This window comes from Populus nigra, chromosome 8 (genome assembly GCF_951802175.1).
Source record: "Populus nigra chromosome 8, ddPopNigr1.1, whole genome shotgun sequence".
Classification (NCBI taxonomy): Eukaryota; Viridiplantae; Streptophyta; class Magnoliopsida; order Malpighiales; family Salicaceae; genus Populus; species Populus nigra.
Window position 1 is genome coordinate 3,351,632 of NC_084859.1, and position 71,749 is coordinate 3,423,380.

Consider the following 71,749-nt stretch of genomic DNA (forward strand, 5'->3'; position numbering starts at 1 on the left):
CTGTCCCAGTCCATTTCTTCTGCATATATTCACAAGAATCGTCAAGAGGATGGTTTAAGAATTTTAACACAACAGAAACTACAAGTTAAAAATATAAATATATCATGTGAAAGAGAGATAGAACTAATTCTAGATCTGGTGATCTGTGCTGGGGATTTTTTTCCAAGAAGAATCCTCTTTGAATGCTTTGATCATGTCTTTCTTTTACAACTTTCCATTATCATGCTTTGACCTGAATAAGGATCCTCAATGGAGGAAGACGTCGTGGACCAAGTCCTAATAGGAAGCAAGATGCCTGGTTTGCATGCTTGTTTGCTTTTGAGAGGACAGCATGTTTACAAATAAAAGACATTGTTTGCGAGGAGAGGATATATATGATTTGATTGTTTTTGCTTTTTAAAAAAGTTTTAATTTTTTTTTACTTTTAATTAATATTTTTAGATCATTTTGATGCATTGATATCTAAATAATTTTTTAAAAATAAAAAAATATAATTTTGATACATTTTCAAGTGAAAAATAACCGTAACCACACTCCCAAACATATTAATATTAAATTGATGTTGCAGTTTAGAATCGAGATTTTGCGGTTCAAAAATATGATATTAATTATATATGTATTTTTAAATTGTGGTGTTTAAAAGTGTGCTATTTCACCAAAGTTTTTTTTTACTTATGTGTTAATTTGCTTTTTTGTTTTTACTTTTAAACTAATTGCATTTTTTTTATTTTTAAAATTCAAAATAAATTTTTCCATATAAAAAAACTTAATAAGTTCATGATATTAAATAAGAATTGTGTATATGAGGTTTTTCATTAGAATTAGATAAATGAAGATATTTTGTCGAGATCTTCAAATAAAAGATTTTCTAAAAGGAGCGTCGGTAATTATTTCCAAAAACTATACTAATTTTTTTTTTATGTGGGCAAGCCATCAAGCGACACTGAATCTTGTGATGACACTAGGATCCTAAGAGAGTGTTTGGGAGTATGGTAGTAGTTGTTTTTCAAAGTGTTTTTCATTTTAAAATACATTAAAATTATATTTTTTTTATTTTTTAAAAATTATTTTTAACATCATCATATCAAAATAATCTAAAAACATAAAAAACATATTCATTTAAAGAAAAAAATAATTTTTTTTAATTTTTTTCAAAAGCGTTTCCGGAAACATAATGTCAAACACTACTTCAATAGTTGCAAGAAAATTTGGCTTTATCTGGTGTAGTGTTTGGGATTATAGTGGTTGTTGCTTTTTAAAGTATTTTTTATTTGAAAATGCATTAAAATAATATTTTTTTTATTTTTTAAAATTTATTTCTAACATCAACACATCAAAACTTTCTAAAATCATAAAGAAATTAATTTGAAACAAAAAAATTTCAAAAATATTCAAAAGCGTTTTTTGAAGACAAAAACAAACACACTAGGAATCATAGCTAGTGCAGCTGCAAACCTAGCAGCGAAACTCTAAGATGACGAGGCTAACTCGTCTCATCGAGTCATAAGCTTGTGTCTTCGCAAGGAAATCATTGTTTAACATTAAAAAAGACCTAAAATTAGAGGGGAAGTTATTATAACTTTCATCACAAAATATTAATCTCTTTAATAATATTTTGTCAATTTTTTTCTAATTTATATTTTTTTATTTCAATTTTAACTTTCAATATTAGATTTATTAAGAATTAAACTTTCAAAAAAAATTTAATTTACTTTTGATGAGATTGCTATAAGCTCATGACTCGGTTTAACTCAAGTTTTTTTCTTTCTTTTTCTAATTGACTTTTTTTTTTAGTTTCATCATTGAATATTGAATTGATAGAAAATTAGACTTCATGATTTGTTTTAGTTTTTTTTTCTATGAACGTTTAATGACTTGAGTCACAGGTTGGACGGGTTAACTCTAGTTGACTCGAGTCATTTCTTGTGTCTTTTATTCAATTCATTTTTTTAATTTCATGTTTCAACACAAGTTTGATTGAGAATTAAGTTTTATGTTTTGTTTCAATTTACTTTTTATTGGATTATCTTGATTTCATGATCGAGGTCACGAGCTTGACATGTTTACACAGGTTAACTTAAGTCATTTTTTATGTCATTTTTTTTATTTAATCCCTCATCATTGAATTTATTAGAAATTAAACTTCATAATGTGTTTTGATTTATTTTATATAAAGTTATCTTGGTCTCATGACTCGATAAGCGAATTGACAAATTAACCTGTATCAATCAAATATATTATCATCTTAATGTTTGTAAAAAAAAAATTCATCTTAAATATTTATTTTGAGTCAAATTATGTTTTCATCAATCATCCGGACTACTTTTGGAACTGTTAAGGAGATTGAGTCACATCATATCAATCCCTACGGGGTTTAATTTTTTTCTACTAGAAAAAAATAAGTAATGCATAGATATTTTTTTATATTAAAAAAATTAATTCGACCCGCAGCATAGCTCAGGCTAATGATATAATAATTTAATATTTTGCACAAATAATTATTTTTAAGACAATTAAAAATAAAAAGCAAGTTAATATTTTTGAAATAAAGAGAATAGTAATACAATTTTTAAATGGACCGCATATAAAATTATTTAGCTGGTTAAATCTCTTGAGTCACCCAAGACAATTTTAATTTACAAACCAATAATTATAATTTCATTAACATTGATGAAAAACTCAAACAGGTGGAGAATTTATCGTAATATTTTTCATAAAACACTATTTATTTAAATAATATTTTTTTTTAATTTATGTTTTTTTCAATTTCATATTTCAATATTAGGTTCATAAATTTTTTTTCCATCTACTTTTAATGAGGTTATTCCGGCCTCATAATCCAAATTGCGAGTTTGATGGGTTAACTCGATTTTTTTTCTTTTTTTCTAACTGATTTTTTTCTTTCTATGAAGTTATTTTCATCTCGTGACTTGGGTCATGGTTTTTGAGGTTTAACCCTTGTTGACTCAAGTCATTTTTTTCTATCTTTTTTTATCGATCTTTTTTCAACTTCATCTTTCTACATTGAGTTGATTGAGAATTAGATTTTATAACTCATTTCAATTTGCTCTCTACTGGATTATCATGGTTTCATGATTTGGGTCGTAGGTTTGACATGTTAACCCGAGTTGACTTAGGTCATTTTTTTAGGTTATTTTTTCATTGATTTTTTTTTAATTTCATCATTTAACATTATATTTACTGAAAATTGAGTTTCATAATTTGTTTTGATTTGCTTTATATAAGTTTTTTTTGGTCTTATGACTCGGTATGTAGATTGACATGTTAACTTGGGTTAATCAAAATTGATCTAATATATTGTTTTTAATATTTATATAAAAAAATCTCATCTTAAATATTTATTATGAGTCAAAGTACATTTTAATTTATATCAGATCAATTCTTATATATTTGTTTTATAAAAAAAAAACATTAACAATGTATGGATATTATTTTAAATTTTAAAAAAAATTGATGTTGTGTCTATAATCGATAGCAAAACTATTGCTTCAAGGACAATGGCTATCCACGAATTGAACTTTTTTTTATTATAGTTATATCTTCTTTATTTATTATTAAATAAAAAGTTTAAATATTAATATCATGGCATGATCCATTTTTTATATTAATTTGGATACTATTACCCAATTACTATTTATTATATAATATAAAACAAAAGAGTAACGTGCAAGCTTGTGAACACACACACACATGCTATATATATATCACAAACATATAGAGTTTGTATTAAGTTTTGGATCAAATTTAACAATATTTACATTAAAAAAACTACAAAAAAAACCTACATTTTGAAGTCAATTTGAATTAATATAAAATTAAATTATCATTTCTATCATGTTGAGACCAAGGAAAGCCTATTATATCTCTTTTTAAAAATTAATCATACGTACGTGTTTTGCAAAAAAAAAATAATTCATCGAATTAAATCCCGTGTGCTCTATTGAAAAAAAAAAGGATAAAAATCTGGCTGTTGTCGATTGTTTTAATTTTAGCCTATATTTTTTATTGTTTTAATTAAATGCCATTTCTATCATTCTCTTTTTTCTATTGTTCATAATTTTAGATTATCTATATTTTTTATTTTGTATCTTAAGATCTCAAAGTTCAGATTTACACTGTATATTGGCAATAAATTTTTTCTAAAAGTCAATTGCGAGTTGTTTACCTAATTTGACTATTAGCTCACAACAAACAGTTTAATCATGTCAATATCCAACTTCATTTTCAAGTTTATCCTTAAAATATAATATTATTTAATTAATCAAAGATTAATCAACCCATATCGTAACTTGTGCATCACAGCTGATGATGTGCCGGACCAGACTTAATTCTTGTGCATACAAAGACGTTTTGGAGATTTTTTTTATGGGTGTATTTGAAATTGTAGCTGTGATTACTGTTTAAAGTATTTTTTATTTAGAAATTATTAAAATATTTTTTTTATTTTTTAAAATTTATTTTTAATATCAGCACATTAAAACAATATGAAAACATAAAATTTTTTCAATTTACACAAAAAAAAATTAAAATTTAAAGAAATATAGTTTACAACGCATTTTCAAATACGCATTTTTACTTATTGTCGAGTGACTCTTGACGCGTTGTTTGATAATATAGCAGTACTTATTTTTTAATTTATTTTTATTTTTTTAAAATTAATTTTGGTATTAACCTATCAAAATAATATATAAATATTCAAAAATTAATTGAAAACAATTAAAAATTTAAAAATTTTTAAAATAATTTTAAAACAAAAAAATAAATTACCCAGTGGCACCCGTCTTTTTCTCTATGTGTCAGCCATCCAGATCACTAAAAGTGGACGAGCACATGGAAAGGCTACAGCTTACACTACTTGACCCATTCAACCCCACTTTCTTTTTATTTTATTTTATTTATTTATTTATTTTGCTGGCTCGTACCAATCTTTCCCACTTTGATTATTAAATTATCCATTTAATGGTAACTATCATTACCTATTAATTATTGCTTCCACTGATGTCAACTTAGTCTTGGAGGGTAGGTCGGTCATTAAGAATTTATAACGTCAAGAATTAATTATTACTATTCTTATTATTCAATAAATCATTTACATTTAATTTTAATTTAAAGATTTAGATTTAAAAAACATAGCAAATATGTTAGAAAAGGATATGAAAAGAATTAACATAGCAAATATTGATATAAATATAGATCATATATTTAGGATTGACAAAAAAAGAAGTAGAAGAAGAATATGGTTTCGTTTTTAATAAAAAGCCAATTTATGGATAGCATTAGAATAAAAAACAATAAAAAAACTAAATTTTCGTGTGGGAATCTAACTTAATTAGATAGATTATAAATATAATTTATCAAATATTTTATAAATGAATAAAATATATCTAAATTAAAAAAATCTAATTATTTCAGTCTTAGTTAATATTTTAAAATCGTAATAACAGGAGGTTTAATAGTTGAATTTCCTGAAATTAAATCTAAAAGTTATTATCCGAGCTAATTTGACATTTTAGATTTACTATTTTTATTTTGGATTTTATTTTTATTTTTTTGTATTTTTGAACTTTAAGTTATTTTTTAGTAAATATAAAGTTATCAATATCAATACAAATTCTAAAATAAATCCTAAAATATTTTGTTAAAAAATATCTTGTTTCATCGTGCAACAACCACCGGAATATTGATTTACTTATCCAGGAACAAGAATTTAGTATCAATACACATAAAAAATTGTTTGAAAATGCCTTATTATTTATATAAAAAAAAACCCTAATGTCAACCCTTAAAAGAATTTTTCCCCTTTAAATTTATTGAGTTAAGTTTAACACTTAATAATTAATAGTTTTTTGAGAATTTACCGGTACTTACACAGAGAATTTGTTCATGCCATTTTAAAACCTTTAAAATCTGTCTTTATACATGCAATAATCACCTTAATTTGTTCTAGGCAGCAAGTATTTCTTTCTTTTTCCTTTTGATTTTCAATCCATTAGCGTTTATTTTCATTTTCATTTATGATTTTTTTTATATTAATATAGGTGTTCGGACCAGGTTGTTTCTACCTTAACTAATCCTACGGACCCTAAAGTTAACGATTATATAAATTCCTAGTGGCCCTGAGATTTGTGAGACTCCAATTAGTAATCTTTAAGAAGTAAACTCAATATCTAATCAGTTAAGTTATATCTCTCAAAATTCATTTTTGATTTTTATTTTATTTTTAAATATTATTGTGTTTTGTGCAATAGTTACTGATGAATTGATATTCAGTAAAATAGATAATTCTTTTATGTTACCGTTGTTGAAACTAGATATTTTGTAATTCCCCCACATCATTTTTATTTTTATATATGTTTTATTGTTAATGATACCTTACTAAATTTATATTTAATTGATATTTAAATATAGAAAAAAATATATTTTATCTGAGAAATGGAGATTGAAATAAAAATTGAAATATAAAAACAATTTTAAATTTTTATTCTTTTTTATTCTTGTATTGTAAAAGTGTTTTAAAAAAGTCTAAAATATTTTATTTTTTATTTTAAATTATTTTTTAATTGTTTTAATATAATAATATCAAAAATATTTTTAAATAAATATTTTTAAACTAATTGTTTCTTCTATCTTATCTCATACGCGTATCGAAATAATGAACTATACGCGACTTGGTCACGTGATACGATGAGCACCGCATATCCACTTGTCCATAACCTGAACCCTAATGGCAAGTATCGTAATAATCCTATAAACCTAAGGGCAAGCTTAAAATGTCCTGTCCGAAAAAAGCTTGTCGCAGGGATCTGAAAAAGAAAAAACAGGGAAAAATCACTTTCTTTTAACTTTTCTACCCTATTCCTCGGCTCCACCTCACCCCAGCTCCAATGACTGCTTCATCAATCCCATCATTTGGACTTTCTTCCGGGATTTAATGAAGAAAATAATAAAATCATTCATTGCATTTTCTACTTGGATTATTTGTCTCTTTCAATTGTTTTTTTAAGAACAAAAAATAATCATGGTGTTTAATTAAAAAAATAAATTAAAATGCATGACCATACACATAAATTCAAAACTCCAAAAAACAAATTATAGCAATATTGAAGATTTATTGTTTTATATTATTTAATATATCCAAAAAAATAAATTATTTAATATGTGTGTGTATTAGTTGTGAGCTATAGATTGTTTATATATCATGTGAAAGCAACCACACAATTTAATCTTTCAATAAAATTAAATAAAAAACTTAACATACATTCTAAGCATGTAAAATAAATTCATATTTAAACTTGAAACCTAGCATGCATATTATCATATACACGTAAGCTAAAAATAGAGAAATCATAAGCAAAAAAGCTAGCAAGTTGTTGTTGTTGTCAATAGTAGATTTTCTGTATTTAAAGTTTTATTCTTCATTACTTGGTGTAAATAATTGTATATAATCAAACTCACGGGATTCCAACATCCATATATGCAATCAACTTCACAGAATTCTAACAACTATACTTTTAAAGTATGTATTTATTTTAAAAGTCAACGAACCAAAATAAAATTGTACTAAAAAACTCTTTATGAAAAGAAATAAAATTTACTTTGCTAAGGCTAATTTATGACTCTTTGGCTTCCCACTATATAAACTAAATAAAATCTCTTTTCTTTTCTATGTGAGATATAAGATCTTGAGTTTCACAAAAACATATTGACCAAGAATTTTTTTAAATCAATTTTTCATTCACTATCAATTTATTTTAATCATATTAATGTTCCGCGTTAATAAACTATATATCATTATTTAGGTGTTTGTTTCAAGCTATATAATGATTTGACAAGCTTATATATTTCTTTCCATTTTCATTAACAACAACCCTATTAGGTTGTTCCATGTAAATCTCTTTATTAAGGTTACCATTTAAAAAAGCTATTTTTATATCCATTTGATGTATTTCAAGTTTGTTAATAGTTGTGATAACTATTAAAAATTGAATCGAAGTTATTCTTAACATTGATGAATAAGTGTTGAAATAATTCATGCTTTATTGTTGTTTAAATCTTTTTATAATAAGTTTTGTTTTGTATTGTTAATAGTTTCATCATCTTTCAGTTTAAGGTCCATTTATATCCTAATGGTTTATTTCTAAGTGGAAGATTCACTAGTTTTTATGTATGATTATTCGTAATAGATTCAATTCAATTATTTACTGCCTCATTCTAATAGGAAGCTTCAAGACATGGCATTACCTAATAATAGATCCATTGTTTATTTTCTAAAAAAAAAAAAGAAATGTTAGGAAATCAACACCAAGTGTTTTGGTCGTTTTTGTCCTTTTACTAATTCTAAGCTTAATTTCATTATCTTCTGATTGACGATGATTATTTGAGCTCACCTCAATCATTCTTTTAAGTGAATGATTTTCTTATGCTTCATTGAAAGAAAACATATCTTTAAAGAATGTTGAATTCATTAATTTCATTACACTATTATGATGAATGCTCCTTGATTTTATTACAGCATTAGGATGAATGTTCCTGATACTTGACTTGATCACAAGAATTCGATATGTACTACTATTATAAACATATCTGATAAAAACATAATTTATAGTTTTAGTTGCTATAATGACTACTATTATAAACATATCTGATAAAAACATAATTTATAGTTTTAGTTGCTATAATGACTACCTTATTTCAATATGAATCTTCAAGACACAAAATTACCTCAGGTCAGTTTGAGGTTTATTTTTTAAAGCAATATATTAGGAAACGAGGGCTAGATGTTCTGGCAATTTTTACCCTCTTACTTTTTTTATACTTAAATTCATCATCTTTCAATTGATGATAAGTACTTGAGCTAGCCTCATTTATTTTTTAAGTGAACAATTTTATTGTGCTTCCTTGAAAGAAAACATATTTTCAAAGAATGTTGCATTCTTTGATTTCATTACAGTATTAGGATGAATGTCAAGAAATCGATATGCATTAATATAGTAAGCATATCCGATAAAAATATAATCCATAGTTTTACTTGTTATCTTGATCTTTTTGAAATCTAGTACTGTCACCTTTGAAAGACACCCCTACATTTTAAGGTATTTATAGGAATGTCTTATACATGTTTATAGTTCATATGATGTATTTTCTAGCCTTTTTATCAGGTTACTTTGTTAAATATATAATTGACAGTTAGAACTGCCTACCCTTATAATTTCTAAAGTATTCTTGAACTTATCAATATGACATTTATAATTTCTTTAAGTGTTCAGTTCTTATGCTCCACAATGTTATTTTATTGTGGTGAATAAGGATCAATTATTTGGTGGATAATATCATTTTAAAAACAAAATTCACCAAATGATGCTTCGTATTCTCCTTCTTTGTCACTTTTTATTATCTTATTTTCTTGTTAAGTTGATTTTTAACTTTATTCTTGTAATATTTAAATATCTCAATAGCCTCATCTTTGTTTCTAAATAAATAAATATAACATTACCTTGTGCAATCCTCTATAAATGTAATATAATACTTCTTTTCATCCCTAGTTTGCATCATTTTTAAATCACCAATATCTTGTTAAATTAAACCTAGAATTTCACTACATTTTCAATTGTTTGAAATAAAGGTTCGTGAATTTTGATTTTATACAAACTACACATTTATAATTTTTCTAAAAAATTATGCTTTGTATTAATTCAATATTATATCACACATATCAAGATTCAAACAAATAAGAAAAATAGACATCATCATCATCATTCCTAGTTACAATGGTCATTACACTCATCTTGAAGAGGATACCATTAATTTTTTTTCCTTATAAACATATCATTTTTGGAGAGTAAAAATTTGTTACTCTAAAAAATCATTTTAAAACTATTTTTGCTTTTAAATGAGCTAGACGCTGAATTTTTTTAATATCAGCAACATGGAATACATTATTAAAGGAGAGAAGTTTTTCAAAAGTCATATTCATTGTAACTTTCTTAACACCTAGTACTTTGAAGGTTGATGAGTTTCTCATGTACAAGTATTCACCACTGACTTTTTTTATAAGTGAAAAAATCATCTTTTCGATATATATGTATGTATGTATGTATGTATGTATGTATGTATGTATGTCTTGTTACACCAATATTAACCCATTATTACTAGAGATTATTGATAAGGTTGACTTTAGAAACAATAATAAATATATTCATCTTTGAAACTTCTTTTATGAGATGATCAACCTTGGTGACACTAGCTTAAGAAATACTCTCCTTAGGGTTTTCTTGTTGATTCCTATTTCTACAATCCCTAAATTAGTATTTAGCCTTATTGCAAATGAAGTATTTGTCATTAAAGTTTTTGACAATTTTTTCCCTTTCACAACAAGTTTTTTCTTTTGGTTTTTATTGTGGGTCTTTGTCATTTTTCCATAATGTTTGCTTTGTGGGTTATGCCATAAGAGTTAGCTTTTCTTTCAGATAATTTTTTATTCTTTTTTATCCCTAACCTCAAAATGAGATCTTCAACTCCTATTTCCTTATGTTTTTGCTTAAGATAATTATTGAAATCTTTTTAAGATGGTGATGTTTTTTCTATAATTACAACAATTTAGAATGACTCATTTAGAGACATATATTTAGCATGAATGTCATGTAAGATGAGCTAAAAATATTAAACTTGCTCATAACAATTTTCAAATTGACCATCTTGAAATTCAAAATTTATCAAATATGAACTTTCTTATACCAATATTTTCAAGCTTATATCTGTTTTGCTCAAAGTTTCATACAATGCTTTTTTATTTTTAGTTGGAGTGTACACATCATGGTTGTTAAAAATGCGTTTTAACTCGTAAAATCGGACGATTTTACGAGTTAAAACACAAAAAACGTGTAGAATTGGGGTTGAAACTCGAAAACCAGCAAAATCAGGTTGACTTAGTCAAACTCGCATAAAAACGGGTTGACTCGTAAAAAACATAAAACACGTAACGATTTCACGAGTTTATCAAAAATTTCACTTTCACGGTTTCACACTTTCACTTCACCAAATGGAATGCGGAGTTGCAGACAATTAGAAATGCAAAATTGCAAATGCTTTTTTGACTCAGCATCACTGCCCCACAACACTAATCTCTTTCCAAGTCCCCATCTCCCACTCTCTCAGTCTCCCTGACCTAACTCCTTTTCCCTTTCCCCATCAATTTAAGAAATCACTTTCCCCCGATTCGGAGCGTTCTTGGCGAGACGAAGGTAAGAATTGATTCCCAATCCCAAGCTTTGTTTTTTCTGTCTAATGGTGGTGATTAGAGACAAAAATTATCTAGGTATTCTGTGAATCTGTGTTTATCTTCTGGGTATTCTACTATTACTTGGTTTGTTGCTGGGTATTTTTTCAGAGGAGGAGTGATGCTACACCGCTTTGTGTTCACCTATGCTCTGTTTGATCTTGCTTGCGTTGGTGTTGTAAATTCTGTAATTTTGCATAGACAACGAAGTATTCTAGGATTGCACTCTTGTCAAGGTCACTTTCCATTATCTTTAACTAAACTTCTTAATTATATGTAATTTGTCTACGTATTCTGTGACTAAGATTGCTGGTTCTTGTAACTAAGTTGTTTTTGTGTGTTGTAATTTCTTGTAACTAAGATTGTTGGTTCTCAATGTGTTAAGGTTTTTTATATTTTGCATTTAATTCTTAATGTGTATTACTGGATAGGTCAGTCTTGGATTGGAATGCCTTTTGCAGTGCTTCTATTGCTTTTTTTATGAATTGTAAATCATTAGATTACATGTTGTCACCTGCCATACTTCTGTAGTTTAAATACTGGGAAACAAACATTTCAATTCCTTTGGCAATTGGCACTGTATTTGGTGGCAGCAGGACAATTGATGCTAAGAGCCTTGCCTGACGTCTTTGTTGTTGTTCTTATTGACAGAAATGCATCATTTGTTGAGACTTTGGCTTGTACAATTTTTACTTTGTTGAATTAGCCAGGTTGAATGTGAATAAATGACAGAACTGTAACAAAAAATAATTGCTCTAATCTTGCTATTAGCCAGGTTGAATGTGAATTAGCTAGGTTGAATGTGAAATGATAATCTACAATTGTTTGAGTGTAAAAACAGAATAGTGAGGATTGAGGAACATAATATCCTTCAACATTCTTAAATTTACATGATATGGTCTTATGTGATAAGATTTTAAAGCTGATATTACCAAATATTTGTATATTTGTATTATTTATTTTACTTTTATTTGAATTATGTATTTTAAGATGTTTGGATATTTGTATTGTTTAAAATATTTTACTTGCGATTTTATGATTTTAGTTAAAATATTTTACTTGCGATTTTATGATTTTTAGTTAAAAAATTTTACTTTCGATTTTATGATTTTACGATTCGAGTTTACGAGTCGAGTTTATATTGTATGTTCCGTGTCGTGTCAAAAAAGCGTTTTTGACAACCTTGGTACACATCATAGAATGTGTTGTCCGATCCATTTAAGATACAATTCTTATATATGAAATTACTATGACTCATGCATCTACACCAGTATCTACATCAACCACAGTTGTAGAATCAGATTCCTTATTTGACATTAATGATGCTTCTTCAATCAAGAACATTTTCAAGTTCAAGATAGTTAGATAAAAGAGCATCTTTTGTTACCACCTCTTAAAATTCAATTCGTTGAAGTTCTTATAATTTCTTACTATGCACCATAGAAGGTGATGACGAAATTCCCCATACCAAAGCAATATTGGTTGGAACAACCACTTCTTAAGATAAAAACGTTTTTATTTCTATAAAAAAAAAATAACCAAAGATTTATAAGTAGAAATTTAGCTCTTTAAAAATAAGCAAATAAAAAATAAAGCAACTTCAAAGATTAAATAAATTAACTATCTTCAACCATACGAGATCAAGCTAATCAAATATTGATATATTTAAGTCAATATGCTAAATATCTCTAACCCCTCTTATACTAGTTTGTTAAGCCAAAATTGATGAAGAATTAATTTTGGTAATTACTATAATTAATTCTTATTATTTTACCTTAATTACCCATCACAAAAATAAATAAGATTATGATATATTTTAGCTTTACAATTGAATGTTTTCATTTGAAAAACTATTCAAAAAGATAAAAAAACCTAACTATTTAGATTTTTTATTCATAAGACGGGTATATATAATGGGATTATAAGAAATAATTCTTTATGGGCCAAATAATTATTCTATAATAAATACAAATCCAAGTTTAATATAGGTTATTAAAAAAAAAAACAAATCCAATCCCCAAGACCCTATGCCCATGCCCAAGTTGAATGTACACATATTAGTTAAAACCATATTACTTTCTTAGGCTTGTTTACGAGTCTTCAAAAATATATTCAAATATTAATGTGTAAAAAAAATTACATAATAGCTTATAAAAATATATTAATGTGTAAAAAATATTAATGTTTTATACTGTGATATGCTTGTAGCATTATGTTGTGTAAGCTGTATTATGTTGCTATGTATTTGTTGTGTTGTAAGATTAAAATTATTAAATTGTTTCGCAATCTACTACTTTATTGTGTAGTTAATAAAATCATTTATATTTAGATTATCATTCATTAAAAATATAATTTAAATTAAATAATCTTTTAAAGACATTAAATATTTTTTAGGAAACCCAAATAAATCGCATAATAAATAAATTATTGATTTGAAAAACACACAAAAATATCATAAAAGATATAAAAAAAATTTGCTATAGAAATTTTACAAAGGAACATGAGATTTTCTTGTTTAAGAATATGGTTGAGATTGCTTTTTAAAGTGTTTTTCGTGCCGAAATATATCAAAATGATATTTTTTTTTTAAAATTATTTTTGAAATCAATGCATCAAAATGATCGAAAACACACAAAAAAATTAGTTTTTAACAAAATGAACAGCATTTCCAAACGGAGTAAAAAAGAAAAAGAAAAAGAAATCTAAAATTATTATGCAAACAAATGAGATAATTGCACACTATTTCCTAACAATTACAGCTACTCATGTTACCAATAGATCCGAACACTATAAATATAAATTAATGCATCGCTATAAATATAAATTAGCCCATAATTGTTTTTTGTTTTTTTTACTAAAGACAATAATCACTCATCTCATGCCGACAAAAATAAAACACGAAATTACCATCTGCTTTGTTGCAGAGGAACATCTCTTCTTTCTTTAAGCACGACAGTTGTCAGCTAGAGATTCCGCGCCGAGAAACTCGACAAAATGTAGCCGGCTAAGTGGGCACCTCAAATTCCTGTACTTATGCATAAGACCACTGTCAGATCTCAGTAACCTATCGATCGTGATACGCACTTGTGCTTATCATCCTCGTTATCTGTCTCCTCCCTCCTTTTTAAAGTCGCCATTTCTGCAAGATTTAATGCTTATATAGACAAAAAATTATTTATGGACTATAAAAAACTTGGCGGAGAGAGAAAGTCTAGAGAGAGAAAAAAGATAAAAAAAACTCTGCTTCGTTTCCAGAAAGAGAAAGTGTGTGTGAGAGAGAGGGTCTGATCTCGCCACTGCTTTCTATAGGAGGTGAGTTTCTCGGAAATATCTCATTCTCTCTCCTCTTTTTTTTTTATTCCTGCAAAAAGTAAAGCGGATTTCTCTTGTGATTTGAAATCAAATCCCTAATTTTGGCCTGGTTTTAGGGTTTTTTTTTTCATTTTTCTTTGAAAACATTGTGGTTGCAGGCAGATCTAGGGCTACAGTTGGTGGTATTTCTGCATTTTGTATACAAAACGGGGCGTTTAAGATGTCTTCTCTCAGTCGAGAGCTCGTTTTCCTGATCTTGCAGTTCCTGGATGAGGAGAAGTTCAAAGAGACTGTTCATAAGTAAGAATATTAAGTTTTTTATTTTTACTTTACAATTATTGCTAATGTTTTTAGTGATGACTGATTATTGGTTATTTTTTGGTGTAATGTGATGTGAAAATAAATAAATAAAAATAGGCTTGAGCAGGAATCTGGATTTTTCTTTAACATGAAGTATTTTGAGGATGAGGTGCATAATGGCAATTGGGATGAGGTGGAGAAATACCTCTCTGGTTTCACTAAAGTAGACGACAATCGATATTCTATGAAAATATTTTTCGAGATACGGAAGCAAAAGTATCTTGAAGCATTGGATAAGTAAGCTTGCAATTCTTTTTTTTTTTAACTCTTATTATTATTATTATTATTATTATTATTATTATAAGATTATGAGATGGTCTGAGAATGTTATGGAATTTTTATAGGCATGATCGGTCCAAGGCGGTTGAAATATTGGTGAAGGATTTGAAAGTATTTTCGACATTTAACGAGGAGCTTTTCAAGGAAATCACTCAACTACTGACATTGGAGAATTTTAGGTAGATATGTGTTGAAGTAATCAAATTCTTTAATGTTAAGTATGTAGGAGGTATATTCAGATTTGCTTTGTTGTAAATAGGGAGAATGAGCAACTTTCCAAATATGGAGATACCAAGTCCGCAAGGGCAATCATGTTGGTTGAGCTGAAGAAGCTTATCGAAGCAAACCCTTTGTTTCGTGACAAATTGCAGTTTCCTAACCTTAAGAATTCAAGGTTACGAACTCTCATCAACCAAAGGTAATTCATCTATTGATACTTGTATAATATGGTCATTTCGATTGCCTTTGTTTTGCCTTGAATTAATGTGTAACTTGGCAGGTGTTGTTTCCTGGAAAACTCTTCTTAAATGATATTTTGTTTATCAACTGTTGTGTTGAACACTTGCCTTCCATGGAATTTAGAATGATGGTTGTTTGCATGTCCAGCATTAAACGATGAACTCCTATTATCTAATCTGAATTTGAGTTGTTCGATCATTTGAGAGAATTGCAGTGAAACTTCCATCATTTTGTGTGTCTGTGTCTGGACTGCAGGCTTGAAAGTCTTGGAGCAGGATATGATCTAATCAGTCTATATCTTTCTAGAATTTTCCTTTATATTACTACTTTATCTTTTCTTTACTCTGTAGAAATATATGGCTTTAGTTGGCATATATGACATATATAATTATATACACTCTGGCATGGTTGCAATCAGAGAACTTCGTTTGCTATGTAAATTACAGCTTGAATTGGCAGCATCAACTTTGTAAAACTCCAAGGTCAAACCCTGATATAAAGACTCTTTTTTTCGATCATTCATGTGGACAACCAAATGGTGCTCGGGCTCCATCACCTGCAAACAATCCACTGCTTGGATCCTTACCAAAAGCTGGAGGGTTTCCTCCTCTGGGTGCTCACGGGGTAGGTCATTAGCTTGTTTGGTTGTATTTCTTACTCTCTCTTCTACTGATACATGCTTACCCTTGTGTGGTTGAACTTTTATATTCAGCCGTTTCAACCTACACCAGCACCAGTCCCAGCACCTCTTGCAGGTTGGATGTCCAATCCTCCCACAGTAACTCATCCAGCAGTTTCTGGAGGAGGAGCCATTGGTCTTGGTGCTCCATCTATCCAAGGTAGTTCATTCTTTTTATTTGCTATAGATGCTTCTGCTAACCATCATACTGAGTATGTGAGCATACATGTTTCCCTTTTTAATAATATATGCATTTTGTTGCCTTGTGTAGCTGCTCTGAAGCATCCACGGACTCCTCCATCTAACCCTTCGGTAGACTATCCTTCAGCAGATCCTGACCATGTTGCTAAAAGAACAAGGCCAATGGGGATTTCTGATGAGGTACTCTGGTTTTTTTTGTCATTCTGGCTGTACTCTTTTCGTAAATATATATCTAGCCAGTAACCTGTGCACTCCTCTTATTATGTTTATGTTATTTCCTTCCAAACTGTTTTGTTGATTGTTATCATCAATGCAGGTAAATTTGCCCGTTAATGTATTGCCAATGTCATTTCCAGGGCATGGTCATGGTCATGGTCAGACTTTTAATGCACCGGATGACTTGCCAAAGGCTGTTGTACGGACTCTGAATCAGGGATCATCTCCTATGAGCATGGATTTCCATCCTGTTCAACAGACTATTCTTCTAGGTCTGCTTGATTTTTCAGTCTTTTATTTGGTTGGTTCTGTGGCTTTGGCATATTTGTACCCTTAAGCATTAATGTAGAATATACCCTGGTCTGACCATTGATTACTTTAATATGCTGTGACAGTTGGTACCAATGTGGGGGAAATTGGGCTGTGGGAAGTTGGTTCTAGGGAGCGACTGGTTTTAAGAAACTTCAAAGTTTGGGATCTGAATGCATGCTCGATGCCTCTTCAGGTTTTTTTTTTTTTTTTTATACCTACAGCACTGATTATCATGTGTGTTGTATGCTGGATGCTTGGTGTACTGGAATGTCTGAAATTGAACTGTCTTTTCTTTTTGGATGAAATTCAGGCAGCTTTAGTCAAAGATCCCGGCGTCTCTGTTAACCGTGTAATTTGGAGTCCAGATGGTAACTTGTTTGGTAAGCTGAAATCTATTACAATTCATGGTTGGTTTAGAAATACACATAAGATTTCGGGTGTGAAAAGGCTCTTCATTGATTTCTCATCTCTGTCAACAATAGGAGTTGCATACTCAAGGCATATTGTACAAATATATTCTTATCATGGGAATGATGATGTACGGCAGCACCAAGAGGTATATAATCTTAACTAACACCAGTATTAAGCTTGTTATTCTTTTGTTGCTTTGTGTTTGTTTTTACTTGATATAAAATGACTTAAAAAGTTCTCATTGTAGATTGATGCTCATGTTGGTGGAGTAAATGATCTTGCATTCTCCACTCCGAATAAGCAACTTTGTGTTATAACCTGTGGTGATGACAAAACCATCAAGGTAGGGTTTGGCGTTATTTTTTGGTTTTTGGACTGAAAAGCATCAAGGTCGTTTCTTCAGACATGAAAAGCTGCCCCTTGCCCCTTTTCTTTTTCCTAATAATATTAGGTGTGGGATGCTGCCACTGGTGCAAAACTATATACGTTTGAAGGTCACGAGGCTCCTGTTTATTCCATCTGCCCACATTATAAGGAAAATATTCAGGTGAAATGTCCATTTTGCGCCCATTGTTGTCTGTCCTGCTACTTTGAGTTCTTAATGTTCCTTTTCTCCTTCCACTAAACTCATCATTTCTGGTCTACCATGTTGCTGGACTTTCTTCTGTGCTCAGTTTATCTTTTCAACAGCACTGGATGGAAAGATAAAAGCATGGTTATATGACAATCTAGGATCTCGGGTTGATTATGAGGCTCCTGGTCGATGGTGCACAACCATGGCTTACAGTGCTGATGGTACAAGGTCAACATAATTGACCCGTTACTCAATGATCTCCTTTTTCTTGGTATTTGTGCATGACTGGATTAATAATGATCTACTCATTGCCTTCGGGTTTTCGTTGGAAACTACAGGCTTTTTTCTTGCGGTACAAGTAAAGATGGGGAATCCTACATTGTTGAATGGAATGAAAGTGAAGGTGCTGTGAAGAGAACCTATGTTGGATTTAGAAAACATTCTTTGGGTGTCGTGCAATTTGATACAACAAAGAATCGTTTTTTGGCTGCTGGTGATGATTTTTCCATCAAGTTCTGGGATATGGACAATGTTCAACTTTTGACAACAATTGATGCTGATGGAGGCCTCCCAGTGAGTTTGTTATGTACCAGTAAACTATAAGAGATTGTTTTGAGTATAATTGCTTATTTCAGTTCTAATAATTCATAGGCAAGCCCACGTATCCGCTTCAACAAGGAGGGCACCCTGTTGGCTGTTTCTGCCAATGATAATGGGATTAAAATATTGGCAAATTCAGATGGCATCAGGTTGCTGCGTACATTTGAAAATCTTTCTCATGATGCCTCTCGAGCATCTGAATCTGTTGCAAAGGTAGCTTTATCAATGATGAGTATAGTTGTGAATGTGACATCGCTCTGTCTGCAATTAAGTCTAATCTTATAGTGGCTTTCTTGTGCAGCCTACTGTTAATCCAATCTCAGCTGCAGCAGCAGCAGCTGCAACTAGCAGTGGACTTGCAGACAGGGGTGCCTCTGTGGTCGCCGTTGCTGGAATGGTTTGTTGGACTTTCTTGTTCTTTTAGAGTAGCATCTGAATTTTATACACAAGTAACTTGCATATCAATTACTCTCCGATCACACAACTCATATTATTGTCACATTGTTTCTGTTGTTTGTTGAGAGAACTGAACTACAGACTAGGGGCATGATCTTAGTTATCCATGATTTTTTTTTAATGATCTTGATTTTCCATGAAGTTTTCTTTGAGTGATCGTAGTTTTCCATGATAGTACTGAAATAATCTGTTGTAATTTTTAGTCACAAGCAAAATTACTTTTGTAGAATGGAGATGCCCGGAATTTGGGAGATGTGAAACCTAGAATAGCTGAAGAATTGAATGATAAATCAAAGATATGGAAGCTCACTGAAATCAATGAACCATCTCAATGCCGGTCCTTGAGGCTTCCTGAAAACTTGAGAGTAGCCAAGGTATTGAAATTTTCTCGGAGGGCATCCCTTTTCTTCTCTGATTACTTTCCTGGGTCAATTATCTTTTTGGCCTTGCTTGGTTAATATCATTGCATTTCTGCCTAACTAGGCTGTACTGTGTCCTTGGGACCATATACTGATGTTACATGTGTTCTAAATGCTCTATGATTTAATTCATGCCAACTGTTGGTCATTTTAGTAAAGCTTCAGATTATTGAAGCTTCAGAAGCATGGTGATCTGATTTGGAACACATTCCTTTTCATGCTCTGATCTTGTTAATCAACTTTGGTTTGATTCCTTACTATTCACAAGTTTAGCTTTACAGGTGAAGAAGTTTGAGAGAGGTTTCTCTATTTTCTTATTATAACTGAAGAGATACAATATATATAGGAGAAGAGTGCTTACCCTACAGTCTATCAAAATAGGAAATATTTACTAGACAGGAAAGGATCCTACACCAAACTAGAAAGGAATAATCTATGAGATCTGGTTAGCTAATACCAGATTCTCCTAACTGATTTTGAGGGAGATTTCCACACCCCCCCTCAAATTGGGTTGTATATGTTATACATGCCCAGCTTGTGACTCAAATCTTCAAAATTGGTTCTGGGAAGTGCTTTGGTAAGTATGTCTGCAATTTGAGCTTTGGTAGGAGTGAGATCAGCTGGACAATTTTCTTTTCAATCTTTTCTGAGATGAAATGTTTGTCTATTTCAATGTGCTTTGTCTTGTCATGATGCACTGGGTTTTTAGCTATACTTATGGCAGCATGATTATCACAGAACATCTTGATGGGGTGTAATAGTTCCACTCCAAGTTCCTTGAGTAATCTTTGTATGCACATTCCTTCACAGATGCCAAGTGCTAGAGCTCTAAACTCAGATTCTGCACTACTAGATACAACCTATGGTTTCTTGCTTTTCCAAGTCACTAGATTTCTCCAAACATAGAAACAATACCCAGAGGTTGATCTTCTATCTAAAATGTCTCCTGCCCAATCTGCATTTGAGTATATTTCAACATTTCTGTTGCCACTTTTCTTGTATAGCAGACCTCTTCCAGTGGTCATTTGTAGATATCTCAAAATTCTATTAACTGCATCCATATGCTCTTCTGTTGGATTGTTCATGAATTGGCTTACAACACTGACAAAGAAGCCAATGTCTGGTCTGGTGTGTGAGAGGTAGATGAGTCGTCCTACCAATCTTTGATATCTTCCCTTGTCAACTGGTGTTCTGTCCTGTCCCGCTCCTATCTTCTTGGTTGATTCCATTGGTGTTTCTGCAGGTTTACAACCAAGCATTCCTGTTTCTTTTAGTAGGTCTAGGACATATTTTATTTGAGAAACATATATACCTTTCCTTGATCGTGCCACTTCCATGCCAAGAAAGTATCCGAGGTACCCAAGGTCTTTGATCTCAAATTGGCTAAGAGTTTCTTCAATTTCACTAGTTCTTCTCCATAGTCACCAGTTAGGATGATATCATCAACATATACAATTAGTATTGCCCTTTTATTTTCTGGAGAAGATTTGATAAACAAGGTGTGGTCTGCTTGGCACTGAGAATACCCATTCTGGACCATTGTCTTTGTGAATCTGTCAAACCATGCATGTGGTGATTGCTTGAGTCCATATAGTGATTTCTTCAGTTTACACACTTTGTTGTAGTTGGAGGATGTTTCTAGTCCTGGAGGTATCTCCATGTATTCTTCTTTCAAATCTCCATTAAGAAATGCATTTTTAATGTCTAGTTGATGTAATGGCCAGTCTTGATTAACTGCTAGAGGTAGTAGGAGAATTCTGATGGTGTTGAGTTTGGCCACTGAAGCAAATGTTTCCTGGTAATCTATCCTATAAGATTGAGTAAATCCTTTTGCTACCAGTTGGGCCTTTAATCTGTCAATACTCCCATCAGCCTTGTGTTTGATAGTAAATATCCATTTGCACCCAACTGGTTTCTTGCCAAGTGGAAGTTCAGACATTTCCCAAGTGTTATTCTTGTTCAATGCATTGATTTCTACTCTAACTGCCCCTTCTCCATCCTGAGTCTTTGAGAGCTTCTTCAATAGACTTAGGAACCTGTACATTGTCAAGGGCTGAAACAAATGCTTGGTAAGATGGTGACAACCCTTCATATGAAACAAATCTGTTGATGGGGTGATTTGTGCATGATCTAACACCTTTCCTTATTGCAATTGGAATGTCTGAGTCATTAGTAAAGGAAGCAAGATTCTCACAAACTGAAATTTCCATACCTGATTGTATTTGAGCAGAATTTGGACTTGTTTCTGAATCTTGGTCCAATGTAAGAGGTGTTGCATGCTCTATCTCCTTCTCTGGTTTTTTCCTTCTGGTATAGGTAAGAAGTTTAGGCTCAGGATTTGCAATTTGTTTTGGTGTAAGTGATTTAACTGGGATTGGTTGAATGGACTGATTTGGAACTGGAACTGGTGGACCTGGGACTATAGTTACTAGAGAATGACTCTGGAGAGGAGAATGACTCTATGGGGTATCTCCTGTGTGAGGTATATCCGAATTTATTCCCCAATTCTGATATTCTTGCATGTTCTCCCCCTGAATATCAGACTTGGGGTAGTAGGCTTGATGTTCAAAGAATGTGACATCTATTGAGGTATAGAACTTTCTGTTGATGGGAGAATAACACTTGTACCCTTTTTTTGATGTGGGGAGTTCCCTTTTTTGATGTGGGGAGTATCCTAGAAAGATACACTTGATGGATTTAGGATCTAATTTGCTGCGATAGTGAGGGTGGATATGAACAAAGACTGAGCAGCTGAACACTTTAGGATCTAATGAAGAGAGTATTTTGGTGCGTGGGAATGCTTGTAGGAGGACTTGACTAGGAGTTTTGAATTTTAGAACTCTAGAAGGCATTCTATTGATGAGGTAAGTGGCTGTGGGTACAGCCTCTTCCCAGAATTGTTTGGGAACATGAGGGATCTAGCAACTTCCAATAGGTGTCTATTTTTCCTTTCTGCCACTCCATTTTGTTGTGGAGTGTCAACACAAGAGCTGATGTGGAGAATGCCTTGATTTAGACAATAAGTATTGAGTATTATCAGTATTTAAGATCTGGATCTTAGTGTGGAATTGTGTTTGTATCATGGAGTGGAAGTTTTGAAAGATTTGGCTCACTTTAGATTTTTCTTTCATGAGGAATAGCCATGTCAATCTGATGTGATCCTCAACAAAGAATACAAACCAACGAGTTCCAGTTATACTTTTTACTGGTGAGGGACCCCATACATCACTATGGATTATGGCAAAAAGATGTGATGATTAATATGAGATAGTGGGATAGCTACCACGAATTTGCTTGGAAAGTTTACATACATAACATTTGAAAGACTGAATTTTTATTGGTAAATAAAGAAGGAACTAATTTCTCCAGGTACATGAAGTTTGGATGACCAAGACGATAGTGCCATAACATAACATCACTATCCTTATTGACATAGAAATTTAAAACTGACCAACCCTTATGAGGTGTAAGGATTCCATTTTGAGTTTGTCCTTTTTGAGGAGTGAATCCATTGAGGAGATAGAGCCCTGAACACATCTTAGCACTGCCAATCTTCTTTCCCATATCCAAATCCTAAAATATACACAAGTTAGGAAAGAATTTAGCAACACAATTTAGATCACGAGTCAATTTACTAATTGAGAAGAGGTTGCAGTCCAGTTTAGGAATATGAAGAATGGAATTTAGGATCATGTCTCTCGAAATTCTGCTTAAGCCTATTCCTTTCACTTGGGATGAAGATCCATTAGCTATACGGACTGTAGAATTCTTATTGCACTGATTGTATTCATTAATAAGGGCTGCATCTCCTGTCACATGGTCTGATGCTCCGGAGTCTATGATCCATAGACTACATTAAGGGCTTTTGAAAATTTACCTTTCTGAGCTAACAATCCAGATCCAGAGGCTGACGTACTTGCTTGAGATAATGAACTCTGATTGAACAGTTTCTGTAACATATCAAGCTGTTCCTTGGTGAAGGGACTTGTTTTAGGTAGAAGGTTGGTGTTCTTGTCTCGGTTGTCATCTGAGGTAATATTGTTGGCACGTCTGTCTTTGTCATTTGTTAGCCTTGATGGCTTCCAATCAGTAGGTTTGCCATGAATCTTCCAACAGGTTTCTTTGACATGTCCTGGCTTGTTGTAGTGATCACATCAGGGTCTTCCCCTTTTCTGTCGACTGTCATGATTGTTGTTTGGATATCCTCGAGTAGCAAGGGCAGATCCTTCCAATGTAAAGGCTGAATTGTGAGATCCCATCATTACTTTCTTTCTGCTTTCTTCACACCTAACTTCAGAGAATGCTTCTCTGAGATTTGGAAGGGGCTTGGTCCCTATTATTCTCGCTCTAACTTCATCTAGATTTTTGTTCAGACCAAGAAGGAACTTGAAAGTTCGATTCAGTTCTAAAATTCTTTTATATAGGGTTGTGTCTTTAGGGCATTTCTAGGCATGAATTTCAAACATGTCTAAGTGTTGCCAATGTCAATACAGTGTGTTGAAGTATTGTGTTATAGAAAGATCTCCTTGGCGTAGATCATGCAATGCTGCATCAATTTCGAATAGTTCTGATGTATTTTCAAAACTTGAATAGGTTTCTCGTGCTGCATCCCAGATTTCCTTTGCTGTTCCATATAGAAGAAAATTTTCTCCTATTTCATTGGTTATTGAATTAATTAACCATGACATTACCATGCGGTTCTCAGTTTTCCATGTTCGAAACTTGGGATCATTCTTTTCTGGTATGATGACTTCTCCTGTGAGGTAGTCGTCTCTGCCCTTCCCACAAATAAACATCAAGATCGATGATGACCATTGAAGATAGTTATGCCGGTTGAGTTTGTGACCAGTGATAGGATGTGATATGCCTTCAGTACCTCCATGATTATTCCTAGCTGATGCTGTTTCTGGCTGTGAGGTTACTTCAGAGATAGAGCTTTGTCCCGTGTCCTGCTGCAGCCATGCTGTATTTGGTTGTGGATTGGAGTAGCAGTTTTTAGGGTTCAGGACCTAGAGGCTCTGATACCATGAAGAAGTTTGAGAGACGAGAAACAGTCTATCAAAATAGGAAATATTTACTAGACAGGAAAGGATTCTACACTAAAACTAGAAAGGAATAATCTATGAGATCTGGTTTAGCTAATACCAGAATCTCCTAATTGATTTTGAGGGAGATTTCCACAACAGGATTACCTGCTACTCCTAATCTTTTAAATTTAAGCAGTTTCCATAGGTAAAAGCCTGCTAACGATTCTTTACTCTTAATTATTTCAAGAAAAATTGAAAATAATGCAGAAATAGATGAAGTTTGACTGCATGCCACGTACAGTTAAGATGACAAAGTAATTTGAGTTAAAATGTTTTGAAATACTAATAGAGGAAAGCAACATATTAGGGCTTTTAGAAGATGCTTGTGTCAACTTTAATTACCATAACTCAGAGTGCTAACAAGTCTCGTCATGCTTATTTCATGCTAGTAATTGATCGAATTGCATTTTGAATGTTTAACAACCATGTAATTTATCCTGTTCCATAAAATTTTATTATGTTATTAATGGAAAGAAATTCCAGATATGTTCAATGTATGGTCCGTGGTGATGGGATGTGCTAACATAAGAGTGTAACTTTGCTGTTGAATACCTGTTAGCTTACATAGAAGAACTACTGAATCAGGAAGTTACAGAGTGTTTTATCATTATGTTTCCAAATGAGCCCTGCTTAATGGTATCGACAGTGTATGATGGCTTTGTATGGGTTCTTGCATAAGTCTTGGTTTTTAATATTGGACTGGAATGCCAGGCTTTATCAAGTTGACTTGTTAACTCCATCATGACTCATAAGCTTTTATTTCTTTATTTATTCTGTTTTCCAACAAGGATGTCATTATTAGCTTCTTTTTTTGTCATTGCAGATATCAAGGTTAATTTATACAAATTCTGGCAATGCCATTTTGGCATTAGCTTCAAATGCAATACACTTGTTATGGAAATGGCAACGCAGCGATCGTAATGCAAGTGGCAAGGTAAGAAGCACATGCATAGTGGATTGATCAATCATGTGCACTTCTATTTTTCTGAAATTTCTATAATGAGTTCCATCGTGTCTTGAAATTGGTCCTTCATCCTGCAGGCAACTGCTGGTGTGCCACCTCAATTATGGCAACCATCAAGTGGGATTCTAATGACCAACGACATCACTGACTCTAACCCTGAAGAGGCTGTGGCATGTTTTGCTTTGTCCAAAAATGATTCTTATGTTATGTCAGCATCTGGAGGAAAGATTTCCCTTTTCAATATGATGACATTTAAGGTAATACAAGGATTGTTAGTTATGATGTGGTGATGTCAATTTCATTTGACTGATCTCATTTTCTTTTGGCGGAGCGCAGACAATGACAACTTTCATGCCACCACCTCCTGCAGCAACGTTTCTTGCTTTTCATCCTCAAGATAACAACATAATTGCTATTGGCATGGATGATTCCACAATTCAAATATATAATGTCCGTGTAGACGAGGTACGATGCAGTCATAGACATTTATTCCCACAGCTAATGCTTCAGATAAGTGTCAATTGTTATGTAATATTTGTCGATTATTGGTGCAGGTCAAGAGCAAGCTGAAAGGCCACTCTAAAAGAATAACTGGCCTTGCCTTCTCCCATGTGCTGAGCGTGCTAGTGTCATCGGGAGCAGATGCTCAGGTAATAAATTTTCAATTAGATGTCTTGTGTGCCTTGATGTTTTAGTTTTTTAACGGGATTTCACCTGTTAGATGTTCCATTTTTTTTGGCGTGGGGGATTGCATCAATACTGATTTATTTTTATTTTTTTAATTTTGACTTGCTTTGGCATAATTCTGCTTCACTACTGTTGCAAGCGGCATGCTAAAGAATTCTTAGTTCTCTCTCTCTTTCTCCCGCAAATGGCAGGCTTATTTACATAAATTATTCCTGAACCCCAAGCCTTCTTTATTTTTTTCATCGGAATGTGAACTAATGATCAGTGTTTAGATATTAACTCATTTCCCATTTAAATTGTTCTTTATTCAGCTTTGTGTTTGGAACTCGGACGGATGGGAAAAGCAGAAAACAAGATTCTTGCAGGTTCCGACTGGAAGGACAACAACAGCACAATCGGATACCCGTGTACAATTTCATCAGGATCAGATACACTTCCTGGTTGTGCACGAGACTCAGCTTGCCATATTTGAAACCACAAAGCTAGAATGCGTAAAGCAGGTATCTTTGTCTCTTGACTTTATTGTGGAACTATCATGTTGTTGTCAGGTACTGAGTTCTCTTTTGTCCTGATCTAGTGGCTTCCACGTGAATCTTCTGCACCAATCTCACATGCTGTGTTCTCATGTGATAGTCAGCTGGTATATGCCAGCTTCTTAGATGCAACTGTTTGTGTATTTAGTGCTGCAAATCTCAGATTACGCTGTCGTATCAATCCATCTTCATATCCCCCACCTAATGTCAGGTAAATTATCTTGCTCCATTCATCGGTGTATGTTTTTATAAATAATTTAGATCCACCTTTTTGCGGTACGACTGTCTTGGTAAAATGATAGGATCACATTTTTTTATTGTTCCGAGAAGTTTAATGGTCTAAAGAGTCGACCATCTTTCAAATGGCAGGGGCAAATCCGTGTACCTGGCAACATGTGTAACTTACTGTACTTTAAAGTAAATTTTAAGTAACCAAGAGACACAGGAAAGAGAACATAAATTATGGAGATCTCTTGTGCTAGATAATAGTAATACATACAACCAGGAATGAGTATACAAATATGTTAAATATTCTCTCTTTTATTTATAATCATTTACAGGATTCTGTATCTATAACTCAGTTCCATTTGTAATATATTTATTTCTGCATCTTAAATTCCAAAACCCATTACTGGTTTGCTTTGCACTCTGCCTTCCTGTTGATGGAATGCCCATCCTAGTTTTCACAGTTCGCTAACTAAAGTATAATTCTCTACCTCCTGTTTTTATGCAATAGCCACATCACTTTGACTCCCATTGTTTTATATACGGCAGCTCAAATGTCCACCCACTTGTGATTGCTGCACACCCACAAGAGCCAAATCAGTTTGCATTGGGATTATCAGATGGTGGGGTTCATGTCTTTGAGCCACTTGAATCTGAAGGAAAATGGGGTGTGCCTCCACCTGCTGAGAATGGGTCAGCAAGCAGTGTGGCAGCTATTCCTTCAGTTGGACCATCAGGTTCTGATCAAGCCCAGAGATGATTTATGATTGCCAGAGCACAAGTTCTTTTACATGCTTGGCTTGCTGGCCCATTCCTAAGTTAGGTATGTCCAATATCTGTCTGCTTTTTGTACTTGTTTCAAAAATTACTAGCAGGCCATAGTCAACCCTAGTACTTGATCCTAGTTCTGGCAATCTGAAAAACATGGTGCATTGAAGCATCAGGATCAGCTGAACTCTAAACACAATCTTGCATGATGTTAGTTGTGGACTTCTATCGATTGATTTGCATTTGCAGTAGCTTCCCTTTACCAAACACTCTTCCTGCCTGGCTAAGGGGTTATCTAACATTTTCCTGCTTGGGTGGGTATCAAAGTGCCTTAATTTGTTGACCCATCTGTCATTCATATGAACAGAATCAGTCTAGATCCCCAGGGTTTTATCCTAGTTTTGACGCTGATTTCCTTCATTCTTATGTTCTTGATTTCTTTCTTTGTGCAGTTTGAGGTTCAATGATATGTTGTAACCTGCTCAAGGAACTACTACTTGCAAAAGATGTAGATTTAGCATGTTCTGTCTGATACTTCGTGAGGTAAATGCTGTAGTAGTATTAGTAATAGTATTAATAGTGATGCCTTATGACCTCGAACTAGAAATTTGCTCAAGGAAGATTTTTTTTTTTGGTTCTGTGCTTATTTTATTTCTTTGAACTCTTGAATAGTCTGTAATATTTATTATTTTGTCGTCAAACATCGAAATTTCCTCATTGTTTTGTTTGTGGTCGAGAATCTTTTCCCCAACCCAGTCGTTCTACTTAGGATTTTAGACCATCTGTCATTTTGCTTTAATCGATCATACTGGATAAATCGGACTTGTATTCTTTATTTGCCAATCTTTTCAATGCTGGGAAACATCATTCTTTCTTTCTTTTTTTCCTTTTTTGGTTTATTATAAATTAGTACCTACAGTTTACTGAAATGAATTAATTAATCCCTATACTATAAGAAATAATTAAACAACCCTTTAACCAGAATTGACCGCAAAGTCAGTAACAGATTATTTTTTTTTATGGTAACAACCCTTTTACAGAAAATGTGTTTAACGCCTTCTATGTAAAAACAACGAAGAGACTAGACTCAACTAGACATGAAATAAAAAAAATAAAAAATAATGCCTTCGAGTAGATTTATTTCTGTGGTCAATAAATCACTATCTTGTGTAAGTTTATATCCAAAAATTTTAGTCTCTCCGCAAATGGATATGATGTGTTTGTTGAAAAATATCAAATTGATATCTATCCTAAATTGATTTTTGACATGCAATATGCTATGCTTTTCCATCGTATTTTTACTTGAGATAATAAAATATATTAATTTGAAATAAGAAAAAATTAAAAAAATTAAAATTTTTTTAATAATATTTTTAAATATGTGATATTACCAACTTACTTATGGAACTCAACTTTCCTTATTTGTGGTTTGTGTTTTTTTTAAAAAAAAACTTCGCAACTTTTTGATCATTTTGTAACCATATCTTTTAAACGTAGTGCATATCATTTTTTTTTTAGCAAGTTTGGCTATAAAATTCATTTGGTTTTTTCTTCAATACAATCTTCCCTGTACATTCTCTATTTGCAATATTAAAATAAAAATAAAAATCTAAAAGGGATTAGAGAATTCCCCTATTCACTACAAGGAAAAGATCCTTATTTTTTATTCCTTTAATTTTTTTTTGGGTCACTTTGTTTTTTCAATGTGATGTTTTGACATTTGGTTTATTTAAAATTAAACTTGATAATTTGTTTTAGTTTATATTATTAAGGTTTCTCAATATGTTGAAAAAGATTTTGGTATTAAATTGATGGTCTATATAGCAAAATCAAAATCAATTTTCGGTAAATGAGGTGTGTTTTTAGCTTTTTTTGAGTCTCTAAATTTTTTTATTTTTTCATTTTTAATCCTTATTTTTTGATTTTTTTTATTTTAATCCAAAATTTTATTTAGTTTACATTTCAATTTCTAAGTTAGAGAGAAAATAGAGATTCATTGAAAAACATGGGAGAAGAGAGAAATTATTAGTTTGCTGTGACAGTGACCAAGAAAGTCATTTTTGATGTCAATATATTTCATTTAATGAGAGGAGTTTCGATGACCTTTTTTTGCTCCTCGTCTTGGTAGAAAAAATAGATTGAGGTTGAGAATTAATTTTTTTAGCTTAATTTTGCATTAAGGTGTTTTTAGATTAAAATAGATTAAAAAATATTTTTTTGTTGAAAAACTATTGCTTGATTTTTTGACCACCTCTTTCGTAGATAGGATTTGAAAATGTGGATGATGTTTATCACCTATTTGTTAGTTAGGATTTGAAAATATAGACAATGTTTTGTTTGGGAGCCTAGGATCTCACAACCAAGAGGTGGTTGGACAATTAAGACCGGGTGATTTTTTACACTAAAAAATAATTCTTTAATTTATTTTCATCTAAAAATACTTATTAAACAATTTTATAAGTGCAAAAAAAAAAAACTAATATCTTAACTCAAAACATATCTAAATTGGTTCAATTACACAAAATAAAGTCGTGAAAAGTCAAGTTCATTCTATATTTTTACAAGGTAAAGAAAAAAAAACCAAAATAAAATTTCTATTATCAAAAGGTACTTGTTGATAACAAGAACAACTAGTTTAATTATTAAAATTAGGCTAATCATTTACTTTCTCTCTCATTTGCTATTATTCGATTAATTTCTCTCTCATCCCTCAAAACTAAAAATACATAAAATAAAATTTTGAACCAAAACAAACTTTTCAAAAACTAAAGGGATGAAAATGAGAAACTCAATTCTGAAGGCAAAAAAGAAAAAGAAAAGGAAGCAAGACTCAAACAATAACAAAAAAACTTAATGTCAAATTCAGCTCTTCATTTTCAATATCTTTCAATTAATTAAAATTAAATTGATTATGTCAAATTAAGCATAAAAAAGATATTAGGATTTTTTTTTATACCTTGACAATCTCATAGCAAGCTAACATAGACAATTTTCAAGGTCCAAATCTTAAATAACTTAGTATGAAAGGATAAATTTGATATAAAAAATGGTTGGGTCACTGAATTAAAAAAGAAGCATAGAAAGACTTAAAAAAAGAAGGCGTTATGTTGATGAAAAGTGAATTTCAAAAGGATGCATTATGTTTTTGCCGTGCTTTTATATATATATATATATATATATATAAAATAATTGTAATTTATAATTGTAATGTTGCTCTTCTTGAAAATTCCTCCTCCCCATAAATTGGGCTGAACACAGGTGGGGGTAAAAGGTTACCCTTATAATTTTCCCTCCTTTACAACCATTCTGAACATCTCTAGGTTGAATAAAAAATAGAGAGACAAATTCAATTAAAAGCTTATCTAATTATATAAAAGCAGATTAAATCATTTACTTTACAAATTTATAAACCAGGTATATTTAAAAATTATATTGTATATGAATAAAAAGTATTCTAATATATATATATATATATATATATATATATATATATATATATATATAGAACAAATGGAAAAATGATCAAAAACCCTTTACACATAACTAAAAATAAACTTGTTATAAAATCTATAATTATATATATTAAATGTCCATTAGAATTTCTTAGATTTCATGACTTTTGGATTTAGTCTCTTAGTTTTTCATAATACTTGGGTTTTCTAATGTCTTTTAATGTTTTTATTTTCTTCTCTTATAAATAGATCGTTTGTCTTGTATTCTAAGCATTGAGAAAAATATATAAGAAAATATATGAATTTTTATTTTAAGTTTTTTTAGAATATGTATATTATTACTTATTATTTATTTTTTTAAGATGTTATTAGCACGATCACTTTACTTAATTTATATTGAAATCTTGGCACACATGAATTCCTATATTACGTGGCTTGTATCAATTTCAATATTTTTTCTCTTTTCATTATTATTTATACTTTATAGAATATGTTTGGCTCTGTAACTTATTTTGACAAATTTTCTTTCCCTTTTATTTATCAAGATTTAAAGTTCTTGAAGAACTAGTATTGTAAGTTTCTGAAGAATTAAATAAATTAAATACAGTTATTGAAAAACTAGTATTTCTAAAGAACTAAATGACAATAAGACCATTTTGAAAAATTATTGTATTTTTTCACCTGGGTAGATCACCAATTATATTGAGACAATTTCAAAAAATTCTTGTATTTTTCCACATCGACAGGTAACCAATTACAATTAGACCATTTTTAAAAAAATCTTTATATTTTTTTCACTTGAGTGGATCACCCACAATGAGATCACTTTTGAAAAATTCTCATATTTCTCACACCATCGAGCAAGTTGCCTGAAATAATTAAACCAATTCAAAAAAAAACTTTTTGGATATTTTTCCTCGACAAGGTAGGTCACCTTTCAAATGACTAATTTCTCGATTTTAACATCTATTTGTGAAGGTCGTCTGTCAATCTTCTGTTGTTGAAGTTTTCAAGACTCTTAAAGAAGCAAAGGCTCCTTTTGTTTCTACTTTTCTTTATAAATTTACTACGCAAAAAAAATAAAATTTTCCAATGTCTTTTCATCGTAAATATTATGAAGAGGGGGCAACTATCATAACTTAATTTTTGAATTTTTCAAAAAAAAATGAATGAAAAATAATTTAAGGATTGGATTAAGACAACACAAATTAAAAGTTTGAGGATTAATAAGGATGTAATTATTCATTTTAGGAGTCAATTCGGTAAAAAATTAAAAGAATTGATAAGTTTAGGGACTTAATTAAACTTTGGATTAGTTTAATTAATGAAATCATGAGTTTAATTAAAGAATTGATAAGTTCGGGGACTTAATTAACTTTGATTTAATTAATTAATGAAGGCTTAATTCAAGAAATACCAAAATTTGGGGCTGATTCGACGCAAAATTGTAAGAAATTAAAGTTTAAGGACCGAAGTGAAATGGCGAGAGTACTTTAGGGAGTTTAATTGATTTTTCTAGGGATAATTTTGAAAGAATTAAAAGTTGAAGAGTCAATTAAGGACCAAATTGAATAATCAAGAAACCAAGGACTGTTTTGTAAATGCTGTTATAATCCAAGGGTCCAATTGCAATTGATCCAGGGGCAAAATTGAATTGATTTTCATTGATTAGGGACCCAATTGATAAATATCAGAACTTCAGGGGGCAAATTGAAGATAGCCATTTCAATAAAAACGCCGCCGTTTGTACTGTTCATCACCCGGCCTATTCAACAGGAAACCAAAACCGTTTTGGACCGCGTCTCCCACGTCTCCTCTGCTGCCCATTATCTTCCAAGGCCACGTTGAACAGTCCTACAATAGCAGGACTGTTATTCCCCTGTTTCTTCTCAAAGAAACAGAGGCGTTCGTGCCCCACGATCAGGAGGCATGAACACTAATAAAGGAAGCCTCTCTGGCTTTATAAAAGGGGGGAGCGCACTGGAGAATGGGGGGCTTTTTGATAGAAAAACAGGACGAAGGAATAAAAAAAATACAAGAGCAGAGGAAACCGTGGCAGACCTTACAGAAGACGCAAACAGAGGGGTGCTTTGGACGGATAAAGCAGGGACACCGGACATGGGGAACCAAGAGACAGGGCCTAACACAGGAGGAAAAACGAAAAACAGAGAAAACGGGAAGAGAAGGAAAGAGCGACCATTGTCTCCGCCATCTCGAGCACCAGAGACAGAAGACAGAAGACAGAGAGGGAACAAAAAAGAAACACAGAGGGGAAAGCCATAAGAGAAGCGTACAGGAGGAACAAGAACGAACAGGGGAAGACGAAAACACAGAAAAAAAGAGAGAAAAACGAGTGAACAGACACAAAACAAGCATACAAGAGAGCAGAAGGGAAACCAAGAGGACGAAGACAGAAGATACAGAGAGCAGAAAGACCAGAAAAAAACAGAGAAAATAAGAAAAAGGAAAAAGCAGATAGACAGAGAGAGAGGGAGAGAATCCTGAGAGCAGAATAAAGCAAGATATAAAATGGAAGATGGGAGAGGGCGTCGCCCGGCCTGGTCGTCACCAGCGTCTTCATCTTCGGTCTTCAAGCTACAGGTCAGTAGCATTCTTCTTCCCTCGCTTTTCCTTTTTATTTACACTGGCACTGTTGCCAGCATGCGTGAGTAATTCACGCATGCAACTGTGGCCGGGCTGGTCACTGGCTCGGCCAGTGGCCGGGCTAGACATGCTGAGTCAAGTCCAGCCTGTATGATTGGGCTAGACCCGCTTTAAAAAAATAAAAATAAAAATTATATATGCATTGATTTAAATTTATTTTATTGGTTTATTTATTGATGTCATAGCCAGAAATATCATACGTTTTTCTATTGTATAATATTTACTAACGCCATAGTTGGAAGTATTTGTGGTTGAATATTCATTGATGTCAGAGTCAAAAATATCACAAGCATACCATCATAGCATAAACCAACAAACTCTTAGCAATTTAAGACAAAACCAACAATGCAGTCTGTCTCAGACAGGACGTTTAAGGGGTGATAATATATTCTCTTTTACGTAACCAGTCTCGTATTATAGAATCTTTATTGACTAATTAGGTTTTTAGTGACCATAATACTAGGTGACGACCTCTTAAAAAAACCTTTCCCCATCAAAGAATAAGATGCTAGAAATTTATTCTTTTCATTGAATTTTTTTAAGGTTGCCGCGATATCGGATGCGATAATTATCATATTGAAACAATAGATAAAGATAAAAAAGAATATATTTATATTATTTAATGCATTTCAGGCCAGAAGCTTGTACTTGAAAAATTAGGTGCTTCTCTTCTAGAATTTATTACACGATCATGAAATCCTATTGAAACAAATGTTGTGATTCACCATAAGTGTTTTGACCTAAAAATATTTATGTCTTGACATGATCAATTTGGATATCTAAGATCAATAATGATGCAATGAATTGTTGAAAATTCACATGGACATCCTTTAAAGAACCTGAAGATTCTTTTACCATGCATTGCATGCTTTTAAGGTAAATTTATTACCAAATCATCTCTATGAAAAGTTATTATAGAATCACCATCTTTTCTCGAAAGAATTCTTTTAGATATTTTATGATATTAATTAATGCGTTAAGTAAATGGTAACATATTTGTTTACTTTTTAGTTGAAATGTTGTGTTTGCTAGATTAATAACATATATTATCAGACTATAAGCTCAATTTCTTGATTATCTAATCAAGATAATTAATTAGACAATATTTTTGAGTTTACTTCTCAAGCATTTGATATTTTTTACACTTCTATTGGAATTGATATTGAAGATCTTATTGCTCATGTACATACCAAAATGGTATAACATAATCATTTATAAAATGTATTCAATTAACTTCTAGACCATTACTTATGAAATCAAAATTATCTACATCAGTTTAGAAACATGTTGTATTGTTAGTTAGAATTAAACCTGTTTAAGGAAAAAAATCCTAGAAAATAAAAATTATAACAAGTAGATGATGGTACTCCTGAAGATTCATTATCCATAAAATAGAAGATAAATATTTTGTTAAAATCATCTTCTAATTTTGATCCTATTAAAGAGAGACCTTCTGAAAAAGCATCTCCTGAAGAGATCTAAGTGCCTAGAAATAATGAGATCTCTATAAACTATGTTCACACATGAGAGATTTTGGATCAAAATAAAATTATCATAAATGATATATTTGCATTTAAAGTTGCTTTTGGCATCACCAAAAGAAATGATAAAATTAAACTATAAACCATCAAAGAATATCGACATAGAAATGATTGGTCAATGTGATAAGAAGCAATCCAAACAAAGTTAAATTCATTTGTAAAATGTAAAATATTTAGACATGTAGTTTATACACCTAAATGTGTTATGGTTGTTGGGTATAAATGAATTTTCGTTAGAAAACAAAATAAAAACAATGAAATTGTTCAATATAATGTATGACTTGTTGCACAAGATTTCTCACAAAGACCTGACATTGATTATGAGAAAAAGTATTCTCTAGTTATGAATGCAATCACTTTCAGATTTTTTATTGGTTTAGTAGTCTCAGAAACTCTAAATATATATTTAATGGATGTAGTAACAATATATCTATATATAGATCATTAGATAAAGATATACATATGAAAATCCTTGAAGGATTCAAAATATCTAAAACCTTCTATGATAAACCCAAAAGTATTTATTTTATTAAACTAAAAAAAATCTTTATATGAGTTGAAGCAATCTGGTAGTAAGTGATATGATTGTCATAATGAATACATCATAGAAAAAAGGTTTGAGAATAATGAGATTTGCCCATGCATTTTTATTAAGAAAATCACATCTGGATTTGCTATTGTTGTAATATATGTTGATGATTTAAATCTTATTGGTAATCTTGACCTATTTGAAAGATAAATTTAAGATAAAAGATCTCAGAAAGATAAAATTTTATCTTGATTTACAGATAGAACATCTTTCAAATAGAAAATTTATCCATCAATCGACGTATACAAAAAAAATCTTGAAGCACTTTTACATGGACAATGCTTATCCTTAGAGTACACAAATAGAGATCACAGACAAGTTATTTGTTTACATAATACTACAATTTCTTGGAGATCTGTTAAACAAACATTAGTGGCTACTTTATCAAATTATTCAAAATTATTGCAATTCATGAAATAAGTCGAGAATGTATATAGCCAAGGTCAATTATCCAACACATAAAACAAAAATATGTATTGTTAACCGTTGAAGATAGTTTTAACCGTTGAAGATAGTCCCATAATATTGTTTGAAAATAATGCTGCTCGTATCACTCAACGTAGAGGAGGCTAAATTAAAGGAGACAAAACAAAACATATCTCACCAAAGTTTTTTTTATACCCACGAGCTTCAACATAAGGGAAAAATTGATATCAAACAAATTAGATTAATTGATAATTTAACAGACTTATTTACAAAGTCTTTACCAGCCTCAACTTTCAAGAAGCTTGTCTATAATATTAGAATGAGTTATCTTAAAGATTTATCATAAGACATGTATTTTTGAGATGAAGTTAATGCAAATTGTATTCTTTTTCCTCCGCTTAGGTTTTTTTCCATTTAGTTTTTATTTGTAAGGTTTTAATGAGACAATTTAGTATTTTTGTGAATCCCAAAGTATTCAAATATAGATTTTGAAGTATCTATATAAAACCTTGAATTGAATTTTTTAAATATTCAGAAATCACACAAGAATATTATTTTTTTTCCCTTAACTTAGGTTTTTTTTTCATTGGGTTTTTCTTTACAAGGTTTTAATGAGACATATTTTTAATACATAATTATTAAAGATGAAGTGTTATAAAATCTATAATTATATATATTGAATGCCCATTAAAATCTTGTAGACTTCATGACTCTTGGGTTAGTCTCTTGGTTTTTCATGACATTTGAATTTCGTGGTGTCTTTTAATGTTTTTATTTTCAAATAAATAGACTATTTGTTTTATATTTTAAGCATTGAAAAATATATACAAGAAAGGATACAAATTTATATTTTAAATTTATTTTGAATATATATTCTTCCTTGTTTTTTATTTTTTTTTAACAAAACTAAATTTATAAATTGAGTTGGAAAATATCTTTTTTACTTTATCTTTAAATTTTTATTTTTAAATTTTTTTGACTTTTGACTTTTATTTTTATCTTTAAATTTTTTTATTCATCAACTAAATTATTTTTGAATTGAGTCAGTCACTTTAAAATAATTTTTATATGATTTAATTTTAAATCCAAATAAAATAAAAAAAGTTAAATTGAAAAATTTCTTTTGCTATCAATTTTATTTATTTTCTTCTTAATTTTAATCTTAGAATTTTTTTTACGGATTAACCACCAGATTATCTTTGATTTATTAAAGTTAATTGACCATTATTGAATTTAATTTTAAACCTAAATTAAATAAGATATTTACTTGAAGAATTTTAAGGTTCACCTGTTGGTCCGCTTTAAGGCCACCTCTATCTCTCCTCCCCTGTCCCTCTATCTCAAAATCCACAAGGCCAAAACCCAGAAGAAACTAGACCAGAAGGTTCTCAAGTCATGACCATGGCTTCACTGTCATCACTATCAGTAGACATAGCCACTACTTTCGCCTCTTTAACTTCTCGCCATCCCACCACACTCCGCTCCACCATCCTCCCTTTCTTACTAAAACCACAAAGAACCCATCATCCCGTCCTCAAAACTACACCCCTTTTCCATCGCCGCCGCTTCTCCGTTTCTGCCACCGCCACCACTTCTGCCCCTCAGACTGAAGACTCGGACTTAACCACCAAGATTCCTCCCGATAATCGGATTCCTGCCACCATTATCACCGGTTTCTTGGGCTCTGGCAAGGTCCTTTTTTTATCCTCCTTTCTTTCTTTCTTTCTTTCATTCTTTTTTTTGTGCATTTCATTTGATTTACGAAAATGGGTTGTGTTGTTTTATGGTGATTATGTATAACAGACAACGTTACTTAATCATATTCTGACTGCTGACCATGGGAAGCGCATAGCAGTGATTGAGAATGAGGTACTCTGTCATCATCTTTCATTTATCTTTTTGCATCCCATATAATCTGCATATATCATATGATGACTGATGAATATGAGCAGAAGAAAAAAGAAAGAATCTTTGTGATGGGTTTTCAAGCCCTTGTTGTTGTTATACGATGTTAATTGAGAACTTAAGTGGTTATGCTGAATTTCTTTCAGTATGGTGAAGTTGACATTGATGGCTCTCTTGTTGCTGCGAAAACTGCTGGGGCTGAGGACATTATAATGCTCAACAATGGTTGTTTGTGCTGTACAGTGAGGGGTGATCTTGTCAGGATGATTGCGGATTTGGTTAAGAGGAAGAAAGATAAATTTGATCATATTGTAATAGAGACTACAGGTAGGTAATTATTCAATTTGACATTTATATGTGGCGTATGACTGGTCAGGAATGAATGCAGGATATATTATGTTTTTACTTACTGTTTTGCATGTGAGATTAGTTCACTTCAGGTGAAATAGATTCTCTAGTTAGTTGTTGCTCACTGCAAATCTTTTATGCAACTTTGCAGGGCTGGCAAATCCTGCACCAATCATTCAGACTTTTTATGCTGAAGACCAGGTTTTTAATGATGTCAAATTGGATGGTGTTGTGACGTTGGTTGATGCTAAACATGCTCCTCTCCATCTCGATGAGGTTAAGCCAAAGGGAGTGGTGAACGAGGCAGTGGAGCAAATTGCTTATGCTGATCGGGTTATAGTAAATAAGGTACTTTGATTTTAAGTTATATTTTTGCCTAAATTTGACTTTATTAGACTTCAATTTGCTCGATTTATAATTCCAATACTGGATAAACTTTAATCAGTTCAACTTTTAAGTATCAGATTTTAGCTATTCACATTATTATCTGCATTTTGCTTCAAATTGTTTTTTTGTTGCTTCATTAGCTGGCATAGAAACTTATGTGTTGTTCTCCCAGGAATTTAAAACCCATGTGCTGGCAAGTTCATTTTAATACTTCTTTAAAGAGGGACTTAACAGATGCTGTATAAATGAAACCATGGCCTTATTGCCTCTTAGAAATGTGACAATGGATAACTTGTCAGTTGGGAAATTAGTCCGGGATGCAAGTTTGGAGTCAGTTATCAAACTTTTGGTCTGTTACTGACCCATATGATAACTTGTCTTCTTGCCAGACTGATCTTGTTGGTGAGCAAGAAATCGCTTCTTTGGTGCAGCGGATAAGGGTTGGTGTCTTGCTTCTTTTCTTTTCTTTTCTTTTCCTTTTCTTCACTGTTAATTCTTTTTGAATACTGATGTGGGTCTCTGAATGCAGAACATCAATCGTATGGCTAGTTTGAAGCGCACACAATATGGAAAAGTTGACTTGGATTATGTCCTCGGCATTGGAGGATTTGATTTGGAGAGGTTATTTTCCACTCTTGTCACCTAATATGTATATGTACATGTATATGAATATGAATATGAATATTTAATTGACTAAAAAAGGACTAAATTTCTTAATCTTTTATTTTGAATGTTTTTTTATTCTTCACTCTGGCTAGAGGAGGCCATTTTGTGCATCTAACTTTATTTTTTAAATGAGCTCATCCATTGAATTCAACCTCCGTGCTTGTTAAATGCTTAAATGTGTATATTGCACTATTGGTTTATACTTTCTGTGTTGACCTGGATACTACTATGTGCTAGGCATTGCAACACTCTCTCTCTCTTTCACATCCCTCTGCTCTTCTCCTTTCATGTATTCATTTTTTCTCTCTCATTGCTGGGGACTGAGAGCATGGAGGGGAGGGTGCCCTCATTCTATGTCATAAAACAAGTTAGGGAACTCAACTTCATTCTATGAAATTCCAGGTTTATGTCGGATTATGAGCTCTATAAAAACACTGAAGTCTGATTCAGAAACATTTGGAAAATGATTAACACTTAGAAAGTTAATGCTATATAGTTGAAATCAATAATAGAAAAACCAATCTTTAAATTTACTAGCAACAAGTTTTACACAGGAACCAGAGATCTAATCGCAGCTGTACCCATCAGAAATCTCTTACTGAGTTGGATAAGAGATAGAAATAGAGACCCAATTCTCAGTTGTGATTTGAGATCCTTCTCAAACCCGAGAAAAGAGTTCCATGCTCCCGAAGATGGAAGTTGACAGTTTATTACTTGGTTCTCTTCTAAAGTTACTGGAATCCCATGTTATTGTGGATACGTTACTAATCCAATAAGTGTAAACCTGATAAACACAGAAAATCAACTCTTTCAGATAAAAGCTCATAACTGTTGCTCCTTCCAGGTTTTTTTGGGATCACTATGGTACACTGTCCACCTGAAAAATTGTATTTTTTTCTGCAAAATTAGTAAAACCTAGATACACTTCTTCTTAGTGCCTCTTGCACCAAGCTATCTGGTATTCAACTATTTATGCAAACATTTGAGTGCTTTAATTCCTTTCCTTTTTCTTTTTTCTTTTACACTTTAGAAAGAAACAAATTTACTTGAATAGAATAAAAAAGGATCATGAGCTCCATTCTCATCATATTTTGAGGGCTTAAAGAACCTGACCCTAAATCTGCATGTCAAATATTAGTCTTGTAGCAGTTTTTCTTCTTCTTTATTTTGGATGTAAATCTAATTATATCTGAACATAAAAGGAGGTGAAGTTTTCATGCAAAGGGAAAGAAAAATGATGCAAGTACTCCTGAATTTTTGAGGAGTTAAAACCGCGCTAAGAGTATTTGGGATTGCAGCAGAGTTAGCAAATCAAAGTCTTGCCAAAGAAGATGTTTCGCAAAGCTCAATCCAAGACATACCGAGTCATGCTGTTCAGTTAGCTCATTTGGGGGAAACACTGCTCATAAAATATGGTGATCTGTGCATAGACAGACATTAACTTGGGGTGACATTTCGATGAATGTGATGATACTATTTTTTGTCCTTGACTAGAATGTTTGCTGGTTGGATTTGCTGTAGCTTGAAAAATTATTTATGTAGCAGAATGCTGAGATTTTTAGTTATAGCATGTGCCTTTACAATACTTTTCTATGCTTGAAACGTTCTGGTGTTAAATCATTTTGTGGTTTTATTAAATAATGAGTTGATTATACTTTCCCAATGACCTTATTCTTGCTGCCTTGTTAATGTTCCTTCTGTAGTTGCATTGTCAATTAACTGAACTTGTAATTAATCTTATCTCTGTTGTTGTTTTATCTTTTCCTTCTGTATACGATTGTTTTTCTTGCTGAAGATGCTTGCTTTTCTAGAAGTGTTAGGTCACTTCAGAGTTAAACTGCAATATCTGGGGTTGTTGGCTAACATTTGCTCCTCTTCTCAGGATTGAGAGTGCTGTCAGTGATGAAGATAGAAAGGAAGATCATGCCAGCCACGACCACGATCACGATCATGATCACCACCACCACCATCATCATGACGAACATGACCATAAGCATGGTATTTCTCTTCATTCACAGCGTCTGTACTTAACTTAAAGCAGCATGCACAAACTGTTAGGTGCTGTTATATTTTAGTGGAGAAAGCTTCTGCTTGTCCCAATAAAAAATAACAAGGTTCTTACTGGATAAACATTTTGTTATATAACTTGGAACTTGATTTGTATTTGTTCTGCCACATGGAAAAATTGGAATTTTATGGGTATCAAGCTGATGATCACCTATAATGAAACCTTCAAGTAAAATATGAAACATGAAAACTGATAAAGATGTATTATTGTCTGATGAAACACTATTTATTATATGCATTAATCATTGCAGTAGATGTCATTCAGAATTCACAGTCCTCGCCAAACTCTTTTTCTAGCTGTTAGAAGTAGGCAATGAAATTTACACATTAGTGTATTTAGAAATTTAACTTCATGTTCATCACTAATTTTAGCAGCAACATTTAAGTTGACCTTTTTTATGTGTTGTGCTCTCATGTTATTAATGAAAATCTTTCATACCAACAAATTACAAGAAGGAAAATGGAAAAGCATTTAAGAAAAAACCTCGGCCTATGACCTATAATTACTAGCCAAGAGAAACAGTTATATATTACTTTTCATGTTTAGCTCTCTTTTCCTCTGTTGAGCTATTATTGTGGCTAAAGCTTAATGATAGTATACCTCTGGCCTAAACATTTATGATTAGTTATTTTGTGGATGTTCATTATTGTGATTCAGTTATTGTAAATGCCTGGTTTGAGTATTTTATGAATGAACTCTGCTACTCTTCTTGTGATAATATTATGGCTGATCATAAAGCTTGTGGATGCTATCGTGCAGATCATCATGATGATCATCATTCGCATGACCACACTCATGACCCTGGTGTTTCTTCTGTCAGTATAGTCTGTGAAGGGAGCCTAGATCTAGAAAAGGTTGGTTTTACATGTGGGCTGTTCAATTTCCATGTGCACCTTAGAATTACCGAAGAATTGTACATATTTGAAATAACCTCACATGAGCATTTCTAGCTTTCCTACAGTTGCTCAATCTTCATGTTTGATTTATTTGTCGATGGGATGTGTAAAACTAACAATACTGGATTGATGTGACCACTGTATTCACTTTCAGGCTAACTTCTGGCTTGGTACTTTATTGATGGAACGTAGTGAGGACATCTACCGGATGAAAGGTTTATTATCTGTTCAGGGAATGGATGAGAGATTTGTATTCCAGGTGAGCTACAAAGTTCCATAGTCTCAATATTATCTTGATAAAAGAAAATTCTATGTTCCATATTTGTTAACTCTATTTGACTACTTAAAATCACCTTTGTTTGTTTGTTTTTTTGAACCATCACCATTAAAATGATTGTCAAAGCTTTTAGTTATTATTGTAGAAGCAAAGAAACAAAAACCTTTTATTTATACTTCTCAACTTCAATTTCCCTTGCCACATCACCCCAAGTTAAATGTCTCCATCAAACACCAATTCATCTTCTACTACAATATATATATATTTTTTATTAACATAGGTGTCTGGCCAGCTTGCATGCACCTCGACTAATCCTACAGGTCCTAAAGTTAACGACCATGTAAGTCTCCAGTGGCCTTGAGGTTTGTGGGACTCGAACTGGTGACCTCTAGGGAGCAAATCTAGGGTTTGACCAATTGAGCTATACCCCTCAGGGTTTCTTCTACTACAATATTATTTTCTATATTGGCACCCATCGTCCCAACCATCGTCCCAAACAGATTTTTTTATATGATATAACTTCGTAGTATTTCTATATGAGAAATTAAGAAACAAAATAATGAGATGACAAGAAAAAAAGTTAAGGGAATACCTCTGTTGTTCTTTAGTCTTCACTCTAGACTCTTTTTTATCTTCTTCTCTTATGATGTTTCATGTTTGTTTATGCTGTTCTTGTTTCAACTTTCATGTCTGTCTTTCTTCTTCTTTTAACTTTTATGTCGGTCTCTCTCCGTCTCTCTTTTTACCCTAATCTATGTTTTTTTCTTACAAAACTAACCTTAAATTATTTCTTGTATAAGACCAGAAAAAAAGACAAACAAGACAACATAAGTCCTTTTTTTTTAAAAAAAATAGAAATCCAAGAGACGCCTCTTCAAACTAATCCTCAATGTTAGTGTAGATAATTTTCATCAGGCGATGCCTTTATCGCCTGCCTCCCATGCACAGGTGCTTGCCTAGGCAGTGCCTCTTCAAACTCCAACTCCTTAGGCTAAGAAAGGTGCCTTGGCCTCACCTTGCCTCCAGTGCTTAATCGAGCGCCTGGATGCCTTGTGACAACACTGATTTGTTGTGACTAATTAATTGCTTGGCTGTCAAACAGCGGTTAATATGCTAATGTGTGGTTCCTTGAAAAAAGAGGACCTTGTATGATGGGGATGCATTGAGTAAAATGAAATGCCTTTGCTTTGTTATCTGGTCATGCTTGTGTCAAATGTTAAAGTTTATTATCATGTGTCATTGTAAATCCTGTCTTGCATTTCTGAAGGTGAAGTGTGTTCCACATTCTGGATATGCATGTGAGTCCTATGACCTATTTGTGCTATATAGTTCTCTATCAGGTGGATGGTTGTTGCTAAATAATCTGTTCAACATAAAATGATTTTGTATGCTGGTGGTAATAAAAGACAAGGACTCCTGCTTTACAATATGTGCAGTTCATGATGGTGTTTTTTTATTTTATTTTATTTATTATTATTAACTTAAGCTAGCTTGGGGGTTGTACCATAAACTAGCAGGAATGCTTTATATAGACTGAAGGCTTGACTTGTATACAGCTCTGATCAATGCTACGTAGTTTATATTTAGGTTCTGTATGCTATTTACTCTGGCAAGCAAGGGGTTCTGGTGTTGGCTTTGTTGCAGATTGAACTGGAATTAGATCCTAATCAATTTTTCCTTTGCCTCATTTTATTTGACAGGGTGTTCATGATATATTCCAAGGTTCACCTGATCGGTTATGGGGTCCCAATGAACCCAGAACAAACAAAATTGTGTTCATAGGGAAGAACTTGGACGCTCAGGAATTGGAGAAGGGCTTTAAAGCCTGTTTACTGTGAGATTTAAAACATTAAGTCATTCGGATAATATCTCTTTATATTATGTTCTTGATTAGTGGACAATTTATGTGCAACCGATTTTTTTTGTTTACTTTCTTCGAGGAACAATGAGTTGTTTCCAACATAAATTTCAAAATAGAAAGACCACTGAAAAGGGATGGCTGAGCTATTTTGAATGGTGTCGGTAGTGGGATTTCTTCTTGCTCTTGGAGAATGCCTGTGTGAGAATCGAGTGGCTTACTCTCGAGCTTGATTTTCATTGTTTTTCCATAGGGCTCTTGCATTTTAGGCTAATCTTTATTGGTAAACTTGAGAAGCTTCAGTAGGACCTGGTTTGCCGGATTTCGTTCAGCAGTTTTACCCATTATGATATATTCTAGATAATTGGCTCAGCCAGGCCAATTCTTATTTTAGCATAAAAAAATGTTTATGCTGCTGGGAACTTTTTGTTGTGTTATGTTTAGCTTGTTAAATTTAAACCTCTTAACCTAGCTACTAAGTTTTTGAATTGTGATAGTTGGCTTTACATGTTATAATTAACTTGACGGGTTTAAAGAGAATTGAAATTTAAAAAAATTAAAATAATATATATTTTTTAATTATTGAGATAATGATATATCAATTTGGGTTTTATGGTTTAATGGATCATGGATTTAATGAGGTTTAATAACTTGTTTGAAAAAAAAACTAATATTCATTTAATTATATAATAACAAAAATAGTTGTTTGTAACATTAAGTAATAATTTAATGTCAAGATGTTTGTTTGAAATAATTCTAAATAATCCTATAGAAAATGAACCGAAATAAATTATAAATGCAAATTTTAAATAAACTTGGTTAATTCACTAAATTTGGATGTTGTTGGGTTTAATAGGCTTTTTTTGTTAAATATTTTTTTATTTAATTACATGATAATAAAAATAGTCGCCTGTAAAATTAAATATCAACCTAATATTAGGATATTTGGTTAAGATTACGATAACTTCATATAAAATATATTGAAATAAATTATAAAGACTAATTTCCGGTTAACATAAGTTAATTTATCAAATTTACGATTCGAGTCATGAACTTTACTAGGTCTAATAATTTTGTTTTTTATAACTATTTTTTATTTAATTATATGACAAAAAAATAGATGCTAGCAAAATTAAGTATCAACAAAATATTGAGATATTTTTTTGATATCACTATGAACCTACAAAAATTAAAATGAAATAAATTATGAAATCCAATTCAAAATCAATCAAGTATTGAATGATGATGATGATAATAATAATAATAATAATAAAAATTCAATATTAAAGGATGAAAAAAAAAAAAAAATTTAGGTGCCTGGGTGGCCTAGTGTTCTTGAGTAGACTCGTGTGCCTGGACCTTAATTTTTTTTTACAAGGAACAGATAACATGTCGTTTGTTTATTTTTTTAAAGCAAACATCATGTTATTTATTGTGATAGACGTCATGTTATTTATTGTTATAAATTTTAACCAGTAAAGAAAATAACTTGTTTTCACTTATTTTTCTATTGAAAACATCTAAGAAACATCACATGTATTATATCTAAAAAACATCGCATGTATCTTAATAAATCCATATCTGGTCTTAAATTAGGAAGTTAATGGCAAAATCCATCACTTACATCAATGGAGGGTAACCAATGTTATCAAACTCGTGTAAAATTATATGATTTTACGAGTCAATTTATATATAACGTATAGAATCGAGTTAAGAACTCGAAAATTAGTAAATTCAGTTAATGTTATCAAACTCGTGTAAAATTATATGATTTTACGAATCAACTTATTTATAACATGTAGAATCGAGTTAAAAACTCGAAAACCAGTAAATTCAGTCAACTCGAACTGAGTTTATGAGTTTAACAAAAGTTACAATTTACAAAATGTATTGACTACACTGTACTCTCCCTGAGTCCCCACTCCCCTTTCCCCTTCCTCTTTTACCCGAGCAACACCACAACTTCCGGTCTTCCAAACTCTGTTAATCTCTCTCTCAAGAGCAACACCCAAAAAAGAGTCTTAGCTTTAGATGGGCTTTCCAAGCTTGGCTTTGCTAGGCAGGCTTTCCCGGTTGTACCATTCGTCTTCTGTGAGGAGCCAATTCTTATTTTTTGGATTCCAAATGAGTGAGAGAGAGAGGTTAGAGAAAGGAAATGAAGAAGAGGATATTTTGGTAAGAAAAATGCTGAAAACACTAAGGCCTTACATTTTGCTTTCCTTTAATAAATCCTTCAAGGCCACTTGGCCTTCAATTTGTATAGTTTTATTTTTTTAAAAAAATAATTATTAATTATGATGATTTAATTTAATTCTTTAAATGTCATTTCAACATTTGTGTCCTAAATTTTTTCCATTTTAGCTAATATATAGCAATACAGAAAGGCCCCCTATTTTTTTTATCCAGGTAATTATGATCGGTGTTCAGTGAAAATCTTACAAAAACATGTTTTTATTGAGTTAGACGTAGTTATAAATCTCGGTTTAATATATGACTACATTTAAAGTTTATGCTACAGATTTTGGGATGAATCTAAAATAATATTATTTTAATTTTTTTAAAAAAAATTAAAACAATATTATTTTTATTGTTTTCTTAAAATGTCAAATTAGATTTTATTTTAGTTATAATTGATTCAATTAACTCCCACTTGATTTAATATAAGATTCGATATAAATTATGATTTGGTTAAATAAGTTATTGAATTGACCGGTAAAATCAAGTTGAATTTAAATATAAATAGGTGTTCTATAAAAAATAAAAGAAGAGATGAATCATCATCAGTTTCCTATATTAATTATTGCCTTTAGAATTTGTATTCCTATCATATATATAGTGAACTGGGATGATAAAGAAAGTTTAAGGTGGTTTAATTAGTAGTAAAATTAATGTTTATAATATCAATGCTGATATTAGTAATAGTAATAATAATTTTTTAGATGGTAATGATTTTAATGAATATTTTAGGAATAACGAGGAAAATAAAGATAATAAGACTGTGTTTAGTTTACATGACACACCAACAAATTGTTTGTTTTAAGTTTGTTAATAAAATTCTATGAATATAATTATAATATATTGTATTTATAAATTATTTAAATCATGTATGAATTTTTATTTGAATTATGTATTTTAAGATGTTTGAATATTTATATTATTTATTTTACTTTTATTTTAATTGTGTTATATTATTATTTAATAATTGATTGAAATTGTTAATATATAATTAGTTAAAATATTTTATTTACGATTCTACGATTTTATAATTCGAGTTTATATTATATATTTTATTTTGTGTAATATTTTCTACCAAGATGATAGGTTAGAGATATTCCTTGTACCACAGGATCTAGTTGCTTCATCATGTTGATCCACAAATCTAATAATTCAAGCTTTAAATTAGATAAACTACGATCAAATCCAGTTGATCATTACCCATCAAATCTAATTATCATAAGAACACTTATTTATCGTTTACTTGCAAATGAAAAAAAAAAAATTAAACCTAGCTATTGTTATTTTTCCAAATCCATGCCATTAAAAAGTAATTAAATAATTGAGAATTTGAAAAGGCATAATAGGGGCGTTCCGAGAATCGAACTCGGGACCTCTCGCACCCAAAGCGAGAATCATACCACTAGACCAAACGCCCTTCTTGCTGTCTTTTCGTTTTACTTACAGTAAACCCCTTTTTATTATTGAAAGTGACACTTTATGGTCATGTGTACTGTCATATTTCATTATTTCTACCTTTTGTCTATATTTGACAATTTCAATTTTAGTTCTAGCATGCGATGTCAATTACCAAACAGTCCCCAAACTAATAATATATACCAATACCCTCTTTCAATTACAGCAAATATGAAATAATCCAAAAAATAAATTAAATAATAAAAAGCACACCCAAAATATCTTAATTATACAAAATAGTCCTAATTCCTTTTGTTTTCAGGAAAGACCCCCTTCTCTCTCTCTCTCTCTCTCTCTCTCTCTCTATATATATATGTATATATATATATATATATATATATATATATATATATATATATAAAACTAAAAATCTTCTTATAAATAAAAGAATAACTCCTTTTTAATGCAATCGACAAAATGAAATAGGAATATATAATTGAAAAAAGAAGATGGTTAATTAAGAATATAAGCAACAAATTTAAAGTTTTTGTATTTTCGTAAAGATATTTTTATTATTATAATTTAAACCAAAAACAATTTAATATTTAAACAAATATAAAAAACAATAAATAATCAAAATGCACAACAATGTAAAGAAAAAGAAGGCACACAATGGATGGCAAGTATATATAGGACGGCATGAAACACAGGTGCTGCTCAAGAAGAGAATGAGAGAACAATCACACTCCAAAAACGACATAGTTTTGATAGGACAAAGAAAAAGAACAAGTGCACATCATGCTATGCTCTCCCAGTACCCTTTCCACATCACTAAAGGAAAGATACTCAGTGGAAGTTGTATCTTGAAGAACGCAGACGCAAACATATATATATATATATATATATATATATATATTATGCAACAATTACAAATCCTTGCCATCAAAAACTATCAAGCAGGCAAGGGTTATATGTGGTTAGTTACACAGCCCTCTCATTCATTTTTTTGAAAGCAATGCGTTCTGATTCTGCATCAGCAGCTTCTTGCAGCCAACTTATTAGTCTTTCCATGTCCTCTTCAGACAATGCATGGACTTGATGACTATCAGTATAGGACTTCTGCCCTGCCAGTCCCAATCCTGCTTTCTGCTTGATACCATTTGCATCATTATCATTTAGTAAGCAATCAGTAATTGATTATGTCTGTGTAATCCTTGCAAAAAGTAAGCATTCATCAGGAAAATGTATAAGAACTTTGAGGAAGAGGATTCCAGGACTTCAGGATGACCTTATTCCAGGCCAAATAGTGAATACATAATACCTGATTTGGATGACAAATTATTGTACATGAAACAATTGAGAGAAACATAAATTAATAGAAAAAAAAAACCATGCAGGAATTCTCTAGTGTTTGGACAAGAGACGATATATTACCTTGAGAAATTTGACAATCGAAGATCCATCATCAGGTGATCCCTCTTCACGTTCTTGATTTTCAAATTGGAGACAATGGTGTATTGTCTGAAACTGCTGGTATATTTCAGCCACCAGTTTTTTTCTTTCTTCCATGTGCTGGAAAAACTCTTGCTTCATAGGTTCAGTTTCTTCTTCAAGAGTCTTCAATCGCTTACTTAGCTGCTTGATCTTACCAGCCTCTGAAACTTGTTTCAGTTGTTTGCCTTTAGAAGAATCACAGCAAGCTTTAACTCTTGAAGAATTCGTTGGCGATATTTCCACTAGCTCGTTTGAACTCGAGGCCCTTGATTCTGTTAGCAGGTTCTTTCCATTCATCAACCTATGCATTTCTCTTCTCTGTTCTTCCATTGCATAAGTACCTCTGAAATCTTTTCTAATCTCATCCAAAAACCTCAGTCCATCACCAGCTTTATGCTTACAAATACTTGCAGGGCTCTCCAGAAGCTTGGAAATTGAAAGGTTTTTTGGCGAGGAAAAACTCTGTAACTCGAGTGCTGCGATCTGCATCTTATTGCAATGCAGAATTCCTCCAAGTTTTTGCAAGGCATACAAATTCTCAGCACCAAGTTGATCAGAAGACCATTGTTCATTACCTACCAGGAAAACAAAGGAACAGTTGACATGTCAGGAAACGGCAAAACCATCAAAGAATAACCAGAAGAGCCATCCCCCAATCACCATGAGAAGCCAAATAAGAGCTATAAAGGGCTTGACAATCAAAGATATAAAAACTAGAATAAAAGAGAAATATCTGGGTAGACAAAGAGATTGGTTGGGGAATATAGCAGAGTGCATGGTTAAATGATGGTTGCTTACCTGACACAGTTTCCATGCTCGAAAACACCGAGAACATGCTTCTGGACCTCCCTTTGCTTTTCTTCTAAGAGAAGGTGAGTGTTAGGGATGCAAGGAGTGGGGCGCAGTATCTACTATCTAGACCCTTTTGTCACGGAGAGAGAGGGAGGTCCATGGGAAATTGCCAAGCAGCTGCAAGAGAATGTCTTCACTCTTGATCTGCTCCTGTTGTTAATGTAGGCGATTGCTACTTAACATGACGTGGTTAACATGTCTGCAACCTGAGAAACTGCAGCCATTCAGCAGCAATATATTTTGGCTTATTATCATATTTAGGGAGGCGAAGTTTGGCTCCATTAACGCAGAGGTTAGGTGATATGCTTCACCTTGAAGGAAACGAAAGTAATATTTAACAGCAACCTAGAACTTCAAAGTTCATGGTAGCATCGAAACCTTCCACCCCTCTTTTCTCCAGTAAGAGTACGTCATGCTGACGAGAGCAAAGGATTACCAAGTTTTTTTTATAAATCAAAACTCCTAAAAGATCAAGAATTTTACGGTTAAAATATTTAATTTTATTAATTCATGTTTTTATTTGTTAAAGAAATATTACAATACTTTATAAGGAAAACACTAACAATAATACTGGGTAGGAAAAATAAAATAAAAGAACTGTTCCTTTCAAATAAAAAAAACTAGAAAATCATAAAAATATATATATAAAAAATTAATTAAAAAAATAATTTTTTTCTAAAAAAACTCATGGATCAGTCTCTCTTAGTTTGGAAAGTAACTCATCCTAATATTCAAAGCTCAGCAGACATCTTTATATACATGATTCACTCTATTCTAAGTCTCTAACACCTTTATTTAAGCTATTTCATTATGGGTTCCTAATAGTAATACAATACCTATATTATACATTCATAACACAATATTTTTATACAAGTCACCCCATCATGAGTCACCCCACTGTGATTTTCAATAACAATAACTGATATAAATAGAAACAACACACTAGTTCTTGGACTTTTTTTTTTGGAAAAAATCTCCATATCCTCTCCTACACAAGCACATTATGTTTTATAATTTCTTTCAATCATGATTATTCAATAACACACAAGAACTAACTACTGTGAATCATTGAGCTCTGATACACGGTTTTTATGACCTCCAATAAAAATCACCAGAAATGATTAAACTTTTATACCAACTTACGCATAATTCTAATACCAATTAACTTAGATGGGGTTGAATGATAATATGGTTTGTTACAAGTTAAAATACTTAAAAATGAAGAACATCATTGTTATTAACTTTCAAAATACTTAATTATATTCCTTCCAAACAACTATTACAACTTTTTATTTAAAAAAAACTAGAAAATACTCATAATAATATTGGATAAGGAGAATAAAATAAAAAAACTATTCCTTCCTAATAGAAAAAAAACTAGAAAAACATAATAATAAAAAATAAAAAAATAAAATTAATTAAAGAAAATATTTTTTTTTCCTAAAACATCTCTGCAATGGTTTCCTCTAGACTGAAAATAACATGTCCTACTGCTCAAACCTCAACAAACATCTTTATACGTGTGATCCACTCTATCTTAAATCTCTAATATATTTGTGTTGGCTATCTTATTATAAATTCCTAACACAATATCTTTGTATGAATCATCCCATCATAAATTTATAACATAAAACCAACATAAATTTATAACATAAAACCTTTGTATAGGTCACCCATTCTAAATCCTACTTTTTGAATTTTCAATAACAATTAACTCAAATGGAAACAATTAATTAATTCATAAACATCTTTTTTCTAAGGAGAAACTTCCTCATCATCTCTTACACAAACATATTATATTCCGTGACTTCTTCCAACAACAATTTTTCAACATCACAGAAGTAACTAACTATTAAAAATCATTAAGCGATGTTTATTATAAATCAAAATTATTAAAAATCAACAATATGATACATATTCTGTACATCCTTCAATCAAAATTACCGGAAATTATTAGATTCTGATATCAATTAATACATAATTTTAATACCAACTAATACAAACAAGAGTGATTAATATCAAAGTTTATTATAAATCCAACCACTTAAAAGAACAAGAACATCATTGCTATGAGAAGACTTTTAAAATACTTAAAAGACTGGCAACTTTTATATATAAAAATTATTCCTTTCAAATAAAAAAAAAACTTAGAAAATATCAATATAAAATATAAAAAAATTAACTAAGAAAAATATTTATTTAAAACTTTCAATACTAGTAGCAACCCTACAACCTCCCAAACCTTATAAACTAAACAAATCCTTTCTGAATAAAACGCGAGGCACCAGAACAAGAATTTGTAAACTGCTAAATGGAAATCATACCATGAGAGACTGGAAAATTTCATTGTGATAACGAAACATTTACAAGGAAGCCAAAAGATTATTCCAATACACAAGGCTGCTCAATCTGTTCCTCAAGGATATAAGACATTATTACAAGTGTGTGTCATGCCAATATGACTTGCAGTCCTCCATATACCATGACTGTAGTAGAGGGTTGTTTTCCGTACATTCAGCATGGAGAGTCTGCTGGGTTGCTCAGTCAACTGGGACTTCGACCTCCAGTTTTAGGCCAGAATTTCCAAAAACCTGCCTCGCATACAAAGCAAAATCCATCATTGAATAGCTCAAAAGGATATTGCAAGGAACATGTAGACTGGATCGGACCATTTAGGTGGGTTTCTACATGAAATTACCAGATACGATGATCTTGACTTAGCATCATGCTCATGCGTGTCAATAGAGAAAACATATGAAATTTTAAAGCGGGACAACTAAAGAAAACCAAGCATTTTTGTTCTTCAACCCTCAGGTTGCTTTTTCACTCAAAAGAGAGTAGAAAAAGAAAAGAGTAAATAATAATAATAAACAATTGAAGACCTAAAACTATATACAAGAACTCAAGATGAAATGTAAACTGCCGCGTTAGTCTAGTCTCTATTACAGCTTTTCTCACATCAAAACTTCACTAAAAGGAATAACAGCCTCCACCCTCTTCCTCCTTTCCCACAAATAAAGAATATAGAATAATTTAAAAGAAAAAGAAAACCGAGACATGAAAATTCCAACCCATTCTTATGATGGCTAAAAGTATTTGCTGGTTGAAAAGACAATAATAATTAAAATCCATTACTGAGAAAAGAGCATCCTAGCCACTGACCACCCAAGGTCTCTAGAAAAAATACAGGACTGACTGCCAGAAAAATAGCACTCGAATGAACAGCATGGGAATAGACAGTTACAGACAGCAGGATGGCTTGTAAGATCAACAGGAATTTCATGCTGTATGAGCCCTGAATACCAAAGTTGTTAAGATAGTACGATCTCTTTGTGCTTATCTGGGAATGCAGCAGCATTACACAATAATGCAGTTTGAACTATCTTCCAAACATTGATGTTTATAGCAACTTTTAGAGTCTAAGATTCGCACTGAATTATTCTGTAATTTTCTAAGAATAAAATATCAGTTCTAAATCCCTTATGAGGTCACATGGGCCTTTCCACCCCCCTGAATTATCTTACCCTTGTATTCATAAAAATCTGCCAATGCTAGCTAACACATGTTTTAGCAAAGAAAGGTACAGAAGATAATGTAATATGTAGCTTTCGTGTGGATGATCCTCGCAACAACTCTTTATTCTACCAGTCAAAATAGAATTAATCAAATTTCATTTCTAACCTATTGGTGCTGATAGAGATGCACGTATCCTCACTCTCTTTGACTCTATTCTTTTGTTAGTCAATAAGAAGTAAATCAAATTAATTAATTAAATTTCATTTAATTGTAATAAGAAATACTGTATTCTAGACAATTATGTTAGCAGAAGAAAATACAAATAAAATGTAAAACACCTTAATGAAGTCATCCAGCATTAAGTATGATTCCCTTGTGTAACCCGCCTCCTTCAAAACTTGGATCAAGACTTTCTGCAGGACAAATGAGAGAAAGTGTAAGGAATTAATTATGCTAGTGTGATATCTGAAGAAACAGTGACATGTGGCAGCAACACAAAATTACTCATGCTATGTTTTTACCTAAAATAGTAGCAAAAAAGGTCCAGATAAATACCAATATATTAACAAAATAGATATTAACATATAGATGATTCCCTCGTTCGAACAAATTGCAAATTTCAAAATAACCAGCCATAAAGAAATATTAAATCAAGTGGAAACCAGCATAAAACATGATGATCTCATTAAAGGAAATGGATCAATATGATGGTCATCAGCCAGACAGACATTGAATTAACTCCTTTCAAATAAGTCATGAGTGAGCTGATCATTTCATCCCTTAATGACTAAGACACGATCTACAATAACTCCCAAACATTCATGTATAATGTCTTTCATAAATGATTTCATGCATTATGAACTTTTAGGATATTTGCTGCAAATATCAAACCTCAAATCTTATGGTGTTGCAAATAGCAGGATTAGATAACAGAACAGGAAGTGCTTGGTTATACCTCTCTTTGCTCATTGGACATGAACACACCAGATAAATCCTGAAGAACTTCTAGTATGTCGTTGAAAGATATTTTTCCATTCCCATCCGAGTCATATACTTTGAAAATAACTGGGACAAAGACATTCAATGATATTAGTATAACACCAAAAACAGCAGAACATTTACCTTTCTTCAGAGTGAGGACAATAAATATGCTCAATCAACATAGAAATGGCAACCCAAAATGAAAGAATGGCTAGGGTGAAAGGTGCATATGCATGTCATACGCGTAATGCTGGCCTAACTGGATAAATTCCATCATATTAACAACTAATTCCTTTTTTTTTTCCAATCACAAAGCTCTCAAAACAAGTTTAACATGACTAATATCTCTTACAAGTCACCATATGCTTTCTCTAGTCCTCATAACACATCTACAAACTATTTAGTTTACTCCCACCTACAAGGTAAAACCAATAGAAACAAATCATCATGAATAAGTTGTGATCAAATTCAAATATTGTAAAATCATGGTATCAAATACTCACGTGCGATTTTCTGCTCCATATTTGCTTTAGCAGAGAAAGCAGATAAGAAGGCAACGAAGTCCTTGAAGTTCAAGCCATCAACCATTTTAAGCAGCCTCTGCAAGAAGCCAGAAATCCACCCATGCTCTCAACATAAAAAGAAAAAAGAAAAAAGAAAAAAGAAAAAAGAAAAAAGAAAAAAGAAAAGAAAACATAAATTCAATATCCAGTTATTTCTCCATTAATTAACCAAAAAGATTACCTGAGAGAGTGGATTCATTGCAAACTCAGGCACTGATAAGAATTCATCAGCTGAGATAAACCCCTTTGCATTTCGATCTAGCTGGCAAAACCTTTGATACAGTGACACTATTTCTTGCTGGGAGACTAAATTTCTCAATTAAAAAAAAAAAACACCAAATTAAGAGCTAAAACATCAAAATAACATAAGTAGAGAGACGGAGAAACAAGATAGGGAAAAAACAACATTACATAGATTATGGCAGTGTAGTTGAACCTCTTCTAAGTCGTACTGAGTTAGCATTGACGAGGCTGTCCCCATTGAATCTTCACCAAGAAAAAGAAAAAAAAAATCAACACATTTAAATAAAGAAAAGGGCCATTTCTCATAGATAACATGTTACCGATACCCATTAACCAAAACACAAATTTCAAGCCAGTAATAATCATATAAATCATACCCATAAAACCCCAAATTGGAAATTCCAACAAATATTCAACACGTCTTTTCATCATTTATGATTCAGTAAAAAACAAACAATTCAGACAAAAAATCAGAATACTGAGTTTTAAAGCATGAAACTTTTTTCCAGGCAACCAAACAAGCAGAACGAAAAGAGAGAGACCTGGGAGTGCAGCGATTGCAGGATGGAATGGATAGAGAGGATGATTGCGGAGGTGTGTGTATATAATATAGAAGACAGGTGAGGGGAGGGGAGGGGAGGGGCAGAGCAAGGCAGGGATGGCTTTTTAGGTTTATTTTACCTGGTCATCATCGATGCTTGAAAACCCGACAAGATTTAACAAAGCATTATTATTCCATTCCCCTCATTGACTGATTGCTTGCTGACGAGGAATTTGATGTTCATGCTAATCCCCAGCTGCATATGAGTAGCAGCTCACTATGTCTCTAACCTTTTTTTTTACGATAAATTTATTATATAATAAAAAAAACTAATTCTCCTGAAAATATTTATTTAATGATAAAATTACCCCTTGCCAAAATACCTTTCAACTTTATATTGGAATTATATGATGTTTTTATCATCACATAATTATTTTTTTACAGGAGGTTAGATTGATCATTTATATTTTTTGACACCATAAAATTAGTAATTTAATTTTATAATAAAATAATATAATATCTATTGCTCAAGGGTGTTTTAGTCTTTTTCTAAATAGTATAATTACTTTAATGTCTTACTAACAAAATCAACATAATTATCTCACAAGGGTTTTTTTTAATAATTTTTTATTGATTTTATTATAAATTTAAAGGATATTATTGTAGGCATATATATAATATTATTTCTAAAATTTAAAGGTTACTCAAGGATAATATTGTAGGCATATATATAATATTATTTTAAAATTTCTTGACACATGCGCCAACATGTCAATAACCCTTACTATGTTTGGATAATGTGTGTGTGTGGAGTTGTTCGGTAGCCAAACACCATCTTTCACGATGACTTTTAAAAGATCTTGGTGCCCTTGATACAATGAGATGGTACGTGTCCTGAACGCTTCTCAAGTTTGGTGTCCACGATCGTTTTTTTTTCCTTTTTTCTTTCTCTTCACCTAGAATTCTATGACAACCCCTTAAAAAATTTCAAATCAATTCTTGCAATTTATTTTTCCTTCACATTTGGTATTTGTTTTTTTATTACTATTTTTTTAAATTTTGAATAGTCTATCATATTATAAATGTTTTTCAATTTCACTCTCTATGGTTTTTAATCTTTCAAATTTAGTCTCTATTTTTTTTATTGTTATTTGTTTTGTTTGGGTCTATTTATAAAATTGTTTTTTATATATAATTTCATCCTCCTTGGTTTTTTTATCAAATTTTATCCTTGTTATTTTTTTATTAATTTTTTGCTTTTGCAAGGTTTTTTACTAATATTTTTCATGATTTCATCTTCAACATTAAACTAGTTGAAAATTAGGTTTCTTAATTGAACTCGGATCAAGTATTTCACGGGTTGCGAGTTTTAGAGATAAGACTAGATTTATAGGGTTTACCAGGGTTTGCTTTTTTTTTTTTTAAGCTGATGTTTTTTTTTGTAGTTTTACTTTATTCTTTTTTATAGTTTACCTTCTATGGAGTTAGCATTAGGGTCATGACCATGATCACCGGTTTTGAAGGTTAATAGAGTTGGATTTTTGTTTTTTTTTGTCCTTTTCAAATTAATTTATTTCAATTTCATCATTCAAATTTTTTTTCTACTTTTCTTTCTATGAGATTATCTCAATCTTATGCTTATGATCGTGGATTATGTGAGTTCACCTGGTTTAACATGGTTCTTCTGTTGTTTTTTAAAAATTATTTTTTTTTACAGTTTTATTTTCTTCAATATTTGGTTGTTTGGTAATCCAGATGGTCTTAGGTCTGGTTCTTTTACTAATTTTTCATTGTTTTTTTTTTTCAGTTTATTTATTGTTGTTGCTTTTTTTTTGTTCGTATTATTTAAATTATTGATTGAACCAATAACTCAGGTCTCAAATTTTTTTACCATATCATTCTTTTTTTACTTAAAAAAAATTGCATGGCTCATGACAGAGCGTGGAAAACAAATCTAGTATATTTTAAAATTAGTATATGTTAACTAAAATTAAGGTTTTTTTACAAATAATTTTATTTAACATATATTTTTAAATATTAATTTTAAAGTAGAAAAGGATATCTTCAATAAACGAGTTTTTTTTGTTTTTTTATATATATCAAGGGCTTAAGTGTGAAAAAAATAAAGAGTTTGGAGGCCATTTAAGGATTTAATTGTAGATTTTCAAGACTAAGGACCAACCTATAAGTGACACATAATTTTGGGGGTAGAAATTAGTTAAATTAGGGGTCAAATTGAAAGAAATTGAAATTTTAGTGGTCAATTAAAAATGAAATTGAACAAATTGAAAACCAAGGACTCGTTTATAAAAGGCAATGAACTCTAGAGCTGATATTTGAATTTGAAAGGGGTGCAATTGCATATATTTAAAAGTTGGGAGACAATTATGGGTGCAATTAAAAGGAATTGAAAGAATAGGGAACAAATTGAAATTGACCAAATCCTAAATTACCCTCCAAGTTTAGCAAAACCACAAAGTACCCCTAAAACCAAGACCACTATTGCAAGACCAACCTAGTACAAGAGCTTCCAAATGTTAGCTGTTATCCAGAACCCTCTTACTTTGATTAAAGGGGTAAGTTTTGATCAATCTTTGAAGGAATCCACCAAGAAAACCTAGAAAAACCCTATAAATACCCTTGGAAATCAGATGAGAAAGAAAGAAGAGGAAAAACATGGGGAAATACTTTGTTAATAGACCTAACATAAAAGGTCTAACAAACTTTGGAAGAAAGAGAGTGAAAGGGAAAGAAGAAAAGAAAAGAGTAGAAAAAACAACAGTTTATAGTCAGCAAGTTTAGAAAAGATATAACAATGTAAAAACTCAATGGTGGAGTTTATGTGGCCTTTCCATTCATGCTTTCTTAATGTTTAAACATTTTTTTATGTTTTTTTGAACTTGTTTTAGTGTTTTGATATTTTCTAGTTTTGTTTTGATTAATAGATAAAAATATTGTTTTTATTTTTTAAATCTAGTTTGGTGTTGTTGTTGATGTTACTGAGTGTCAAGACAATCTGTTTGTGACTGATTTTGATAAAATAAGATAGTTTTGGATTCTACCAAAGGGTGATAGTGGGTATTTGATGCCTTTTCTGTTTTGTTAGTGTATGTTTTTGGTTTCTGAGCATAATTTGGGTTCCAAGTGTTCAAAGAGTCAATTTTGAATCGGAATTTGATGTTTTTATTGGCTGTCATTGGGGCTATAATTATGAAGTTGGAATTTAATACATGTTCATGATGATTTGATATTTTTTGTTAGTTTTTTGGATTCAACTATGCTTGGTATTGGTAACGTGGTTTGTGAGGACAAAAAACAGTGTATTTAGAGGCCTAGAAGGCCAAATCTAGGTTTCAACATTAGTTCTTCAATTTTTGGAATTTTTTTAGATTCTAGGTTCATGTTCTTTACATGAACTTTGCCTTAACCTCTTGTTTTCGAATTGTTTTGGGTTAATTGCTAGCATAGACATGTTAGCCTGTCATCTTTACTAAATAATATAGGGTTAAAATGCATCAATAACTTGCATTCATGCATTTAGATTCTAGAGTTCTTTCGACTGCCCAAACACATTTTGATCAAATCGTGGCTTATAATTGTTAATAAAATAAAATGGATGCTTGATTATTGATCTATGTACGATTACGAATAAAATCTTACCCTTGATTGCACAAAAAATTGTCTTGTTTGTGATATCTATTTGCTGAGTTTCGGTTTGAATGTTCATCATATTCTTGGTGTTTGATCTATTTTTGTTAGAAATTTTTATGTTTTTATGTGTTTTTTTTATGTTTTTGGTTTAATTGTATATTTTACTTTAGTTTCGGGTCAAACCATGGTTTTCAGTTTGGTTCAGGGTTGAACCAATGTTTTTGAGTCAACCTAATTGGTTTTTTTGGGCCAGGTACTAAGGCTTTGTTTGGTTTGTTGCTTTTTTTTTAAGAAATTTTTGGCCTAAGAGGTTATTTGGCAAATATACCTTTAGACCTATTTTGATAGTTTTGTTTTGAAAAAAATGGTTTTTTTTCCCCAAACAAACCCCAAATAAATTTGAAAAAATTTCAAGGACCAATTGAAAATTGGTCCTTCGCGTGTTTTTTCCAGCAATTTTATTTAATATCAAAGCTATAGACTTATACTATAAGATGCTGATCCGGTATTAAAATTTCAAAAATTTCTATAAAATTCTCTCATTTCAAAAAAATACAAAAAATATGTGTTTATTTGGTGTGCATACAACCAAGTCTCTTAAAAAATAAAAAATATATTTTAGCTTAAAACAAAATATAAAAAATACATGATTGATTTAGCATTTTTTTATATATACAAAAAATTATCTTTGCATATATTTTTTGGATTTAATAACCAGTTTATTGCATTCATTAGAACTTGATCAATATTTCAAAAAATCTATTTTTTTTTCTTTTGAGACTTAATTGTCAACATTCTATATGAATATTGGACTTACAAATAGGCTGCTATTTAAATACCAAGAGTTGATTAGAAAATTTTCAGAATTATTTTTGATATTCATCAATTTTAATTGAAAGTATTTTCACCATGATATACGAGTTGTGGAAAACCCTTGTCAGGGATCCTACATGGATTTTTTCCCACAAGAATTTACTTGGGTACACGAGTCTATAATAAATTTAAAATACTATATTTATTCACGAGGATAAATCTTTGTTTTAAGCCATGGATGGACCATCGATTAGGAACCCATCACTACCTTTAAGTCATATTTAGACTATATATTGCAACTTACCTCAGGTAAGGTGTGCTAGGGGTACTAATACATTCTTTACCTATAACCAGTCCCCTACCCTAGAATTTCATATAAGACAAGTCCACATGGGTCTTTTGGTAACCCTAAACCAAACAACTAGGTGGTAACTTCTCGATCCTGACATCTCGCTATGCCGCGTGTGCACCTGCGATAACACTTTACATCTTTCCAAAAAAAAAAAAGTCATTAAAAGAGATTTAATTATTTACAAGATTACCATTATATCTCATTTAATGACTAAAGAACCCCTAATGCAATAAAATAACAAAAACGCAACTAAATGAAAAATGACAATCTAGTAATTGTAACATGCTTTCAAAGCTTGAACTTTCGTGAAGCATTTTAACCAACGTGATATATGTATGCATTCCTTCAAAGGTAACAATGCATATTCAAACAAAAAAAATAAACGTATAACATACCTTTTTGGCAAGATTTTCTAGTTTTTGTTGGAATTAATAAGGAATTCTTGAAAATTATAAGAAATAAAAAGAAAGAGGTGCAAAAGGATCACTGAGGCAATGGTGTCCAGATTGGGGTTCCAAAAGGGTTTATTAGTGGTATCGGTGGATGCAGGGATGATGTTATTTGATAGCGAATGAATTTTATTATTAGTATCATCAGTAAATGAAGATGATCATGGAACCATGACTGCAATGACAAACATTAATAGTATTAGGATCACAACGACAACGACAACAATAATAATAGTTTTATGATCGATTCACCATTTCTTCTTCACAAAAAAGGGTTTATTCAAGGAAGTGGCCAATGAAAATACCTTTGCTAGGTTTATCTTGTTTGAGTTCCTTAACATTGTCATCGTCCTCATCTATATTGATATGGTAAAATGGTTGACGAGGTGGTGAAAGTGGATATTAGTTTGCTTGGTTTGGTGGCTTAACCATTGCGGGGTAAGAAGTAGCTTAAACAAAGATGAGGTGCTTCTTGTACGAGGATCAACTAAGGACTTTTAGGATTATCATTGCCCATATTAGCCATCAAAATCAGCCACTGCCTAAATCTGACACAATTTATTTCTTCAAACGTTGTCATTAACTATAAAATTCCATTTCCAGAGAAGGTCATAAACACTATAAATGCGTTTCACATTTATTCTAAAAAATATAGGTTCTTAGTTGTTTCAGACAAGAAAAGTAAGAGAAATCCATTAAAAAAATTAGATTAACAGCTTGATTTGGGTTCAGATCAATTAATGTTTGATTAAGGTTTAGAAAGGAAGAGAAATTGGTGTATAAAAGAGAGACAAAGTGAAAAAATTTGGTTATTTAATTCAATTTTAGAAATAATATATATGATGGTATTTTGGTAATTTTGCTCAATTTAAAAATTTGAATTGACTCAAATATAATCTGTAATTTTTAAATAAATGAAAGCAAAGTAAAAAAATAACTCTTTTAGTTATTTTTACAAGGGGCATAAAAAAAGGAGGATTTAAAAGGATTTTTTTTTTTCACAGCGGTCGCCCGATTTTAGTTGTGCCACCACCAGCACAACCATTCTTCTCCGATGCAACGACGAACAACTTATTTCGTATCTTCTTATTCTCCAATGCATTCTCAATTAATTGCTTGTTTTCCATTGTCCATTTGCTTTAGAAACAAAAGCCGGTGAAGTGAAAGATTTGATTTAGCATTGCTAAAAGTCAAAAAGCATAGAGAAAAATATGGTCACCAAGCAGCCATGTAACCTTTAATAAATAAATAAAAAAATAAATTTTTCTTTTAAAAAACTAATAGAATTGTTCTTCGAGTTTCTCAACTATCGTAGTAAAACTTTTCAAGAGACATCACAAAATGTTTTATGAGAAATACTGATTGAATCCAAGTAAAAACAGACATAATAAACTTTGTGAGGTAATTTAATTGGTCAGTTATTGAGTTTGCTCCCTAATAATTATGAATTTGAGTTTTTTTAGAATCATTAGACATTTATATGATTGTTAATTTTAGAATCCGTAAAATTAGTCGAGGTATACATAAGTTGGCTCGGACATTCGGTATAACAAGATTTATATGGTCGTTAATCTTTAAATTTCATTACATTAAATGATCAAATTCTTTTCAAGAAAGTCTTATAACTGGAAAACCATATACAAATACCATCCTATATTATGAATTATTCTCTTAATTTTTGGGATTATGTTAAATTATGTTTCTTTTTTATTTTTCCCATGTTTCTAGGAAATATTATTATTAGCCTTGCTAAATATGATACGAATTATAAAATTTTATTATCATTATAGAACATTAATTATTTATATATCATATTACATGTAATATTATTTATCTAGTCCACTTCATGATATCATGAATTTTGGAATTTATGTTTTTTTTAAGATTAAAAATTTCACAAATAATTTGTAATGGTTTTTATTAGGATTGTATGATAGAAAGAGAGACTAGTTTGGTAATTTGGTCACATACGAGATGATGGAGAAGGAATAATTATGTTCTCGAAAAGTAATGAATAATCGAATGTACGATATATATATATATATATATATATATAGGATAGAACTAGATTGGAAATGACAAATTACCATCTTGTTTTATGTTTGATGTGTTTTAGGATAGACTACACAATTTATTTTTGTTCAAAATAAGATTGTTTGTTTTTATCAACTCAAATTGATCCTTGACCTATAGCTTAGGCCCTATTCCATGTCAATTCTTTAAGTTTTAAAACTATGATAATAATCGATTTTATCTTTATATTGACCTTTTCAATTTGTGACCCGAGCCTTAACCCTTGACGACCCCTGAGTCAGATTTTAAAATTATGATACCAATTATTTTTATTCTTACATTTCCTCGAGTCAACCTGAGTTGACTATCCCGACCCGTGATCTAGGTCTTACCCTAGATTGACACTCCAGTCGAGTTCTAAAACTATAAGAACAATCATTTGTATAATTACATTGACTTAGGTCAATGATCAAACCAACTCGTGACCCAGACAGAGCCCCAGGTCGACTCTTGAGTCGAGTTTACTTTTATCCATACATTAACCCGAGTTAATGGTCAACTCGACCCGTGACCTAGGTCTTGCATTGAGTCAACCACCGAGTCGGGTTTTAAACTATGATAATAAATATTTTTATCGTAACGTTGATCCTGGTCAATATCAACCCGATCCATAATCCAGGCTTTACTCTTGATCGACTTTGTAGTTGAGTTTTAAAACTTTTATAATAATTATTTTTATTATTTTATTGACACAGATCAACTCAAGTTAATTCTATAAAGAATTAGACAAGATTATTCAATCATTTTAAATGAAAATTTCTTCTCTAAAATAGCTTTATACATGACAAGAAAATAATTTTTATACCATCCAAATATACTTTAAACAACTTCACACAAAATTATCATCGTAGGTCCTTTAATCCAATATATCAAACACCACCTCAATGATTTTCAGGCGAAGTTAAGGATCATGATGATGCATTTCACTATCAAGAACCCCATCCTCTATAGCACTGAATGGGTTGGTTCCACTATCCTCATTGGCTACACGCACCCAAAATATCTGCGATCGCCTGCTCGTAGTCAATGTTGTCTGGAAAAGCCTAATTTAGCTCTTCCACAATCATACATATGAGCCAACTTTCGACCTTGCTTCCCAGCCATATAGCTTTAAAAATAGTGAAAAGTTCAATTTATTTGTTTTAGCTTTGCACACGAGGAGGTTTTTTTTTTTTCCTCTAACGTGTTTTTTAGTTTTTTTATTTTAAAAAATATCAAATTAATATTTTTTTATATTGATTTTTTTATGATTTTAATTTGTTAATATAAAAAAAATATAGAAAAATATTATTTTAATAACTTTTCAATTAAAAAAAATATATATATTTTTAAAAACTCTATCTACCATATCGTCAAACATGCACTTATATTTATTTTTTCTGTTTTTTAACATATTTTTCAAAATATTATTTCGTTTGAAAAAAATATCAAATTAATATTTATTTATGTGTTTTTTTATGATTTTGATTTATTAATATAAAAAAATAATAGAAAAATATTATTACTAAAAAATTTTAGTGAAAAACATTTGTTTTTATAAAATACTATGATGATCACTTTGATGGGCTTTAAATATTATTCTAAAAAGGCATTTCCAAATTTGAGTAATGCTAAACATTCAGAAATTTTTTTTTAAATGCACATCAACTATTTGATCATAATCTTAAAAGTAGTATCCAACTATAAATCTCACTAATCTTAAAAGTAGAAATTTTTATTCTTTTCAATTTTTATGAATAGTAAAGGGATGAAATTATTCTTTGAAGTAAAAAAAAATAAAAAAAATAAAAAAGGATGTGCAAGGACATTTTTGTATTTTCATTTTGGTTTTTCAATTATAGTCTATTTGACAGAGAGACAATTAAGTTTGGCCGGTTAAGCCATATATATTTTTTAAGGTTATCGTGTTCTTATTTGATTTTTTATGAACTGGTCTTCAAACTTTTTTTCTTACAATTGTTTCTATGATATTATCTCAATTTTATATTATGGTCACAAAGTTTGTGAGTTAATCCGGTTTAACTAGGGTTTTTTTTTTAATTTTACCCTTCAACATTGAATTATTTCATAATTTAGATAGATTTAAAGCATGTTCTTTTTTTTTTGTCAGTTTATTTATTGTTCATGTATTTTTTTAATCATATTATTTAAATTACTAATTGAACCAATAACTTAATTCTCGTAGTTTTTTTCTTATCATTTTTCTTTTTACATTGAGAAAAATTTTGCCCACCTTGGTGGAGCACAAGGCACAAATCTAGTTACAACAAAAAACTAAAAGGCATCAGCCTTTTACTGTAGCAAAAAATACCGTGCACTCTCTCACAATTCACTATGGATTGGAACAATGTATTTTTTTTTGATAATTTTCACTTTGATCATCGAACTTTTATTTTACGTGATTTGGCCATTTTGAATCCAAATTAGCCCTTAATTACATATTTTTTTAGGATGGAGGATTGAATTGAAAGCTAAGGGATTGAAGTAAAACTTTCGGGTAACATGGGGGGTGGGTTGAAAGTTTTATTGAAACATTCATTTTAATCTCTTATATTTTTTAGATATCAGGTGACCAATCCCTTGAATTTCAAGACAATATATTTTGATGTCTTCATTTTTTTTTCCAGTCTTTTTCTTTGGGGAGGAGAGAGAGAAGGAGTTGCCGGATTCCGACATAGAGAGAGAAAATGATCGTTGGTAAAGATTCCGGTTACTAAAATGAATGATTTTTGTGTTAAGAGATTTCATATGATGAGAGGGGTTACATTTAGGTATTTTTTTAACCTTGAAAGCACCTAAAACAATAGATTTGAGCTCGGGAAGAATTTTTGTTTTGGGTGGATTTCGGGTTATGGGGTTGTGTTTTTGGTGGTCATGGATTGATTTAATAAGGTCTCTAGGGTGTCTTGGGTCAAAATTGGGTTGAAAATGAGATTTTGGATGAAAAAACAAAGGATTCCATTTTTTCGGCCACCACAGTGGCCAGATTCTGGGTTTTCTAGGCAACTCATCGTCGATTAACGCAGATGACGTGTCATTTTTTTAACGCTTGGGCCTGGCATTGCAGGCCCGCATGCGGGTCATTGCTTTATTGGGCCAAGTGCTGGGCCTGAATTACTAGGCTCGACAATGCCTGACTTGGTTCTTTTTTATTTTAATTTTTAGTTTCTTAAAAAATCATGCTTTATTTATGTATATTTTTTAAATAAATTTTTGGTTTATGTGTTAATTAGATTATGATTATTTTTAAATGATATTAAGTGCGTTTAATTTTTCAAGAGGTATGTATAATTCATTTATGGTTTTTTTTTAAAAAAATTTATATAGATTATTTTTTAATATAGATTTTTATAAGATTTTTCATATATGCAGCCTTAAATTTTTTTTTTAAATTATTGTTCAATAAATTTTATATGTTATGAGCAACCTTGCATTGCTTTGTTTTTTTATATAATTATTGTTTAATAAATTTTATGTGTGTGTTGATTTCTATTATAAATTTTATGTGTTTTTATATTATAAATTTATTTTGATAAATAAATTTATTAAATATAACCAGGTAAATTACCCATGTAGCGATGTTAGATACCTTGATCTTCATTTTTTGCTTAATGCATTATTTATGTATAATTTTTCAAATAAAATTTTGGTTTATTTTTTAATTAGATTGTGATTGTGATATTTTTAAATGATATTAGGTGTTTTTAATTTTTAAAGAAGTAAGTATGATTCATCTGTGATTTTTTCTTAATTTTATATAGATTAATGTTTTTTTGAATATTGATTTTTTTATAAGATTTTTCACATGTGTAGCCTTGCATTGTTTGTTTTTTATAATTATTTTTCAATAAATTTTATGTGTTATGTGCGCCTTGCATTGTTTTTTTATATATAATTATTGTTCAATAAATTTTATGTGTTTTTCTATTAAAAATTTATTTTGTAGAGAAAGTCATTAAATATTACCAGGTAAATTACCTGTTTTGCGATGTTAGATATTTTAATCTTTATATTTTGCTTGGTTTTCTTAATTTTATTTTTGTTTATTGTTGATAAATTGTTTTTTATTACTTTACACAATGGTTATTAAGTTGTTTAATTAGATGTGTGCATAAGTTTTTCTATTTATATTTAGGAGTTGTTTTGCCATATATATGCAGAATCTGATAGAGAGAACTATTTGACCAATATTTGCTCAAAAAAATTTAAAGGCTTTAGGTGTTTTTAGGTTGTTTTTTCTTGGAAGAAAAATTTACCATACTCATTTTATACATTGGCTCTAGACTAAGATGAATATATAAAATGTTTTTGCAGACACTTAACTAAGTTATTTAGGTTCTTGTAATAACAAGAAGTTAACAAATATTTATTACTCTTTAGTTGCTAATAATTGTTGAGACTTCACTTCTCATTCAAAAGTTAGGTTTTCATATTCTTTTTGTTCATTATGCTATTTTTTATTTTGAATTGCTCAAACAATATTTATGTTAGATTAATGTCTCTTTATATTTTATAATTTAATTCTTATATTTATCTGTTACATGTTTAGAAATTATATATCTTTAAATGTTATTTGCTCCTATTGCATGTTTAGAAATAATTTTTTTTAATTGTATCATAATTAAAAGTATCTTCCACTTATCTAGTAACTACCTAAAGCTCAACCACAAATCAGCCAAGCCAATCTTCCAAAACTAAGCTCAGGAGTCAGTTCATTGAGCGCCAGCTGCAGCACCAACACACCTCACCATTAAAGATTGTCGCATAGCTCCTCTAACTTGAGCTCTCTTCTCTACACGATTTGTCCAGATACATACCAACAACAACACCTCAAAACATTAGCAAGAATCACAGAAAGACCAGACTTGCAATCACATCAGAACTTCCTAACAAAGCGTTACCATGGCTGGAGTTTCAGCTATCCCTGCAGAGATTTTGCTATCAAAGCGTGTTCAGGAAATGGTCCTCAACGGTGAAGAACCACAAAAGCCATACATCAGTAGAGATGATTGCACTAATGAAGCAATTCCCAGTCCCCCATCTGATCTGATTCCGATCATAGACCTTAGCCTCCTCTCTTCTTCAGAGCCATGCTCTGCACAAGAGCTGCAGCGGCTTAGATCAGCTCTTTGTTCATGGGGCTGCTTTCAGGTATGAACTTTATTTACCCTTCACGGAGACTGAGACTTGAAATGATAGCCCAGAATACCGAAGATACCACCCATTAGAAGTCTAAAGCCAGTGTCAAGCATGATCTTAGCAAAAAGGTCAAGAGATGTGTAGGCAAGTTGCATTAGAAGCATGACTATTCAACAACAGTTCCAGAATCATAATTTATATGCCCTAACTATATACCCAGAACCTGACAAAAAAGGCAAAAGCAACCTCTTTTGCAATTGTTGAGTCGACTTCGTTTTTGTGCTCCCAGCTACGTTGTTAAAACTACTTGTGGATTTCAGGCAACAGGTCACGGTATTCCAAAATCATTTCTTGATAAGATTCGCCAAGTCGCAAGGGATTTCTTCGAGCAGCCAATGGAGGAGAAGAAAAGGCATGCTAAAGGAGTGGAAGAGTTTGAAGGATATGGAGCTGATCCTGTCCCAGCAGAAGGACAGTCGCTTGACTGGTCTGATCGCTTGTTTCTTGACGTATACCCAGAAGATCGAAGGAAGCATAAGTTTTGGCCAGAGAATCCAAAATCATTCAGGTCTTCAGCATGCTCTTTGAATACATCGACTGCTAGAACATGTCAAAGATAGCCTTGGGAAATTCAGATATATTATCAGAACACCTATATCCTCAACAAACTCCAGCAAGATATGTGTGTGTGTTCTCAATTCTAAACTGTGATTTAATTAATGCACAAAACAGTCCACATGACAGAACATTTAAAAAGTAAGATGTCCTAAGCATATGTTTTATATCATCTTCTTCATCATAAATAGCAACAAAGATTCGGAAAGAATCTCATAGTTTTCTTGGGAAGAACTGGTAAAGATTTTGATTATAGGAAACTAACAAACAAGCAGCACTAGAGGATTCACAATGACTTGTTCTAAAGAATTTCAAAGATTTTGCGTTCAGATCAGAATTTTTGTGACTTCTAATATGCACACAACATATTCATAATTATGCAGAGAGGTTTTAGAAGAATACACTTCTAGGATGCAAATATTAACAGAGCTTGTTTCAAAAGCTATAGCAAAGTCATTGGACTTGGAAGCAGATTGCTTCCTGAATCAGTTTGGCAAACGAGCAGCGCTACAAGCAAGGTTCAACTACTACTCACGGTGTCAGAGGCCTGATCTTGTTCTAGGTTTGAAAGCCCATGCAGATGGATCAGGGTACACCATTATCTTGCAAGACAATGTAGAAGGTCTTCAGGTCTTCCAAGATGAGCGATGGCTCACAGTTCCTGCAATTTCTGATGCTCTCCTAGTACTCATGGGTGATCAAATGGAGGTATGGTTGATGCTAATCTATCATGTTATCTTAACAGGATAGGGACACATTGAAACTACAAGCAAGCCCCCAGGAGAATTTATGTTTGGAAAATGCTATCGCCGGAGCTTGCCAAATGCTCTGTGCCTAAAAATGCTCTGTGACATAATTCACTTGGCTAGATAAATGTTAAGGCAAAAATGTATTACATAACAGGTGTTTCAAACAGTTTAAACTCTAACAAGCAATTTTAGTAATACAAAACATCTCTTGACTGATTACCTAAGTTAATGCAGATAATGACCAATGGAATGTTCAAGAGCCCAGTTCACAGGGTTTTGACCAACTCAGAGAAGGAGAGGATTTCTGTGGCTGTCTTCTACACACCAGAACCAAATAAAGAGATTGGTCCAGAAGAAGGTTTGATCAACGAGGAAAGAAAAAAAATATACAAGAAAGTGAAAGACTATGCTGATGTGCACTGGGAATACTACCAGCAAGGAAGGAGGGCGATTCATGTGGCAAGAGTTTAGAGCTGTGCCATCAGCATGATGCCCTGTGGTTTTTATTATATCATCTTCATACACCATGTCTGATAATGTCGTGTATATTATTGGTAATTTATGTACATTATCGATCTGGAGAAGTTTCCTAAAACTACTCCCTCGTTATTTCCCATCATTTGGCTCCATGTTAATATGATTGAAGGTATTGCTGCTAAAATCCATTTAGGCACGGTTTGGCATTATTGTTCAAAATCAATTTAGTACTCATTATAAAAAGCTTTTTAAAAAACATTTTCAACCAAGGTATCAAACACACTTGCATACGACCACATGATGTATACAAGTTTATCTCATAAGTTCTTAACCAATCTAATAACCAGGTGTTATTGTTGGGTTCCTAAATATCTTACATAGTAAAAACTATAAAACAAAAATTATTCGGGAGTCTTTAAAATTCTGTTAGATAGATTTATAATTATTTAGTGATTTATTATCTAAAAATTTAATCTTTTTTTTACTTTAAATAATTCTTTAAAGGTTGGGTTTTACAACCACACGCCTTCCAATTATCCACACGAACTACCTAAAAGAAATCTCTATTTAAGAGAGAGGGATTGTTATGTCTAGAGTGCTAGCTCTAATATTGTGTTTGCTTAGTTTTTCTATCTAATGGACAACCACTCCTTCCATTTTAAAGTAAGAGGCACAACTTACTATTTATAGGGAAAC

General features: G+C 31.3%; 5 protein-coding genes and 1 non-coding gene across 12 annotated transcripts; 3 read left to right on the plus strand and 3 right to left on the minus strand.

Annotated features, from left to right (window-relative positions):
• The first annotated feature begins 14,447 nt into the window (after positions 1–14,447).
• Positions 14,448–28,555, plus strand: LOC133701241 (protein TOPLESS). Of its 2 annotated transcripts, XM_062125087.1 has the most exons (27): positions 14,449–14,608; positions 14,767–14,908; positions 15,026–15,205; positions 15,313–15,426; positions 15,507–15,665; positions 16,153–16,330; positions 16,419–16,545; positions 16,657–16,766; positions 16,903–17,074; positions 17,198–17,307; positions 17,425–17,494; positions 17,597–17,670; positions 17,773–17,868; positions 17,977–18,072; positions 18,200–18,327; positions 18,438–18,672; positions 18,751–18,912; positions 19,001–19,096; positions 19,383–19,529; positions 25,485–25,595; positions 25,703–25,882; positions 25,962–26,090; positions 26,180–26,275; positions 26,624–26,812; positions 26,890–27,056; positions 27,620–27,893; positions 28,291–28,555. In XM_062125087.1, exons 2-26 carry the CDS (start codon positions 14,829–14,831, stop codon positions 27,828–27,830), a joined length of 3,417 nt encoding a protein of 1,138 aa, XP_061981071.1. In that variant the 5' UTR covers positions 14,449–14,608; positions 14,767–14,828; the 3' UTR covers positions 27,831–27,893; positions 28,291–28,555. The 2 variants fall into 2 exon arrangements, with proteins under 2 accessions (XP_061981070.1, XP_061981071.1); XM_062125086.1 differs by having other exon boundaries at positions 14,448–14,608; positions 17,425–17,670.
• Positions 28,556–37,794: 9,239 nt separating this feature from the next.
• LOC133702340 (uncharacterized) lies at positions 37,795–45,064 on the plus strand. Its single transcript, XM_062126664.1, has 10 exons — positions 37,795–38,202; positions 38,314–38,379; positions 38,562–38,742; positions 38,915–39,111; positions 39,540–39,590; positions 39,680–39,771; positions 41,699–41,814; positions 42,644–42,738; positions 42,935–43,039; positions 44,758–45,064. Exons 1-10 carry the CDS (start codon positions 37,906–37,908, stop codon positions 44,893–44,895), a joined length of 1,338 nt encoding a protein of 445 aa, XP_061982648.1. The 5' UTR covers positions 37,795–37,905; the 3' UTR covers positions 44,896–45,064.
• A 3,431-nt stretch (positions 45,065–48,495) lies between these two features.
• On the minus strand, positions 48,496–48,567 carry TRNAP-UGG (transfer RNA proline (anticodon UGG)). The gene has a single exon. It is a non-coding gene; the product is annotated as a tRNA-Pro (tRNA).
• A 641-nt stretch (positions 48,568–49,208) lies between these two features.
• LOC133701389 (uncharacterized) lies at positions 49,209–51,099 on the minus strand. Of its 4 annotated transcripts, none has more exons than XM_062125289.1 (3): positions 50,838–51,096; positions 49,980–50,614; positions 49,209–49,691 (listed from the first exon to the last, which is right to left on the minus strand). In XM_062125289.1, exons 1-3 carry the CDS (start codon positions 50,872–50,874, stop codon positions 49,527–49,529), a joined length of 837 nt encoding a protein of 278 aa, XP_061981273.1. In that variant the 5' UTR covers positions 50,875–51,096; the 3' UTR covers positions 49,209–49,526. The 4 variants fall into 4 exon arrangements, with proteins under 4 accessions (XP_061981273.1, XP_061981274.1, XP_061981275.1 ...); XM_062125290.1 differs by having other exon boundaries at positions 49,552–49,866; positions 50,838–51,099; XM_062125291.1 differs by having other exon boundaries at positions 49,552–49,758; positions 50,838–51,098.
• Positions 51,100–53,187: 2,088 nt separating this feature from the next.
• Positions 53,188–57,027, minus strand: LOC133700886 (uncharacterized). 3 transcript variants are annotated; one of them, XM_062124608.1, is made up of 8 exons: positions 56,876–57,027; positions 56,363–56,437; positions 56,133–56,257; positions 55,892–55,988; positions 55,363–55,472; positions 54,746–54,820; positions 54,573–54,622; positions 53,188–53,482 (listed from the first exon to the last, which is right to left on the minus strand). In XM_062124608.1, the coding sequence occupies exons 2-8, from the start codon at positions 56,430–56,432 to the stop codon at positions 53,461–53,463; spliced, it is 549 nt and encodes a 182-aa protein (XP_061980592.1). In that variant the 5' UTR covers positions 56,433–56,437; positions 56,876–57,027; the 3' UTR covers positions 53,188–53,460. The 3 variants fall into 3 exon arrangements, with proteins under 3 accessions (XP_061980592.1, XP_061980591.1, XP_061980593.1); XM_062124607.1 differs by having other exon boundaries at positions 56,737–57,024; XM_062124609.1 differs by lacking the exon at positions 54,573–54,622 and having other exon boundaries at positions 56,737–57,021.
• Positions 57,028–68,746: 11,719 nt separating this feature from the next.
• On the plus strand, positions 68,747–71,237 carry LOC133700889 (codeine O-demethylase-like). The gene is made up of 4 exons (XM_062124617.1): positions 68,747–69,224; positions 69,533–69,780; positions 70,211–70,535; positions 70,811–71,237. The coding sequence occupies exons 1-4, from the start codon at positions 68,976–68,978 to the stop codon at positions 71,045–71,047; spliced, it is 1,059 nt and encodes a 352-aa protein (XP_061980601.1). The 5' UTR covers positions 68,747–68,975; the 3' UTR covers positions 71,048–71,237.
• The last annotated feature ends 512 nt before the right edge of the window (positions 71,238–71,749 follow it).

Coding starts and splice junctions, on each gene's coding strand:
- LOC133701241 (XM_062125086.1), top strand. CDS start 14,829: ATGTCTTCTCTCAGTCGAGAGCTCGTTTTCCTGATCTTGCAGTTCCTG. Junction 15,206..15,312: donor TATCTTGAAGCATTGGATAA/GTAAGCTTGCAA, acceptor GAATTTTTATAG/GCATGATCGGTCCAAGGCGG. Junction 18,673..18,750: donor ATGCTGATGGAGGCCTCCCA/GTGAGTTTGTTA, acceptor AATAATTCATAG/GCAAGCCCACGTATCCGCTT.
- LOC133702340 (XM_062126664.1), top strand. CDS start 37,906: ATGACCATGGCTTCACTGTCATCACTATCAGTAGACATAGCCACTACT. Junction 38,380..38,561: donor TAGCAGTGATTGAGAATGAG/GTACTCTGTCAT, acceptor AATTTCTTTCAG/TATGGTGAAGTTGACATTGA. Junction 41,815..42,643: donor CGAACATGACCATAAGCATG/GTATTTCTCTTC, acceptor GCTATCGTGCAG/ATCATCATGATGATCATCAT.
- LOC133701389 (XM_062125289.1), bottom strand. CDS start 50,874: ATGTTCTCGGTGTTTTCGAGCATGGAAACTGTGTCAG. Junction 50,615..50,837: donor GAGCATGGAAACTGTGTCAG/GTAAGCAACCAT, acceptor TTTTCCTGGTAG/GTAATGAACAATGGTCTTCT. Junction 49,692..49,979: donor CGATTGTCAAATTTCTCAAG/GTAATATATCGT, acceptor GGTATCAAGCAG/AAAGCAGGATTGGGACTGGC.
- LOC133700886 (XM_062124608.1), bottom strand. CDS start 56,432: ATGGGGACAGCCTCGTCAATGCTAACTCAGTACGACTTAGAAGAGGTT. Junction 55,473..55,891: donor TATGGAGCAGAAAATCGCAC/GTGAGTATTTGA, acceptor TCTTTGTCCCAG/TTATTTTCAAAGTATATGAC. Junction 54,821..55,362: donor TGTCCAATGAGCAAAGAGAG/GTATAACCAAGC, acceptor TTTGTCCTGCAG/AAAGTCTTGATCCAAGTTTT.
- LOC133700889 (XM_062124617.1), top strand. CDS start 68,976: ATGGCTGGAGTTTCAGCTATCCCTGCAGAGATTTTGCTATCAAAGCGT. Junction 69,781..70,210: donor GAGAATCCAAAATCATTCAG/GTCTTCAGCATG, acceptor ATAATTATGCAG/AGAGGTTTTAGAAGAATACA. Junction 70,536..70,810: donor TCATGGGTGATCAAATGGAG/GTATGGTTGATG, acceptor AAGTTAATGCAG/ATAATGACCAATGGAATGTT.